Genomic DNA, 72,089 nt, shown 5'->3' on the forward strand with positions numbered 1-72,089 from the left:
TCGTGGCATTTCCCTGGATACAGGCAGCACCAGGCACAGACAAGGCCAGCACACTCCAAAGCAAGGCAAGGCTGGAAGGGATCAGGAGGGAGGGACAGCAGGGGGGACAGGGGGATAAAAGACATGTAAATATTACTTTATATTTACAGATTGTAAAGGCTGTGGAGTAGACAAGATGATTAAAAGATAACACTAATGCAAGAATGAATTGGTATAAAGTTAGCCATGAATACATGAGGATAATTAAAAGGCTTTAACTGTCAGATGGCAGTGAGGTCCTGGCACGCACTTCTGAAGAGTGCAAACTGCTTTAAATGGAGCTGATTCAGCTTGAGAAAGTGATTGTCTAGCGTGACTGTGAGAGCAGGAGAGCTGCTGCCTTTCCTGGAGGCTGCAGGCCCAGGAATGGCCCCGTGTAAATGCCAGAATACATGTAATGATATACCTGGGTAAGACTACCTGAGGTCTCTCAGCCAAAGAAGCTGACAGTCAAATGATGCCTTTGCAGAGGCATCATTTACTCACAGGCCAGTTTCTGCTGGCTCAGATGAGCAAACATCATTCATTTAACTCACCTACTAGACTTAAGTTACCATATATTATTTCCTACATATATATGTGTGTGTGTATATATATATACATATATATAAATCTTTTGTTAAGTCAAATTAAATGAAAATCTGGTAAATTAATGTAGGCAAACACTTTTGTCAATTTATTTGCTCAGTTCTTAAGCTAAAGACAGCTGACTGCCGTGCTCTATTGGCACAGGGATGCTATTCCCACGTGTACAACCATGACCAGCTCAAGGCCAGCCAGCTTCATTAAGCCACTCCTTAGTAACTCTAATCCTGGTGTTATATATTCCCTCTGGGACCAGCAGGCAGAACCTGTCATTTTCCCAGAAGGCCAGTATTTTCTCTCAACTGTTTTCATTTCCATTTTTTAGAGCCCACGTGGGGAAAGGTGAGATTAATGTGGCCTAATTCTTTGGCGCTCAACCGTAAGCAGACTTTGCTAAAGCTAATGGGAATTGTTTGGGGCTGCAAATGCAGCACTGCTCAAGCAAACCTGGATTTTGGGCTGAAAAAAAGTATCTTAGGTCTTCTAAGATCACAGAAGTTCCCTTTCATCTTAAGGTCTTACCTAAGATCAGAATTGCTTACATCAAGTTTGTACAAAAAAAATTTAAAGATATCTAGAAGCCTTCATCAGTAGAATTCTGTCATTAATGTCATTGATATCATTTCCATGTTAGGCATCTGTTTAACCCCCTGTGTGTCATTCTGCTGGTCTGTGTGTGTGTTGTAGATGTAGGTCTGAATCCATGAGCTTCTAACAAATGGAGGCTCTTGGTCTCCTTCGACAACAGATGACCAAGAGACCTCGGTATAACTTGACATTCACATTCAGTATTCACCAGTATTCCAACCCGTGTGCTCAGGACACATTGCCCCTTTCAGGAATTACAGCTGGATTACCCACTGCCTGGATGCTAGGAAGCTACTCTGCCTTGGTGAAATTGCTGTTATTCTTCCAGAAGGTAATCACATCACACACACAGTAACATTTTTGTAATGAACCCTACAGAAAGACCTGGTGAGTTGATACAGCACTCCATAGCTCGAAGGAAGGCTGTGCTTTGCCACCTGCAATGAGCTGCCAAACGGTCAGGACAATTCAACTTCAGGAGTGCAATTTGTTCACCCCTTTTCAGATGATTGTCTTGAAACATTCCAATGAGACCTCACTTGACCTAGATTTAAATTAACAGAGATAATTGCTTCAAAAAATACAGTGTCACTAATCTTGTGAGCATGGCAGTATTTTTTGAGCAGGTTGACACCAACTGGAGAACCTTTACTAGAAAGTCAAGCCCGAGCGTGTGCTGTAAACAACAGTGCTGCAATAAAAACCCAGAGCATCTTCTTGTGGGTTTAGTGAGTAGTATAAATTTACATTATATCAAACCCTAAATTAGGCCTTGCAGTGTCTGCAAAAATGACTGTACAGGTGTTGCAGGGGAAACCTGGAGAGGAGGAAGCACTGCACAAACAGCTGGACCACAAATGCCTCACCAACACATTTCCAGGCTGGTCCAAAACTGATCTCCTGGGTGTACTGCTGCCTTCTGACATTGCCTCACCTGGCTGTGGGCAGGACATGAACAGATCCCAGAAAAATACAGCACAAGGACAACCTCCCAGATGACCAACAAAGTTTGGAAAGGGGAGGGAGGAATCGCAGTGTCCTGTATATTTTTCATTTGAAATGATGTAAAATTAATACAAGTCCACATGACATACATGTCTTGGCATGTGTTTGCTTTCTTAATGACATGCTCCAGATAGCTGTACCGCTCTGCCTACCCACAGGGTAGGGTTGTTTTGGTAAATGTTGGGGTCTGGGTGTCAAAATACAAGGTAAATCAGTGGCCAAAGCACCCTTCACTCTCTCCACAGCAACAGTATAATGTGCCCCCATCTCTGGCTTACGTTTCTTTGGCCCAGTATGCCTTAGTATACTAAGGCAAGAGTGAATATATTTGGCATTTTTAATCTTTTCTGACTGGAAGTTGTACTATGGTTTATGAAAACATAGTGATGTTTATCTTCCTAAATACCTTTACCTTCCAGCAGAGATTTCTGGAAAGGAGCTTCCTACCGGTGCCTTATTTGCTCCAAATGCTGCACAATGTTTCATTTCCTCTGAGTTTTCTGCAGTGGTTTTTGTCTCTGTAATAAAATTCTCCAAGGCAGACGGGTGAGGATCTTTCTCAATGCTTTTAAGCAGCAGTTTCATTCTGGTTGGAACTACTTTGTGCAGCCGGGCAGAAATCTGGGTTTCAGCAGGTTGGTATTTGGATGCAAAACTCAACCGTGTTGCATGACCCACTCTGCCTGGCAACTGCTGAGGATCTGCCCCATTTTTTGTGCAGGAAATGCTTGGGGAGACTAAACAATTTCACACAAGATGGAAGGATGGAAGATGGAGGATGGAGGTCAAAGCTTTGAAGACTTATCTCCTCTAAAACCACAAAGATGGACGTTGCCTAACTGTTAAAGACAGGCCTGTGGCTCCCTACACTCGCATCTCACCGTGGTTGCTCATAAATTCCCTGGTAAAATATCAGAATTTTTGCAGAGAAGTACACAATATTTTCCAGAGATTTAAACGACCCTCCTCATGTCAAGTGGAGTTCATTGAGACACACAGAGACAGGCTGTGGGTTTATCTCAGAAAAGTCCCATTTGTCAGAACTAACATATCACACGGGAAAAGCTGCATTCAGAGAGATTGTTTTTCAACATTTTTCAAGAGCACTTTATAAAGTTTTGAAATTATCAAAATAAAAAGTCTCAGGAGTTTTGATGGTCAAAATTCTGGTTCTCCAGCTCACTTTGTTTCAAAATGTAACCAAATTAAATCCGAAGCCTTTACTTGGGGTGCGAAAAATGCTGTCACATCTGATAACCTGCTCTACACAATTCTCCCAAGCAAAGAAAAGCCAGAGCCTGTAAACAAAATTCCTGACTTCTCTGTGTCCTGGGTAGTCAGGCAAAATGGTGTAAAGTAGGTCTCGAGCGTTATCATTTGTTTATGAGTACCATTGTTCAGCAGAACACCATTATTTAAGTAAAAATATGTTTTAAGGTACAGCCATAGCAAGCTGTTTTTCTGCCATCTGGAAAAAATAAAGGAGCCTGATCCTAAGACATGTTTGTGACATTTGTAATGTAGATATGATGCTGTACGCATGCAGAAAACACGCAGGTAATGATTTTTCCTTGTGAGGGTATGAGGCATTTTTTCATGATTTATTGAATTGCTTTTCTGCAAAGGTAAGGGGAAAAAATTATGAGGGTCTAAGTTGGGAAGTAAATCTCCCAAAGGGGCTCTCTGCCTCTCGGTGCAGCCCAGCCTCAGTGTCCCACCAAGGTGGCTTTTAGCCCTGGAGCACAGACAGATGCTGCTAATCCTCTACTCGTGGAGGTCCCACTGTGCTGGGCACCTCACTCAGCACCAAGCAGGATGGGGCTGAGGCTGCAGGAAGGGGGTGCAAAGAAACCAGATCCCTGTTTTCTGGCCATGCTGCCAGAGTAGACAATGGTTAAAACCCCAAAATAAGCACACTAAGGAGCATATAGGGTCACAGTGAGTGACAGGCTGGGGCAAGACCTGGGCAAGTCTGGGGAAGCACCTGTCTTTTTCCTGAATAACCCCAAAATCACCTTGCCCACCACCCTGCTGGTATCTTCATCTCCCCATCTGCCTGCCAGGCCGCTCTATCCTGGAGGCTGTGGACTGAAGTGTTGGTCTTGCTCCCCCTTCCTGCCCCATCCTCATTTCACCCAGGTTTCTGCAACGACACACCTGGCTGCAAGGAGCAGCACCCAGTGTGTGACCACATGTGCACCATGGGGGCATGCTTTCCAGCAGACACAGCTCTTCCAGGTGCTTTCCCAGGACCTTCCCCCAGTGCAAGCAAAGCCATGGGACCGAGCAGCCTGGGGTGGAGGCTGTGTCTAAATCCAACCCAGTGTCGGTTTTCCTCTGGCTCCACTCAGGAATTTGTGTCCAAAGGAACAGCAAGCAGCTACAAGGGTAGCCTCACTGGAAGGGTCAAAAGCCCAAGGAGGGACTTTCCCTCTCACAAACAAAGCCTGAACAGGAGCAGAAGAGAGGGAAACCTAGTGCTGTCCTCACCAGAGACAGCGTGCACCCAAAGATGAGGCAGGAATAGTGGGAACAGAGCTTGCTGTGGCTTTTGCCATTGCTGCTGCCCACACACCTCAACGCCTGCAGCACCTGCCTGACCTCTGCCAAGTTGCAGGAGCTCACAGCCTCCCTAAAAGACCATGCTGGGCATCTTGGTACCTGGCCACTAAGATAGGTGCCTGTAGTTGTAGGCGACCTTGGACAAATGCGCTACTTGACATGTTCAGTGCACTTAGTGTAAAAACTCACTTCTGTCCCTAATTAGCAGCAAATTTTGCCAACAACATGCTCAAGTCAAGGGTCTGTCCCCTGCTGTAAGCACTGAGCATGGCCTTCATCATGCCTGTACATCTGTGAGCATATTTTCAAGTGCTTACACACTTACGTGCAATACAGCATCATAAAATGAAAGAAAAACAGTCACGCGTCCTGTGAGGATAGGCAGACGTGGGCATTATCAAATAATCTGGCTGCAGTTATAAATATATAATAGTATTTAAGTTTACAAATCTGACTGCTTATATCTAAAAGTCATTATTTACCTTGTACATAAAAGCGCTTTACGTCATATACACATAATAAAGAAATGGAAAGTCTGAATTGCTCTGCAAACATGGGACCTCAGCACCTTCGAAGATTTAAGAAAGAAAACGTTCACATGGAACATTTAAACTTGGTCTACCAGGGTGGATTACTGAGAAGATCTAGTGAAACATCAGAAAGCTGAACTCTTTCTTTTGGAGAGTGCATTTTGTATAGTCTGTTTTAACTCAACAGAATTAAATTACCCTTATCACTGTGTTCTCTTATGTGTGATTCAGAAGCATCGTGCAATAGTTGTTCTCAGTGTGGAAAAAAAAAATCCTCTCATTTACTGCAAGATTCATGTTTCAGCGATACAATATACACATGATACAAGTCCAAATGTGATGTAGCTGATCTGTTTCTACACGTGCTGATTAATCACAGAATCACAGAACGGTCAGGGTTGGAAAGGACCTCTGGAGATCATCTAGTCCAACCGCCTGCCAGAGCAGGATCACCTCGAGCAGGTTGCACAGGATCACAAGTTTGAAAATCTTCAGAGAAAGAGACTCCACAGCTACCCTGGGCAGCCTGTCCCAGTGCTGTCACACTCACAGCGAAGAAGTTTGAGCTTCAGGTATTACCAGTTCTTCTTTAAGTCAATTATTTATTTAAGTTTTTAGTATTTACCTTAATCCACTCTCTCCAAGGTAGATTTTATTAAGATAAATCAGATGGATAATCCATCCTCCTTGCAAGAAACTGGGAACAGGAGTTTATCTTCAGAGCCATTAATTAATTGCCCCCACCGTGACCACAGAGAAACTACAGACCCTTACACAGGGAGCTGGCTTCAGAAGTCCAGTGAGGACAACATGCCCATCCTCCCATGTCCCTGGGCAGTGCAACATGTTTTCATATGTAATTGGGGAGAGCTTTATGCCTTGAGATTAATCATAGACACTCATTTTGGCATTTTTCCGATAAATATGCTAATGCAAAGTACCTGTAACATGCTAGCAATCAGTTGTAATCACTCTCATAATGACTATTTTCCCTTGCTGGCAAATCAGTTTTACATATTTATGGACCTTTGTGCAAAGACATGAATAACTGAAGTGCATATTGAAACGGTTATGCGAGAAAAGGTTTTGATTTCTATACTACACATTTTTGTGTACGCTGATGTCCATTAGTTTGCAAATTGGGTGCAATTTTGTACTTGAGTGTGTACATTGCAGTGCCCAGTCCCTTTACAGAACTTCTCTCAGAAAATCCAGTGAAGCCCGGCGGGGGGGGGTTTGGTGCTACAAGTTGACCTTAAATTTCTCCCTTGCTGAGAAAGTCCTGTATGTCTCAGCAGCACCCGGTCTGTTTGTACCTCAAATGTGAAGTGAGAGATCCACTGTATAGCACACTGTTAACTGAGGGAAGAGGAATGAGATGTTAGTCCTTTGACCATGAGGAATACTGATCTAGATATCTCCCTTTTGCAACCTGACATGCTTCTTGGCTGCTGGTGGATTGAGCTGGTCCTCAACAAAGTGCACATGCAGTTTTGAAACAGGTGAAACGGATAAGATAGGAAAAATTTTGGGTACAACTATCTCAATTGTACCCATAGTATGAATTTCAACTTGTAATTGCTTTGTTTAACCTTTCACAGTCCTGCAGCTTGCCTCCCATCTTAAAAAACGTGATGTATTTCCTCCTATTTATTATTTGCACTGGGCTACCGAAGAAAAAAACCCAGTGAAGTATGCCTCTGAGTGAAAACGGTCTCTGCCAGGAATAACAGCAAAGCTCAGTGCCTCATTAGTTTATGGAAAACAGGTCCCTAAGGAAATGGTGGGGTGTAAATAAATTTAAAACAGTTTAGCTTTGCAAGTAAAGGGGATGCCAGATTTTTAAAACAGTGGTGGCTCAATGATGCCTTAATACTGTGTTGCACATATCATAAATTTCAGCTAGGTTCTCCAGGATATTTATAAGCACTGCAGAGTGATACTATTACAGACACATATTTTTAACCTGTTAAGTGCATGTGTGCTCTTTGTCATCTCTAAGTGATATTTTACTAGTGGCAACAGTCCCAGTTAGGTATATTTGATAGAGTCACACAAGGATCTCCATGCCCCTTGCCACATCACCCCCGCTCAGTCCTGCCAACCAATCTGACTTGCTTTGTGTTCATGCAACATCCACAACCAGCACAGGGTCAGTGCAGAACGTGCTGAATAAGCATCTCTCTGCATGAGCAATGAAGTTCAAGCTTCTGAACAAAATCCTACTGCTGATAGAAATGCACATGCAGATAGTTCATCCAGGTTTCTGACAATCCTATACCTGGAATCAGCCTTGGAACAATATCCAGCTCCCCAGCTCCATGGATCTCACCTGCTGATCTAGCTCCTAATGGCTTTTTCTATTTGAGAAGCTCCCAGACCATGGGGTCCTTACACAATTTCAGCAAGTCATCTTTCAGGCAACAGATGCCTGAACATGAATATAAGGCAAGGCTTTAACCTGGTCCTACATAAAACATTGTCTAAAATTGGGTCAAGACTGTATGAAATGCTTGTATTTGTTTAGGAAAGCAATTTAAGAAACTATAAGCAAAGTTAGTGGCCAGAGGTTTAGATGATAATGTGTCCAACAGCATAAAAGAACTAAATACAATACCAACACCAGATCTTTTTGATGCTTTTATGTCCAGTAGCAAATACACACCCTCTGTGGCAAACCCCAGCCAGGTCAGAGGCAATAAGGGAGGATACACCTTTGTTATGTTTCAGATCACTGGAAAAAGGCATAATGAAGCATCACTCAAGTGTGCTACCTAAGGCCAGAAGAAGTCTGTGACATGCAGGCCTCACAGGCCACCGCTGCAGTCACTGCTCTCACGTGTTCTGGTGAAGCAATAACCTTGCTTGGGTTACACGATACAGGCAGGAGGCAGGACCTTATTCAGAGGTGATATTCAGGCACATTTTAAATTCTCGGTCTCAGAACACACGGCAAGTGCGTTTCCGTGCCCATTAATAAGATGTCCCTTATTGCTCGAGGCTTCGCTGTGGCGGTCTGACAGCTATAGGCCCTGTTTCTACTTAACACGTAGCAGCAAGATTACATCCATCCCGAGCTGCCAAAAATTTATGAAGCAAAAATTCTCCAGGGAAAGCCATAGCTTTATATATAAAATTACTGCATATTTACATTTACAGTGGGACGTGGGACTTCTCCATTAGCAGATATGTGTGAGAAAATATGTGAATGCAGCCATCCTCCTCATGCCTGTACATCTGGGAAAGCTACTGCACATCAGTTATTTCATCTGAAGGCTGCAAGAGCTGTTTTTACTGGCTCTGGTCTTCATCTAAGCCAATATCAGCATTGAAATTTTTATTTTACAATATATTTTCCTGTTTTGGAGATGGAAATGGGGTCAATGCCCACCACCTCCACCAGAAATAAACTCAATAATAGAGATGTGAACATCAGGAATAAACTACCATTCAGAAAATCAGAGAGACCTCCCATGTTTCATTTTTGACATCCCAAAATGCTCAACACCAAGAATTCCCCAAAAGAGTGTATGGAACTGTAACAATTTGGCACCTTTGGAAAAGTCACATTTCTTTCAGGAGCCAGTTTGCACAGGACAGTTTTGTGCTGAAATTTTTGATTGTGACCATGGGCAAGTTTCTCCCTGCTTTTGCTTGATGAGATGAAGAGCAGAGAAAGAGCATGCTCCAGGACAGGGTATGTCCTGGTTTTGGTCAGGATAGAGTTAAATTCATTTGTAACAGCATCCTCCAGTAGGAACTACCTGCTTCTCAGGTTTGTATCCTCTCTGCCCAGGCCCATATACAGACCTGAGAAGCATCATCAATTCCTGAGCTAAATATTTCACTAGTGCAAATGCAGTTCACCAGGACTCAAAGTTGTGCCCATTCTGTCTTATTGACTGGTCGTGGTGGAGAACTGGTTACCACTGGCATAGCAAGCACTGCCCTGGCATGCCCCAGAGCCATGCTTCAGGCAGGAGAACGTTCCTGCAGCACCAGTCCGAAGCTGTGAACAGCCCCAAGCACCCCATGCAATGCTTCTAGGCACGTTAGCTGCTGCAGATGTATCTCCAGCACCCCAGCTAATACCTCTGAGGTCTTCACAGCTCCTCATGGAGAGCAGGTTTAATTGTAAAGTCCTCTTCACTAGGCCAGGGCTGTTTGAGGGGACAATGAGGGCAGGGTCTGCTTGCCCTGCTTCTGGCAAGGCAGTGGCAGCAGAGTTGGGCTATCTGCAGCAGAAATAAATCTCATCTTCAGCAGCAGCAGAGCAGGGTATCAGACTGCAGTGGGTTAGGGCTGGAGGTCAGGTGCTCACCAAAGCCATTCTGTCACTATCCATCCATCCTCAGCTGGACAGGGGAGAGAAGATAGGACAAAAGGCTTGTGGGTTGAGATAAGGACAGAGAGAGATCCCTCAGCAATTACTGACATGGACAAAACAGATTCAACTTAGGAAAATCAATTTAATTTATTACCAGTCCAATCAGAATGAAGTAATGAGAACTAAACCCAAATCTTAAAACACCTCCCCCACCCGTCCCTTCTTCCTAGGCTCAACTTTACTCCCAATTTCTCTCCCTCCTCCCCTGGAGCAGCACAGGGGGACAGGGAATGGGGGTTGTGGTCAGTTCATCACAAATTACCTCTGCTGCTCCTTCCTCCTCAGGAGGAGGACTCCTCAGACATTTCCCCTGCTCCAGCATGGGGCCTCTCCCACAAGAGACAGTCCTCCATGAACTTCTCTAACATGAGTCCTTCCCACAAGCTGCAGTTCTTCACCAACTGCTCCAGTGTCTTCCTGTGGTCAAGTCTAGTGAAAAAAGGGGCATGGTCTTGTGGGAGATGAATCTACTGCACACATAGAGGAATAAAATAACTGGTACGTTACCAGCAGGATCCCAAGAGCCTCCTTCACTCTCACTGGCAGCTCGTGTACTAACTGACCCCATTGATGGCACGAGGGGTTTCCTGTAATAGCTGAACATGGGCACAAAAGGACACACCACAACAGCAAGCCATCCACCCTTTCCAATGTTCTCAGGTCTTCAAACAGGCTTAACTTGGATTATTCAAGTTTGAAATGTAAGAAAAAATGTTTTTGTCAACTGAGGTAGCTACAAACACAATACGGTACCTGGTGCAGAATTATCCAGACATTAAGACTAGGAACTTGCTAGAAAACACATCAAAGCAAGCCAGGATCCTTTTAATGAACTTCAGGGCGATTTCCAGTTTCTTTTGTGGACAACACTCCCTTCCACCACCGACACCAAGGAATACAATTGTGACAGTCTCTGAAGAGGCAGAATTACTACCGTATTAGCACATAAGTAAGACTAGGTAAAGGCTGGCCGTTGGTTTTTCTTGAAACCTTTTTTTCCCCTAGTTCAAGCCTCTGTGATGATAAGTAGGAAGATTACTGTGCCTTCCTTCTGAAAAATCAATGAACAGCCACCCACTGCCGAAGAGTAAAACCTTCCAGAGTGTGCTGGAAAGGAGTGGGCTGCTAGAAAAGGAACAGAAAGCAGCTAAAGGGCTAGGAAAAACATTACTGATGAAGATGAGATTCCTTAAACAGGGAAATTATACATTGCACATATCTCAAACAGCATTTGTTTCCCCCAGAGTAAAATGAGATTTACTTCTGATTCTGCTGAAAGACATCAGCCATGTCTGATTCCAAACCCCATACCCAAGAGTCTGAGATTGCAAGTGATCCTTAAAATTGCAAGTAAGACTTAATTCAACTCCACTTCACGTCTAAACAATAGCTTGAACCTTCATTTAATAGGACCAGAATAGCCTAACATATTCCAAGCCTCAGTGGGTTTCCACTGCACAATAAAATTGAATGAAAAGTGTTAAAGAGGTAGAACTTATGCAGTATTTTTTCCTCTACATTTGCTTTTGTGTGTAACTAGGATTTAGGTGTAACAACACTACATAAAACACTGGTGCATATTCAGCAATGCCTTTGGAACAACAACAAGAAAAAAAAAGGATGATGATAGGAGATCTTGCTACAGCTTCTGCTATTAAGTCTTTGGGAGAGCAGAGAAGAGTTTGCTCATTAAATAAGTGTTGTAAAGCATTCAGCACTGAGAGGCTAGTTCAGAAGTAGAAAGTGAAAGGTCAACTGTTCCCACTAGAGAAGTATCCATCTCAGCCAAGCAGTTATTATTGCCTATTGTCACAGTGCCCTTCCCAGAAACATGGGAGAGGTCTTGGAGAAGTCACAGGAACTAAAATAACAGTGATTAACCAGGACAGCACAACATGGAGTCAAGATGACAAGGCAATCCAGAAACCAGTCCTGTGCCACAGAGAGTGAAGTATCTGGAAACAACTTCCATTGTATCTCTGTGCCATTCACTACTGACCATTTGTATGTGGACTGAGGAAGAAAACGGGTTCTGGGTCTGTGTCAGCTGATGAAACAGCCCATTAAAAATTAGAATAATATTTAATTGCTTCTTGAAGGTAACAAAAAATCCCCTCACCACATTTCCTACATTTTCAACTATGCTTAAAGTATATAATGTGCTCTACATCAGAGCACACTGTAAATATTACTGAAAAGCAGAATCTAACTCATAAATTATTGGCATTCTGTGCCAGACAAGCTTGTACTAATGTTTAAAGAAGCAGATCACCTGGGAGAAATGTGCTCTACAAGTTCCAGGAGAAACTAAAGAGACAATTAATGGGCATTGGCTGTGCTGCACATATTGTTCCCATGTTGTTCAGGCCAAAGTTGACTGCCTGCCAATAGATATAGAAGTAATTGTCAACAAGATTTACAGATACTTTTTCATTTGCACAGTTAAAGTAGAAAGGTTGAAAGAGTTATGTGATTTGTTGAAGGCCTGTGCTAACAACTGATAGACCATAGCATCCTGCACCAGTGATCAGTAAAGAACACAGACTTCACATTTTTCTTAATTCTGGGAGCTATTCTTCATGGCAGAAAGCTGAAGTGCCTTCCTATCTTCAGCAACTGGGTTTTATTTTAAACATCTATCCGAAAAGGCATCCTTCCTGCTGCCAAGCTAGGTACCAGGCAAGTTCTAATCCTACCAGTGGAGGACAAAAAGAGTGTTTTTTAGCAAGTTGCATGTTAATGCAATGAAATTATGGATGTGGTGTTTGGGCAGAACTACCAGCAGCTCCTGAACTGGCCCCTCTCTTACACGGATGTGGATGGAGTTATTCAGTTGGCTGTGTCAGACCGCACCCTGATGATATGCATCCCCACTCTACAACAGCTTTTAAATGGGAGAACAAACACCCTGTGAAATTCCAGGAAACTGGCAAATATTATCAGGTAATGACAGAAAGCTAGAAGGATCTCTGCAGTTTTTAGGAAGCCCTGTTGCTGATAATGTTACATAAATATGACCATATTTAGTATTCAAACATGTAAAATAGAAGACAGAAATTACTTTGAGGGAACAGCCTGGTCCAGAAGCCTGTGACTTTCTTCCAGGCTCCATAAAGGACGAGCAACAGTTCAGGATCAATCCAGAGATCCAGGCAGGCTGTCCGCAGATGTATCCAGGAGGTGCTGGATTGAAGAAGGATTCATAAATTCTTCCTTTTGATTGCTTTCTGAAATATCACTAGAACCTTAAGTAAAATTGCTCCTGCGCTAGTATATGGAAAGAAATCAAATGCAACCATCCCATCAAGGTCAAAGGATGTACGAGACTAATTTTTGCAAAAATGACTGTACATCTCTGCTGGCTCCTTTGCCGTTCACGCCTGGGCAGCCCCACAGGCTTCTCCTCTTGGCAAACCCTCCCACTGGGGCTCACAGGCTGGGGAGAGGCAGTGCCAGTGCTTTTCTGATTCACGGCATCCAACAGGCTTTGGCTGGTTTGTAACTGCACCCCGCTGGCCAGCGTTTGCCGTGTGCTCTGACAGTGTAAACTATGACACAAGCGGCTCTTTCAGCCTTTTCTGAACTGGGTCTCTGGTCCCTGAAGGAGAAGGCAGTTTGTAAATGTGGCTCTGACACAGTTTGGTGCTATCCACACAGGTTTGTGAAAACATTTCATAAGCCATCTCAGCTGGAAGTAGGCTTAACTCCGTCCTCTAGCAGAGGTGAAGTCCTTTGTCATGGCCAGTGTAAACAGGGCTTAGCTCAGCAGAAATTACTTGGGCTAATTAAGAGGTAACCCTAGATTTGTAGGATGAATCTATAAGGATTTGTATTCCCATCCAGCATTTAAGACTGTGGCAAATGTTACTCATTAGAGCAATTGCTATGTGATTGTCACAGAAATACTGCAGGCCAGAGTCAATAGGCTGCAGCCACTCGGCAATGCCAGACTCAGAAAGGATGGAAAATGTGATGTATCAAATTAGGGGCAATAACTGGTGATGCTGCCAAATAAACATGATAATGGATTTGGAGATGTTTGAAGACACTTCTCGGTCTTCCACACCCATGGATAGGATATGTGAAAATGCTAATATAACCTCCCACATTATTTTAACTGGCCAAGGGGGTAAAGGTTTGCAGGGCTGAGATCCCTTGGTTTGTAACAAAATAAATCCTGAACTTTAAGAGGCTTTTCATCAGCCTTGCCTTTTCAGATGCACTTCATTAAAATAAGTAACAGAGGGGTTCAAGCTTCAGGTATAACAACCAAGTAGAACAATTCCTGCACGTTCAGGCTAGACGAGAGTCAAGCTAACTCTGGGCTCTTTGGTCAAGCCTGACCAGTCCTTCTTCCAGAAATACCACTGGCCTGAGATCAGACAGCAAAAAAGTCAGAGCAAGAAAATACGTTTCTACTCCACCCCAGGGAAAGCTTTCCCTCTAGAAATGCAAACATCAACTCTTAGTTCAGATCATCAGTCCCGATGTTCAGTGACTCCATCTCATTCACCCTCTAGGGTTCCCCACGAAGGGTACAACCCAACTTCCCTTAACTCAAAGGGAACACTGTATCTAGGAAGGAAGAATCTCTCTGGCAGCAGGGACCCACTGTGGCCAAATGCTGAGGAAGTAAGTTTCCCAGAAAAACTGTCTTCTTTTTACACAGAAAAAAAATAACAAAAAATAACGCAAAAAACTTAAGAATGTTAAGAGGTTTAGAAAACATGACCTATGAGGGAAAAGCTGAAGGAACTGGGTTTGTTTAGTCTAGAAAAGAGAAGACTGAAGGGGCATATGATAACAGTCTTCCAATATGAAAAAGGCTATTGGAGACATATATGATGAACTGTTCTCTGTGGCCACAGAGGAACAGATGAAAAATGAGTTTGCAGTATAGAAGATTTCAGAGCGACGCAGGGAAAGAGGGAGATAGTTATCAGTCTGCGAGGTGATCAGAGTGAGTGAGGTACCTCAGCCTCAACCAGTTGGAGATGACAGTGCCTATCTTAAGAAAAACTAGACATTTGTGTCTATCGTGGAATCCTGCTGTGGTACAGGGGGTGAGACACTCTGAGATCCCTTCCAGCCTTATAGCTCGGTGACTGAGCTCTGATACAGATAAGCCTCACGTTGAAGCCAATGGTTGGTTTGTCAAATGACTGAATGAAACCCTCAGCCATTAGCCTTATAACTTCAAAATCATAATAGAAGGTTGAAAAGCACAACTGGATGCCAGTTATAACCAATTATTTATTCCTAATCCTGACTAAATAAGGAATATTAATTGAAGGAAGTAGGAATTGGACATGCCTTAACTTCATAATTAATCTTCAGAAGATTGACCGCCTGCTGGGTGACAACACAGAGAAATGTCTCCTGGCAAGTGTGCCATGGTGAGAAAATACAATTCATTAGTACCAGTAGACCCAAAAAGTCTGCGAGGCTGGTTACAATGCTGTAAACCCAAGATAATGCTGAAACAATCAGTAGATTTATAAGAGCATAATTATGATTACCATAGAAGCCGTTGCATTTTCACTTGGGAAATAGAAGCTAAGCATTCAGCAAAGACTCGTTTTCTGTCCTTGAGCCTTGTGTGTTATTCTGTGATGCATTGCTGGCTTTTTCCATTTCAGACATCACTTTCTTCAGTCAAGCTTTAGGATGTCATGGAAAAGACCACAAGGGTAAACAATGCACCTGGCTCTTCAAGTGTTTTCAGATTTTTATTATGATGGCTTTTTTCTCCAGCCCACTAGCAAAAATGTTGGCTTGCAAAAAAAAACCCAAGCCTGACAGTGCCAACATACCTAGAGGAAGGCTTTTTTTTCCCTCCCTGTTCTCTCTTGCTGATAATGCACTGTTCCTCTTTAACCTTTCTACCCCTTTCCCAGCCATTTTCCTGTTGCACCTCTGCACAGGAAAGTCACAAATTCCCCACCTAATCCCTAGAGGAATTCAGACACCAGAAAAAAACAAGGAAAACACAGCATTTTTCAACATGTCAATAAGAATGTTGAAACCATGTTTGGGAGGAGACTTGGTAATATATTAACTCTACTGGCAGACTATGCATCAGGTTTTTAATCATACTTTAATCTTACATTTAATATTTTAATCATACATAAAGATTTAATCTTCTTTTAGTTTCGAATAATGCCTTCAACAATCAAAAAGTATTGCTAGTTTTTCCTATACATAATTAGACAAGTATGGCCTACCAACACTTAGCTTCTTAATCATCAAGAAATGTACTTCATGAGTTGCCACGGATCCATCAATTGGTGGTGAAAAAATAACCAGAGGAAGGAAAGAGATTATTAAGTTTGGATGTTCTGCATGTACACTGGTGGATGGTACACTTGAGAGTTGGCTAATTTCTTTTCACATTCATTACACACTCAGATCCAAACAGTGTGCAAGGTGCATGGCTTTTGCAAAGAAACAGAGTTCTGTAGAGCTGTTACCAAAAAAGTTAATTTCAAAGGGTTGAGGTAATGTGTGGACCAGCACATGAAGTTTCACGCTCATAGAAAGACAGAGTAAAAACATGGGATTTCCAATCACAGATACTATGATCATTCCCAGATGGAGTCAATCTGGAGTCCAGTCACAGGCACTATGATCATTCCCAGTGATACCAAGCAAGTAACTAATCACTCTTCCATATATTGAAGAAAGAAATAATGTGTGCTCAGAATATCAAATGAATCCTTAATTTCTCCATGTGTTTGTGTAGCAAGATACATACACATTGAAGTGTATGTTGGGAAAAGCTAGGCAGGAGTGACTCTCTTCCATTTATGAAGCTTTTCATTAAAGAAATTATACCCAACTCTATGAATATGTTAACAAACAAATGGGCATGCACCAAGGAAATGGAAGTTTGAATGTACATTCAATGTGGTCTATTCTGGAAGGACCAGGAAAAGAAAATTACTTTTAAATTGCACTTCAGGTGTTTTTGTCAGGAAAACACCCCTGTGCCTGTCAGCCTTGCTGTGCTGAAGGCATCATATAGTAAACCTGGTACAAGTCAATTTTTAGACAAAAAATAAATGTATCAAACGACTAAACTTTGGAAAGAGCAAAAACTTATAAATGGGCTTTAGTCACATTTGGAAAAATAATTTTGGCTGGGATTAAAAAACAGAGGGATTTTTTATTTTGAAACTTTTCATTTAGTAAATTAAATACTTGGTTTGGGAAATGTTGAATCATCAGCTCTTGGTTTTGAACTGGTGTTTCTTGTTTTTAAAAATTAACTTGTAAGCCTGTGTGGGTGACAAAAGGGAGCAGAGGTAAAGACCACTTGACTCACATCCACCAGGAAAAAAACTTGTGGTGTGAAGCTACAGCTGGGGAGCCGTAAGTTGAGATCTGCTCTATAAAGGAGAAAATGTGCTCATTTTGGCCAGAGACCTCTACAAAGCCCTTCTTTCGGTATGCACACACATCCTCTGCTCCAGCCTGGATTCCAAAGGCTTCTTAGATTTTGAATAGTCTCAAAAGTGTGTTAAAAGCTTAACAAAGATGACAAGTGTTGCCTTTAAGGTTTTACAGGCTTTAATCACACAGTCATTACAGAGAAATGGGCCTTTCTATGCTGGTCAGAAATACTGCACATTTACACAGTATTAAGTGGGAAAGTGCTCTCAATAATTTCATACCTGTTGGGTGAATGTGGATTAAATTCTTTATCTCTAGGAATGAAGGAGTTCATTTCATAGTCTACCATAATTGGCTTTTTGATGCCTGTGAATTTCTGATATTTTCCTGGCTGTTCCGTTTTGGAGTTATCGTTTTTCCATGAAATTGTTCTTCCCATGCCTTTTGTTATGCACCGACGCAGGTAAGAGTGGTCCTGGAGAATGCCACAAAGGGCTCAGAAGGATCTCATCAGTAGGTTAGGTCCCAATCCTGTAGTTTCCTCCTATCCCCAGGAGAGCTCTGAGCATTTCAGTGGCATTTCGCACATTTGCCAATGTCCTCTTGTGTTACTCCTTGGTCAAAGGAGAGGGTCACGGGTTTTTAGGGGATCTGCTCTAAAATTTTTGTCATACTTTTTATGCCTCCAATGCAAGTGCAGTTAAATAACCCATGGACTACAGCCACTGCACATTTCACTTAGCTATCCAGGGGTGAATATTACCATTTATTTGGGGACTTGTCAAAGTATTATTTTCATAACACTAATAAATACTGTAAAAGTCAAAATAAAAAATGTTATAAGTTCTGGAACATGTCTTATCTAAATCTATATGATCTGGAAATATTTAGCAAGGGAGTTCAGTAATACAAAACAGAAACAGAAAGGGTCCTGGGTAAAGCCTTAGGGAAATGCCAAACTATTAATTACACATTAAGTGGATGGTTTTTATTTTTCTGTTGAAACAGCAACTATTCAAAGTCTATGCTACAAAAAATATTCTCTGGTACAACTTAGCATAGAAGTCCAAGCTATTTTGATCCCCAGAGTCAAAGTGCTTTAGAAGATGAAATAAAATTGTGTTGGGATTTTTTTTAATTAGGAAATAGGAGAGACAAATTCTGACCCATTAGCACAGATCTTGGCAAACATTAATGATAAATCAAAGCTATGTTCTGCAAATGTTCTTGCAAGTTTAACTGTATACTTGCAAATTCTTTTTCTCACCTAAATGATTTCCCTTGCCTGATTTTAACATTGGCAAATATCACCAGTACCGCTGGGCAGTTCTGATGAGGACAAAGGGGCTGCCCTCGTGTGTAAAATGGCCCATACATGAGAGCATCTGCCCAATCAAGCCCAACAGCTGTTACACGCTGCTGTTCACACTGCTGGCCATCCCTTCATCTAAAAAAGAATAACAAAACACTTCACCAGACACAGACAGAAACCAGTTCACACTCTGTGAGAACAAGGGAATCTTGGTTTTGTGTGCAAAGCCTCCTGCAATACCCAAGTCCTTCTGTGTACACCTGTGTGTGTGTGTTTACACAAAGGCACAAGCTCTATCATCAAAATGGATGGAGAAGAGCCTCTAGTCAGAGTATGGTATGCTCCTTTGCTCTGGGGAAAAGGTCACTTTTGGGGAGAAATCCTCCCCTAGCGTAAAGCAGCACAGGATCTTTAATGTCTATACTGGCAGACATGACCTCAGTTTTCTAAGGTTTCTTTAATTCCTCGACTCCCACCTGTGAAAGGTCACAGAGCAGTTCCAGTGTTATTGAATTTGTGCTTTGCTTTGGATTTTTGGGAGGACTGTTTTGCATTTTAGGGTTGCTTATTTCATTTGGCCAACCTGTTTCCTCCCCACGTTTGTCTGGTCCTCAGAATCATGAAGTCAGTTGCTGTGAGTGCCTTGGATGCAGGGTCAGGGAGAAGAGGCAATCTTGGAATCTGAAACCAGACAGGACACATCACCCAGGAATCTGTGCTCATCTATGCCTTTTTCAGCTTTCAATGAAAACAGCCTGGAAGTTGCAAAATAATACAATGTATCAGCACAATATATTAATTGTGGTATTTGCTACAGGAATATCAGCACAGATTCATTTGGACAGTATGGAGGGGAACTGGAGAAGTCAACGGTGAAGTTACCCACAAGATTAAATGAAAATGAAGATACAAATCTCTCTTGGAGCAAAAAGACTTCTTCCACTAACTATAGTCCTTCAGGTATCCTGCTGTGAATGAAACCCTGTCTGTTGAACTCACCATCCAGCACTGAAAGGAATTCAGGAGCCCCTAAATGACTAAGAAAGTGGGTGAGAACCAGGGAGAAATTTGTAAAAGAAATCCTCAAAAAATCTTGTTTAGTGGAGACCCTTTTTCTTCTGAGGGTTCCCACCCAAGAAAGATGTACCTGTCTCTGTCCATAGTGATTTCTGCCAGCTGTTGCAAGTGAGCAACTGCCTTCCTCTGTGTATAGCAAGTAACCTACCTAAGCATCTGGGACTCTCAGCACTGCCCAAAGACTCCTCCACAGATGTGTCTAAGATTTTCAAAGGTGTGTGAAGTTTATATGACTACAAATTAATAAAGCTTCAAAGGATTACAATTTTCAGGACAAACCTATGAACCCTTCACAGTTATATCTTGAAATCCATAAAACTCCTGTGTGCAAAAGAACTGAAAAGCATAAAGTCCTGCTCAGCAGAGAATGCACTGTAATTCATTGACTTGGACTTGGATGCAAGCTACAGTGACTCTAATGCCCTATAAGTCTTCCATCAGAAAGTAACATGCCAGAGATGTACCCTCCTTCCAAATGCACATTCTTACTTTTGTGTCTGTGTGAGCACTCTGTTTTGTGGTTTCCCAAGGAACCTGAGAGAGGATTTTCATTATCCACCCTCCCAAAGTCCTCCCTCCCCATTGGGATATCATCCACTTGATTCACTAATTAAGGTCAACATAACCTTGAGGAAGCTATCCCAGTAAAGCTACATGCATTTGTCTATACCAGGAGAAATAGCTCACCACTCCACAGAGACAGGCGTTTGCTTTGAGGAATCTGACAGACCTGAATCAGGTGAGGTCTCATAAAGTGTCAGGGCCAATTTAAACCTGACAGCTGATCTGTGTCCACTGACATGGAGGACTACCAGGGAAAATGGGGTGTGCATCATTTCATAATGGTTGAAGGGAGGGACTGTCCATAGTAGTTCACCCTTAAAAAGTCAAAATAAGCTTGCCAAAAGATATTTTATCTTTTTGCACTCTGTCTTATGTTGACTTTCCTCTGTCTGTCTCCTCCTCCTCCGGGTTCCACTGGTTACATCCTTTTCTTATTACACTAAAGTCATAAAATTGCAAAAATACCTTCATTTCACCTATTGACCACTCTTAGATCTCATAGCCCATAGCTCCTTTAATGAAGTCCTCAGGCAGCATTTCCCTGTATCCTTATCTGAGTTTGGCAATAAAGTATATCTTAAGCCAACCCCCTTTTACAATATATGAACTAGAGCTGGGCAAGCTTTTCATAGCAAATGTTTTATTTAGTGGATTAAGCCTTTTGTTCTCTTTGTGAATTATTATGGACAAACTTTGACTCTAATTCATCTGGTTGTTATTCACAATTGTTCAAATAACTGTGTCAGTGAACACATTTCAGCTGTTTAGATTGTTCTCAAGTGATTCACTTCAGTTCTTTCTTTTGCTATTTGTTATGTGCTATTTACTGTTCAAGGACTGTATTTGGTTTTACACACCCCATCTGGTGACACTATTACCCGATCCTTACATCATTTACATCAAGAGCAAAATCAAAGAGGTTTCATAATGCCCTTTTCCTACTGTTCTCTATTCACAACACACATTTCTTACAAAATTCTGTATGAATATATAATAAGTAAATGTGATGAGATATTTTCAACAAATAACATTTCTGTAAAAGTAATTGAGTATCCCCACAGAAATCAAAACCATCAAAAGGTCTGAGAATAGTGTCTAATTGGACTGAGAGCTTCAGTCCAACATCTGAGATTCCACCTAGAAGTAATGAGGCAATGGGACACTACTAGACTTCATTAGTTCTATACCTCACTGTTGTTCTTTTGTTGAAATGAGCATTTATAAATATTTTTGTACAATATTCACCAGGCTTTAATGCAAACTAAGTAGCACACATGTCTTCACGTTATCCTGTGTAACTGCAGAAATATACACAGTATGTTTCTGCAACTATAAATCCAGAGGCATAATACAGCTCACTAAATCTATTTCAAATTATTTTAATTTTTAACCTTCATATAATTATATATCATGCATATAATAAGAGATTGTGCATTGCTTGTTTGTATTTTAAAAGACACCTAGAGACTGTAAAACTTTTATCTAAACCTAGATTTGAGATGCAGCAAAATTAGTGTGTATCAGTTCAGAACTTAGTTCTGGTCCATATACACTGTATTATGTGCTTTATGGCTCGGAATATACAGTTTCTGCAATGGTTTTCTCAAAAAAAAAAGCACAAACAAGCAAATGAATACAAATTTGCCAACAAGAAAATAGGCTAAAAGAACTACAGTGGGACAAATTCTATCCTGAAGTCAATACTGTAGCTGCAGGTTCTCCTTTATAGGGAGACTTTAGACTCTCAGTTCTCAAATTTCAACAGGATATTTGGTAAACTTTCTCTAGGATACAAAGCTTTTGTTTTGAATACTAATGAACTGTGATTCAGTGAACCCAGTAAAAATACTTCACCAAAATCTCTTCAGGTGCTGAAAATATTTGAACCTGTCTTCCCTATCAGAAGCTATCACTTACTGTGTTATTTATTCATGTGCTTTCATTTCAATCTGTTAAAGTTATCAGCCATAAGTCCTTCAGATTTCTGTTGAAAAAATTTCCGCTTTAACACTTCTGCATTTTTGCAATTTATCACTCTTTCTACGCTAGTATAGCATGAGCTTCTCAATTTGCTTAAGTAAATATTGGCAACAAATCAAAGAAAGTACTGTAAGTCCATGGAACACAATTTTAAACTAACTAGGGAAAGCATGCCAGGGACAGCCGTGATGTTAAATGTGTTGGGCTCACTAATTTTCCTATGTGCTATATTCTTCCCTGGCTGTATGCACACAAAGGGGAAAACACAACCTATGAAAAGTTATATTGTCTAGTTCCTACCATGTCCTCAGAAATACTCTGTTCATTTTCTTCCAGGAGCCATTACAGCCCTATTTAGGCAGAGCTGGCAACCTGACTAATGACATTTGTTAATCTTAGCATCACATTTCTGTAATATTTTCATTAGCTACACTTTTCTCCGGGGTCTGTATTTCCTAGAGTTGTACTAATAGCTTTGTATTACACTTCTTTGGTTACCAGGAACTCCAGCAGGGCTCTGGAGAATTGTCCTATAAAAGACAATTGGGATCCTGCCTGTGAACCTGCCTGGACTTGCACACATCCACTACAGGACAATTCCACCCAAGGGCAGCTTGCAACGTGCTAGTCACGAGCTGTGTTTAACTCAGCAGCAGTGTGGTCAGGACCCTATTAAGCTCCCTGTGGAGTAACTATGGATTTATACCACTGTGATTATGATTAAGATTTAACTCAGGTTGTGAGATCTAGCTGTAAAAATTTATCTCCCTCCGATTTCCAGTGGCTGGAGAGTTTGGTCTTCTCAAATACTTATCTTCTTTTCCATAAATTGCATGTAAACTACATATAGGTACCCCACAGCATATTTAATACTCAAGACTTCAGTGTTGTCCTAAAGGAATTGTAACAAATAATGTAAAATCCATGACTTACAAAAAAAAAAACCAAACCCCCAAAAAACCCACCAAAATCTGCAATAATCCATGATTCACATTTTCCATCAGAACTATACAGAAAATACAGCCCTGCTGCAGGTGCAGTTTTGTAGATACTGTAATTTCTTCCCTGAAAAACAATCACAATTCATCATAATGATTATAAAGTGCATGATTATATAAAAGTCACTTTTACACTCACAGGACAATTTTGGTTTTGCAGGCTAGCTTTGATTGGCTAGTATAGCATGGACATTGGTAAAAACAAGCAATAGGAGCAAATTTTAAACTGAACTACATCTAATAACCTGCCTTCAGAATCAGACAGGAGCTTGCTGCTTGGGTGGCAGGCATACACAAGTGCTCACACTCTGGTCTCCAACGAAGACCAAGCCATCCTAGCTTTCCAATTGGAGGAACTTTTTTTTTCCCCTTATTTTTTTGGATACATGTAGCCTCCAATAAAGTCAGCAAGCAGCATCCAAAGCCTTCTCCTTGGCTTCTTTGTGAAAATGTTCTCATTGAGATGTCTGTCCATCTCAGCCACCCTTGCTCCTCTCCCTTTCCTTTCTGCAAGCATAGCAGCTTCTCCATCTTCTCTGCCCCCCATCCTCCACTATTTCTTATCTCTAGAAATAAATCTTTCTCTCATAAGAACCTCAAAATATTGCCAGGTCTCAAGGCTAGGATGTGACACACCAAAGATATGAGGTAGACATCAGTGGGTGCCCTGAGTGGATGCCACGGTAGGTGAAGAAGATGACAGATGAATAGCCAGCGTGCATGGGAAGGGTACAGGAGCTCAGCAGTGCCAGGGACCTGTGGGTAAGGTGCTACAGAGCCTTCAGCAATGGGGTCCTGTGCCCAAACGGTAAGCTAGGGGCAGGGGCCTGAATTCAGGCCATTTTTTGGCTGTTTTCGGGGTTACAAGGGGCAGAAAAAGAAGGAAGGTACTTGGGAAAAGGAAGAAATTAAATTGGTAGTGAAGAAAAAAGAGGCAAGTCAGTAAAAAATGAGGCCACAAATACACAGGAGTGTTCTAGCTGCCTGGAAATCACTTGCAAACAAAGGACATAGCACCTGAACGTGGTCAATGCCCAACCCAGAATGTTTTACCTTTATGAAATTAGTATCTTTTCAGGCAAGTTATTTTATTTCCTAGGCAACTATTCAGCTTTTGCTTCAGTGGCTCTGCCCAGCATTTGCCAAAGCACTGAGTCAAAGTCCATTACTCAACATGTGATCCACACACAGGGGCTGTAGATAAAAACACTTCATTAAGCTAATGATCCAATGCCATTCCTTTCCTCAGAATTGGATTATTTTGCAGTTATTTATCTCTTTGCCAACTCCAGTCTGGATTCCTACCATACACTGCACCAGGGCCAACTGGAGAGGCCTCGGAAGTCTGGCTGAAGAAGATGGATGTCTGCTTCAGGGTGGACTTCAGCAGTACCCACAGAATGAGTAGATGGCTATGCCTTGCAGGCAACCAGTAGTTACAACCTGGATTGTCTACAAATAAAAATACTACAGAGCTGGACTTACTCTCAGATATATTCCCCAGATAAATGATAAAAAGTCAAGAGATTCATTAATCCCAAACCATTAGCATAGACATGGACAGCTGCACATCTGAATCCAGTCTCGGGTGCAAGATTCACTAAGCCAGGAAACTTTGTGGTTCTGACAATACAAGAAGCAAGGACTGAAAGCTTAGGGCTGCAGTGCCTGAACTGTAGGAGCTGAAATAGAAACCAACCCCAACAAAGCGAGGCTTTCTATGTGTGCAGTTTGAATCAGAAATCCCAGGAAAGGATCCCAACATCCCCAGCACCAAGAGGACATACACCTAGAGCTAGTTAACATGAAACATGGGTGGCAATGGGGTCTCAGCAGCTTCCTTTCACCCCATAGCTGAAGTTTCTTTTCTTGTCCTGCAGAGTACCTTTGTCCTTGAGATCATGAGCTTCGGAGTTGGTCCTGAAGCCCTGCTTTCAGAAACTAGGCACAGATCATGATGGTCTTTAAAAAGACAGTGCACAGACATCCTACCACTGGTGCTTTATACAGTAGCCTACTGGATCGAGCACTTCAGGGTGGGAGAAGTAGTTCTGGATTTCTTTTGAGCAGAGGATGGAACTGAACCTGGATTTTCCACATCCTTGTTATCAGCATTGATCTCTAGGCTTTGGGGGTGGTGGTCATAAAAGATGATACAGCCACAACCTGAGAAAGAAAGGAGGCTCTGCTGCATACTTTTCAGGATTTATTGATGTTGTCCCTGAGAGCTGTGCTCTGAGAGCATTTAGAAGATCTTTCCTGTTTGGAGACCTAGTTCTAGATCCCCACATGTTTTTGATGCAAGGACTCAGATGGCTATGAGCCTGTCTAGCAGCAGAAACAGAGGCCACTGAGGGAATATGAGAATAAAGTAAGAGTTAGGCACCATTTGCAAAATCCCAGAACTCCAGCTCTGACGCTGCTGCCTCCTCGAGATGCTTAAAACCCATCTAAGTTTTAGGTACCTAAATCTAACTGAAGTGGGGCCTTCAGCTGCAGATGTCCCGATTGTTTATGTTATTAAGAGTTGCTGACATTTAATTGAGTGCAGGTGATGAGCTCTGTCATGCTCACAGTAAGATAATTCATGTCAGTGCTCACACGTGGCCATTATGTAAAGACTGGGTGGGTGACTTTACCCAACAACAGGAAAATACAGACTACCTCATCCTAGCTACCAGCAAGTGTTTGGGAGACCTGTCTAGTTTCCATGTTTCATAGAATTATCATTGGGATTGCTACTACAGAGACATTTATTATGTTTGCAATTCCCTTTAATCAGAAGAATTAGATTAGTTCCATAAAGGTTATTACTGTTTATTCTTCTTTATGCTGCTTTTTGGGATCATGATTTAGATGAAATTTCAGTAAATTCATCTTTTTGTCTTATAGACTTTTTCAGATTACTGGTAAACCCACAGAAGTTGAGAAGAAAAAAGAAAGCCCATAAAAATATATGCTCTAGAGAAAACAGAACTATCATTAATAGACAAGCAAACAAGAGAAAAATACAAATTAATTTGGAACATTCATTTTAAAAGTTTCAAAACAGCAGCTTGCTCTCTCCCAGACACAAGTAATTTCCAAAATGTAAAACAGGTTTGGAAGGTGTCATTCACTTTTGGTGGCATTAGACACGGAGAGCAAGGCTCAGTGGGGTAAAATCAAAATTGACATAGATCAGGAGCACTTAGAACTTGCTATCTACAGAAATGTGTGCTTTCTTTTCACCACAGATTAATGAAACACCTCGCAAATGTTGTGCATTTGTGGACAGCACGCGGGTCTGTAGGCAGTATGCATATTACACAGTGTGCACTAGTCCTGTGCATTGCTGTCGAGCATCATCACCAGAGGGTTTTTAAGACTCTGCAGCCATGGAATTAGCTGTGGGATTGCCAGCCAGCTGTGTATCCTCCATGGACTTTGGAACAAGCTATAAAAGCAAAAAGAAAAACATACTTTGCCAGCTCCTCACGAAACAGAGCCAGCACTTTAAAACCAAGTGGGTCCTTTTCCGCCCGGCAAACCTTGAGGTCAGCCTCACAGGTCACCGTCCGGGATTACGTCAGGGACCAACCGGTTGGGTTCAGGCAGGCTCGGGTCGGTCTGGCAGCCTGCGTGAAAGGAACAAAAGCCAGACCAAGACAAAAAGTTGAGGGAATGGGACAGGAGGAAATGAAGACGACTGTTCCAAAGGCTTTTAAATTATGATGGCCATGTTGTTGCAATAGTATTGGAAAATTAAATGAATTGTTGCTTTCCTTACCCCTCTCCTGCTGTGGCTATATTTCTTTTAGCTAAGGGCCTGAGTCAGTAAAGATGCATCCAATTTCCATGCTCTCCAAATGCTTGTAATCACTGCAGAAGCCAGACAGAGATTTCAGAGATTTCATGATAAACAAAGCCGTTCATTCGGTGGCTCTTGGCCTTCAAAGTTTTCAGGACAACAGAACTACTGGAAGAGAGAAGGTCACAAATTTATCCTAGGAAAACTTATTTCCACAAAATTCTGCTCACCCATTTTCTTAAAAGCAGGGGACTTGAAAGAGTTTCTGTTGAGGAACCCAAAACCTGAGGCACCTTAACTCTCTAGTCACGACTGAAAAAACACTTTATTGTGGTTTAGTTCACAGTTGCATTGCTGCAAAGCCAAAGGTTTTCTAGGCACTGTAAAACTGCATAATAAAAGCAGTGGAGTTTCTGTAGAAGCCAGAAGCTCTATAGCTTCACAACCCACAACACAATTTGCAAGGATGCAGCTAGGCAGAAATCAATTTTAGTACAACACAGTGAAAATCATCTCAACTTTGCACGTTTGAGCTTCACCTGTCGAAGGTTGCCAGAATCACACTAGTAGTGTCCCAAGGAAACACTACTCATTACTTACCAGATCCATCCCCCTTTCTTGAGTTGTTCTGTGGTACCCCATGAGTGCAATGACAGCCATGTTCCCTGTACAGCGCAAAGAACTATTTTAAAAGAAACTGAAATCGCAGAGCATGAGAAGTTGTGAATTTCATGGTGGATTCCCCTTCCCTTTGTTTGCCCCTCTTCTCCCCTTAAACACCCAGTGTGTCTGGTTAAAGAGTGAGGGTTGTTTTCTGTTTTGTGTTTCGTTCTCTTACTTTACTCATGTAATTCACTGCAGACTTCAGGACAGTAACCCCTGTAGAATTTGCCAGTGGCCCACAGAGCTAGCATAAAATAAAAAGTTACAAGTCCACATAACCTTAATTTTATGGTTATAAGCTATATTTACTGCTATATCATAAGTTTGAAAAGACTGCTAAGTGTTCGGCGTGGGAACGCAGGGAATTTCTCTGAAGTTAGTTTTATGGAGAAATGTGTTGTTAAACTGTAGGAAAGGTTACAGCTCTTTCAAGTCCTCCAGAGCAGAATGCCTGGGAGATGTTTTTAGGGTATTTATAAAATACCCTAACCCCTCCCTCAGTATCATTCATTGAAATTCAAATTCAGGACCTTTGCTCTTTTCAAGTCCCCTTGGTTTTCACATTGTAAACTATCCTGAGTGAGAATGCTATCACAAATCAAGGTGGGAGAATTTGGTTTTTAACTCTTGCCCACCTGCACTTTTTAAACTTTGCAAGTGTCTCTCACCCCAGCACACAAATATGATGCAGCCCAGGGAGCGTTCAACATACTAAGCTGAGATTTCAAGAAACAGGAGACATGGGACTGCTCTTGGTACTTCTGTCCTGATGCTACCTGTTGAGCCCAGGCAGGATACAGCTTCCCATGTGCTTCAGTTTCCCCAGCTGTGAAATGACAATTATAGTACCAAATTTCAAATGTGCTGAAATCTCTTGTGACCTGCCAAAGAACAAATGAGAAAGTAGTGTTGCTCCACATACCTCTCAGTCTCTCCTCAGCCCCTCACTCCCCTGTTCCAAGGCATATGCCCAGTTTTCTGGGTGGACTAAATGGTGCCAGCAGACAGAGACCTAACAGGATGTGTGTGTTTTGGAGACAACCAGATCACATATAGTAAGTAATCCACTGTCTCTGGAACATGGATTGGCACTGCTGTAAAGTGACAGGATTGGACAGGATGTGGGGACAGAGCCAGAGGACACTTCATCTGTGCCACAGCTGCATCCCTCTGCCCTCTGGATGTGCTCCTGATGCATAATGTGGGGGGCTGCGGGGCTTGGGGCAGAGATGGCAGGAAAGACAGAAACCTGACACTGAAGGCTACACATTGCCCATGGGTACCTGGGTACCCTGTAACTTCTTGGCTTGATACACAGCTCACCCCTGCGCTGCTTTTGCCTGGGATAGAATTAATTTTCTTCACAGTAGCTCGTACAGGGCTGTGTTGAGTTTGTGCTGCAAACAGTGTTGAGAAGGAGTTGGGAGGGGACACACAGCCAGGACAGCTGACCAAAGGGATATTCCATACTCAGCACATAAAGCCAGGTGAAGAAGAAGGAAGTGGGGATGTTGGTAATGATGTCCTCCCAAGTGTTAGGCATGACAGAGCCCTGCTTTCCCTCGGGATGGCTGAACTCCTGCCTGCCCATAGGCAGCAGGGAATGAATCCCGTGGTTTGCTTTGGTTGTGTGCGTGGCTTTTACTTTCCTACAACTGTCTTTATCTCACCCCATGAGTATTCTCACTTTTACCCTTCCAGTTCTCTCCCCCATCCTGCTGGCGTGGGAGTGAGTGAGCAGCTGCGTGGGGCTGAGCTGCTGGCTGGCTCAAAACCTTGACCCCCTGTCTTTTTAAAATTCTTCTTCTTATATCCACTTTTGGAAATTATATTTGTTATTCACACCTACCACAAAGTATGAAGGTTCTGTCTTCTCCTTCTTGTTCATATGTTTTTTTTAATTCTGCATTTCATTTTCATAGGGAACAGTTTATTATTTTTTACAGAATGTCAAAAGGATTTCTGCCTGAAACAAGCCTTCACAATTCGGCCTACGATGCTGCTTAAAACAGGAAAATTAATTGTGAGATAAAGTCACTGAAGAACAAATGCTTTCTGGCATTAGTTTTCTCTTTCATGCATTAGGGTTTTTTAGAGAGCAAGGAAAATTCCTTTTATCTTATGGCTACAGAGCAGCATCTTTTGGTTTTAAATGACTGATAATCTACTCTCCCAGTGGAGGTCATTAAAATAAATTTTAGACCGGCCAAACAACCCCTTGAAGTTCAGTTTACATTTTGCCCGCTTGTCCTGAAAAACAGTAATGTCACCCTACAATGCCCTCTGCTGGGAGACATGACTCGGAGCTGGAGCTAACAGTTCGTGTCCTCAAGCAGGACCAGGTATTTGCGATGAGAGGGACTGGATTTTCACCTTCTATACGAAATTCAACCCCGCTGAAATCAGTGGGGTTCTAGCTTTTAATTTTCACTTTGCCCTAAATGGTTCCTCCTTTCAGAAACTGCAGTTACTACAACGGGGGAAAAAAAAAAGAAAACAAAACTTTATTTCACGAAATCCAGATGAAAACCTCATTGCTAATTTACAGGCATGAAGGTCTCCTTGTAGCATTTACTGAGCTAAAGAGAGGTTTTAGAAGGAATATTTTAGCTGCAAAGGACATTGTTCTTCCTGTAATTTTAACAGTAGCCTACACAAAATCACACATGCAAATAGCATTCGTGTTACTCAGGTGAGATTCTGCCTAACATACATTCTCACTGACCTATACTGAGAAAAGGAAGGCAGGCAGGTGCTATGCAATACACCCAAGAACTGTATCTGGAACCCGATGTGCCGAACACCCACCCTGCCAACTGCCACCTCCCATTCCCTCCAAGGTACAGCATCCTGGGGCCTGGGGAAGAGAAGCCTGGATCAGCCCTGCTGAGTAATGGGATAGTAGCAAAGAGCAATCTTCCCCCTCACGTGCATACTCGCACCACAACCCCATGGCTAGTTACAGGCTAGTTATTCCCAGCTCACAACTCATCTGGAGAATCACCCCTGAAAAACATTTTCCAGCCTTGGCCCGGGTGATGTAACACTATCACTGCTTTGGTTTCAGCTCCTGTCCCTCAGCTAGGATGATCTTGCATGTTTTTCTCTCTCTGCAGCTGTGCAATGGCAGCAAGGAGGAAGGATTTTTCCACAATAGCCCCTGGTCCTCTCTGCTGGTTGCTTGCTCCTCACTACTCATGTTCCACAGCTTAGGTCCTTCCTGACAAGCCAATTATTTTATATTTACTACTAAATATTATTTCTATCTTTTAAATGGAAACATTTTTTACTTGTGAGGAGATATTTCCTCTGCATTAACCTGCTTTATCACCCCATGCCTCCCCCTGCCCCACTTTACAGGGACAGACACCCTTGGTGCCAGAGAACACAGGTGCAGTAAAGCCACTCAGTGCCTGGCAACACCGTTTTTATTTGAAGTGACACATAATTATCACTGATTTGGAAGCGTGACCTGTGTGACACACAGCCTTGCAAGCTAGCAGTTTTCTTCCAGAAATGACTTTATAATGTTTGTCATGCCCTCATGGAGATCGAGATGTCAGGCTTATAAACAGCTTTCAGGACTATGCCAGGTTCATTAAAAGGCCCCTGGCAGGTATTTTTTACTCCTCCTGCCCTTGGTAAGTGCCACACTGTCGCACTCACTTGAAAATCGGTGCGTGTGGCTACAAAAATCCAAATCTATGTTCACCCCTGACAGCACAGGCTCTGATTGTTGCTCTAGACACTTACCTGCTCTTCCTTTGCAAGAGCTCTGGGTAGCCCAAGGACCAGGTGGTGGGTACTCACATAACCCAACCCTGAAATGATTAATTTGAGGGGAGGTTGAAAGCAACCGAAAGTTATTCCAGTCCGGATGCCAGTCTGGCCCCTCGTGGGTGAGGAAGCTGTGCCAGAAGAATGAACTGAAAAGCCATTCTCTGAGCTGGCACCTTTGATGGAAGGAACAGCAGTGAAGTCCAAGACCGGATTGGCCTCCAGCTTAAACTGTCCCCTGATCAAAGGCTGTCTCTCAACATCACAAAAGAATAATGTTATATGGGGAATCTTGCACACACAGCTATTTTTGCTGCCAAATGGTCTTTCAGGAAGTTGTCTCCCAATCTGATATCTTTACACAGAATAATTTAATCCCCAGAAACGCTGGCTAGTGGTTAAAATACGGCCAAGAATCTACATTTGGCCTGCTTATGTTGATGCACTATACCACTACTGAAAAATAAATGTGTTGTCATTCCAAATGGTATTATACTGGAGTGTGACCAGGAACAGGATTAGAGCAACATTCTGCGACTGGGAGCAATATGTTGAACTGGTTCTACATTTGCTGGAGGCCGCAGAAGACCTTGGTGGGAGGCAATCACTGTGCTACCCCCATCCCGCTTCTGTGGCAAGAGATGGAAGACAGAAAGAGCTGAAACAGGGCATCAGCAGGTCAAAAATAAGAGTGCCTCCCTGCATTAATTTCCTTCCTGGCTGGCAGCAGGTAGCACCAGGAAATGACAGCTGGTATTCCCTGGTTCTGCTGACCTCTATCATCACCCAAGCTCTGGAGAGTTCATCATTCAGAGAAGAGGGCTGACGAAAGCTCTGCTCGACCTCAATTAAGGTTTTCTTTTGTTCTCAGAGAAAACAGAGGAGGCAAATTAACATCCTGCCCTAGGAAGTGGGTATTTTTGGTCCTCATCATTGTGGCAACAAAATCTGTTTTTACCAACACTGCTGAGAAGTTTTGCAGTGGCTTGAGGATTAGAGAACATGATGGCTCCCACACAAGGCAGCCTTCCAGCTTTCTGTGTTCTCTTCCTAAGGATACACTGAAAGAGTATTAAAAAAAAAAAAGCAGCAAAGTGGTCATTCTGTACTTTTCCAGCCCTCAGCAGTAACCTTTCTGTTTGCACCAATGTAAGACCCAAGCAGTCAGTAGGTGACGATTTGCACAAGCAAATTCACTCATTTCCTAAGAGAGGGCAAAACCCAGGGTGTGACCTCAACTCCTTTCTCCTGGCCACATCTTAGCTGAAGGCCCAGTATGTCAGAATCACCTCGGTGTGATTCAGGGACTGGTCTGGAATCAATCTGACCCAGTAAGTCTCTTTGATTGCATCAGGCCTTTCAGAAGTTTTGAACAACAAGGATCTAAACAGCAGGCAGCAATCTGCACAAAAACAATCTTTGCAGTTTAAGGAATTTTTAAAGGTCTGTGCCTCTTTTTTTTTTTTTGGGGGGGGGGGGGGGAATGATGTTCAAATGCTTTCCAACTGAGCAAATGCTGCAGTGGGTTCATGGGAGAAGGCCTTGAGGCACCCCTGACTTTGGCACCATTATCCCATAGACAGTCCATACATTTTTGGCACCTTGCAGCAGACACATTGACAGCCACAGGATTGATGGAAAGGGAAAGAAGCTGTTTTGCAGTCAAAAGAGAATGTACTCGGATTTCTAAGGCCATTTGAAATAATGCCAGAATGATACTGGATTTTGGCATTCTTAAGCTCCTTTAAGATGATGCAGCAAGTGGTCTTTTCCACATGTGATGATGTATTTCAGGACAAGAGTTTCTTCAAGATTTTCCAAGCCTGTGGGCTCCTGATCCTTTTTCAAATTACAGAGATGATAGCATACCAGGGAGAATTGTGATTAGTTTAAACTCTCCACAGCTGCAAGAGATGAATATAAAAATTCCACCAAAAAATCCACTTCTTCTGGATTGAATTTACCTACACGACACCAAGTCCTGACCAAGGGACTACTTAAAAGAGCTGGAGCAGCATCAACACTATTTAGTTTCTTCCATCATATCAACCCAGGGAAGGCTCACAAACTGTTCTACCCAACACATCTCCCCCAGCAGCACCACCATGATATGAGTCGGGGCATTAACGAAGCCCTGAGATGCATGGGGAGGAAAATGGAATGATGAAATAAAAGCTTAAGTACGAGGGAATTCAAACAGGGCTTGCAACTCATTACGTGGAATGCCAGGAGGATTGTAAAACACCTTGTAACCAAGAGGCTTTGCTTGGAGCTGTTAAGGACTGCAGCCCCCACTTCATCATGAGCTGGCAAAGCCTGAATGGTCTTGGCAACAGTGTGAGGGGGCGAAGCACTGTGCTTTCTGTCACAGCTGACCTGAGGAGATGGCAATGTTTTGTTTTGCTTAACATGACCACTCTCTCTCCCTCTAAACTGTTTCCTTGGGTTTCTAATCAAACATATAATACACAGCACTCAGCTCCGTGATTTGTATTAAAGGGCTGGCATTGACAACACTGGTGGCATGCCCACCTTGAGACAACTGACCTTCCACTTGTCTTTGACGACAGAGGCCAGAGCGCATGTTGGAGGATCAGTGACTAACCCCTGGATTTATTAACATGACAACAGACGAGGCCCTGTTTGATGGGACTTCCCTCAAAAACATTACACGAAGCACACGTGCACACAAAATCCTGCTTGCTTAAGTTATCTCTCTGTCAGGGAGGCCCACAGCACTAGAGCATGAAGCCCCAGAAGCCCCTCAGCCAGGTGGGAGGTGGCAGGACCCTGCAGCAGTGGCCCTCAGCTGGAACCAGCCAGAACCGGCTGGGACCAGTGGCCACCAGCTCAGCAATGCCAGTACCCAGCTGTTCCCCTGACGCTCTCTCGGGATCCTCTGCCTGTAAGTACTCCTGGTTTTAAGGGAACTAGGGCGGTTCTCTCCACACGTGTTTCTAATCTCTGAAAAAAACAGGCTCTTTCTGCGGCGATTTTGGAAAGTTGGGCCGTTTGCTGAGTCGCATTAACTCCATTCCATGCCTTTCACTGTGTGCCGTGAGGAGACGTGCCCTAAATTAACAAAAACGGATCCTCACAATTGTTCCCAGGTAACGTTTCCCTCAAAGGTACCGGACAGCGGCCCGACCGCGGCCCTGCGATCCGTTCGGAGCGGAGCGGCGGGGCCTGGCCCGGCCCTGTTTGGTTCGGGGCAGCCTGGGCCGTTAGGCCTAGTGTGGCAAGCAGTGCCTTTGTAACATGCGTAGTCGTGGCCGAGTGGTTAAGGCGATGGACTAGAAATCCATTGGGGTCTCCCCGCGCAGGTTCGAATCCTGCCGACTACGGCCGCGGTCTAAGGGCTCGGTGTGTCTTTTTTTAATTCGGGTTTTTTTCCGGGGTGGGCGGAGTGGAGAGAGTTCCCTTTCGCTCCCGGGTGGCAGGCGGGGTGGACTCGGGACCCGATGGCGGTTGAGCTTCCACAGGCGCCTGAAAACCACCCCTGTCAGCCCGCCGGGCGCGGCGGCTCCGCCCCTGCCGGCGGCGGGCGGGGCCAAGCCGCCCTGGCAACCGCCGGCGGCGGCAAGATGGCGGACGATTTGGACCGGTTACTGGATGAAGTGGAGAAGCGGCTCTGCCGCCTGCCGGGGCGGGGGGCCGCGGGCGGCCACCGGCACGGCGACGGCGAGGAGGAGGGTTCGGCGGGCAGGTGAGCGGTCCCGCGGCGGTGCCGGCGCCCTCACGCACATCCCCGCCGAGCGGCCGGCCGCTGGGGCGGGAGGAGTCGGCGTCCGATGAGACCCCCCAGGAGCCGAAAGTAGTGAGCGCCGGGACCCGGAACACCGGCCGGCGGGCAACGAGTGTTCCCCGTCGTCATTATTTTTAAACAGCTGAGTCGTGTGCCAGCGAGCTGAGTTACTTCAGGTTGTCTTTGTCTCCTGAGAGTATCCTACCCTCGGATTAAATATGGCGTTAAAAGCGGCACTTACTTGCTTGTGGGTGAGGGTCAGGCGTTACGTAGCTCTCTAACTCACCTTGTTATATATATAAAATACATAAATCTTGTGATTTAGAGGAGAAAGAACTTCAGCAATAGTATTATCAAACATTTTATTTTGCTGACACTTAAGTCATTTATGCATTCTGTTCATACTTTTTTCCGTCACCTGTACCTTCTGCAGTCAGCGTGTAACTTGCACTCTACAGCTTCATGCATCCACCTCAAATTACACGGTTTTCAAAATGAGGGTTCTGAATACCAACAACTTGGTTCAGGACAGGATCTCTGGTGACAGTACTGCCAGGTTGTCTGCCCTCAGGTTTCCATCCTGCCCTCAGGTTTTCACCACGTCTCTGGCTGGACGGTCTGTGGCCCAGAGGGTCTTGCCCAGATGTCTCCACAGATGGGTGGCTGAGCGCTTACCCCACAGGCATTTCAGAGTCCCAGACAAGGATCCTGAAGAGCTAAATGACTAATGCAAGACCAACAAGACGACTACCTATGGCCATATTACTGGACTTCTCCATTGTTTGCATAATGGTTAGATGAGCACTTCAATTTAGTCAATCTAATTACAAAGGTTTTAAAAAATCACAGTTTTCTCTTTCTTAGGAGTAGTTCTTGCAGCAGTACTACAGACCTCCCTTTCTTTGACAAAGAGCTAACAAACAGCAGACTTGAGTGACAAGACGCCTCACTTGAGCGAAAGATAAGTGCAGGTGATCTCTAAATGCATACAGTTTGTCAGGAATTTCATCAGATCCCCTACAGTTGTATGGTATGGGAAGGGAATTCCCTCTGACCTTTTTATATTCCCGCTGCTGAATATAAATGTGAAAAACCAGGGCTGTCCAATTTGTTGCTCTGTAAGTGCAGCATGGGTTATATTATCATAGTTTTATTCAGGCTTGGAAGTGGTTGGAAATAAAAGAAGCAGGCAAAACCAAGAACTGTGATGAGACAGTTTAGTAGGGAGTGGAAGGCATCATCCTGCAGCTTTTATCTGTCCAGCAAGGATGGCCAAGCTTAGCTATTACAGAAACACTACAGGGAAAAGGCTGTAATTAATTTTATGTTTTAACTTAGAATTCATAAAACTGCTCTGGTTGTGCTACAAAATGAAGGCTGATTTGTTTGTTTTTCAGATCAGCTGAACTGTCAATGAGTGCTGGCAGCAGTGAAGAAGATATAGATGACATTATTGATGAAATCTGTAATGACAGCAGTTTTGCCAAAACATCTCTGGTGAGTAGGAGTCTCAAGAAATGCAGAATCAATGAGGTTCTGCAATGGAAAGTAAAACACCATAAACTAAAACTGTTTTAAAGTGAAAAATGAACTAAAACAAGATGTAGGGTGAACTTGGAAAATAAAGCAAAAGGGAAATGCCACAGTCCCGTAGTGAGAAACGAGATACAAAGAGATGGTCTTACCCAGGCAGTAACAGGCAATTAAAAGAAATGCTAATTCAAGGTAGAGCATAGTGTGAAATGTCACAGAATCAGGGAATAGTTGAGATTGGAAGAGGAACCTCTGGAAGTCATCTGGACCAACCACCTGCTCAAGCAGGGCAACCCAGAGGTGGTTTCCTAGGACTATGGCTTTTGAATATCCGTGAACATCCAAGGATGGAGACTCTGCAGCCTCTCTAAGTAACTTGTACTAGTGTTTGCCCACCCTCAAATGTAGTAAAGGGGTTTTTTCATATGTTTAACTGGGATTTCTTCTATTTCAATTTGTGCCCATTACTTCTCCTCCTGGCAGTGGGCCCCACTGAGAAGACTCCGGCTGCATCTTTATTCTTTCCCATCATGTATTTTTATACATTGATAAGATTCTCCTGACCTTTGTCTTCTCCAGACTAAACAATTCCAGCTCTCTGAGCCTCTACCTGTGCGTCAGAGGGTCTATGTCCTTAATCACCGTTATGTCCATGTCTCTTTTGTACTGGGCACAGCACTCCCGGCATGACTGTGAGGCCCTATCTGGCGTACTGTGTCCAGTTCTGGGCTCCCCAGTAAGAGATGGAACTACTGGAGAGACTCCAGCAAAGGGCCATGGAGATGGTTAAGAGACTGGAGTGTTTTTCACATGAGGGAAGGCTGAGAGAGCTGGGACTGTTCAACCTGGAGATGAGAAGGCTCAGGGGGCAACTTGTCAATGTCTGTAAATACCTGATGGGAGGAGTAAAGAGGGGGCCAGGCTCTTCTGTGGTGGTGATTAATGACACAAGGGGCAGTGGGCACAAACTGAAACATGAGAGACCATCTGTACGCAAGAGAATGTTTTTTAATGTGAGAGTATCCAAACACAGGGATAGGCTGTGCAGGGAGGTTGTGGAGTCTCCGTCTGTGGAGGTTTTCAAAACCCAACTGGACACAGTCCTGGGCAAGCTGCTGAAGCTGACCCTGTCTTGAGCAGGGGGATTGGCCTGGGTGATCACTGAGGGGAGAGGGTTCCTAAATTAAAACTGGTTTTAAAAGCATAATTATTAAAAAGAGGGCATGAAATATTAAGTCTTGATTGTGAAGTCAAAGGGATCATGTGGTGTTGAATTCCTTCAGGCAGAACTGGAAATTCAGTATGGGAAGAGAAGCCTTGTTCTTCATTTAACTGTTACTTCAGCAGCTTTTCTCAAGGAGCCTCACAAAAACCCGAGTGAGAAAATTCCCAAACTCTTAGTCCCCTCCTTGTGTGACTGAGATTTTCTGGCTCTCGCTTATTAAGTAAAACAGATTTAGTTATGTACTGAAATGCTGCCTTGTACTCACTGTTTGCTTTTTAAACAGAAATTGAAGTCCAGCTCTGCAAGTCTCCCACCTGAAAGCAGTAGTGCTGGTGTACAGGCTCATAGGAAGAGGTAAGTGACAAGTGTTCTGGGTAGTTGAACATTGCTGGACTAAAGCTTGTTGTCAGCCTGATGATACTGCGCCTGTTGGATCTTTGTCATTAATGACAACGCCTGTTGAATGCATTGTCATTAACTGAGTGTTTAGAGAAGCATTCCTGTTAAAGAAGAGCCAAGAGAAACAGAAAGAGAATTTTGAAGAATCACTAACGTGGTTTCATGTGGTCAAAATTCTTTATTAGATATCTGTTAATTAAGTTGTTGAACAACAGCTTTCTTTGCCTTATGGACATATACAATTATCAAATATATGCTGCAATATGTAGTCCCATATTTATTTCTTATAGAGAGTGGTTGTCACAGTGTTTTTCTTTGAACACCTTAGTAATGGAAAAGTTTTTGTTCTATAGTTTGTGAGCATTTAGATGTTTGGTCTGTATCTAAGAAATACTGGTTTAGAATGACTGTGCTTTTAAACTAGGAGAGGCATTGTACTACTTTCCCTAAAGCTTTTTGCTATAATTTAGTATTTTTGAATGAAATCCATATAGATGCTGTCCAGTGTACCTGGGGGGAAGCTCTTCACCATGTGGCATAGGAACAAATATTTCAAAAAGGTAGGAAACATGAAATCATTAGTAATGCTTTATCATGAGTTTTCTGTAATGCTGTAACACTGCTGTGTGTCTGTGGTCGTGCAGAATTCTGCGTTCAAACTGGACGGGCATCCTTGTATTCACCTAAACGTGTGGCTGCCTGTAACAGCAGTTGAAATCAGCTGGTCCCTTCCAGTCTTCTGTTGTTGACCACTAGATATTTTGTTCCTTTGAGGAGTTGAAAGACATGTGCCAATGAGACACAAGAGTCCAAAAGTCACTAACAAGTAGTTAAAGAAATTGCTGCTGTATTATTACTTTTCCCTGCCTCTCTTTGCTTTCTGTGTGACACTGAGCATGTCACTCATATCAGTGTCTTGGTTGAAATCATCCCAGAGCCTGAACTGAAAACAGCCAGAATGCTTTGCAATGGCAGCTGAATTTAGTAGGAGAGGTACTTTAAAAATTATCCCAAACATCCTTTAGAACATTATTACATATCCATGTGGCAAAGTTTTTTGTAATAAACAATTATGCCCTTGCTGCATGTTTGAATGCTGGTCAGGTGTGGCCGTACCAGTGAGGAGGACCAAGGAGAATATATCAAGAGAATATCAGTTTGTGTGTCCAGTGAGTTTAGGAACCTGTAAAAATGCATGAGCATATATTTAAAACACATGCCATGATGAAAGTACCAGAGATGTAAAAAATTAGGATTATAGTGTAACCTTGTTTCAGTATTTCTCAGTGAGTGCTGTACTTTAAAACAATTATGATCTGTGTGGCTTCTCTCATTGTAATAAGCTCTTGAAGCTTTCTGGGTTTTTTTGACCAGAACATGTGATCAACTACGTTGTACTGCCTGTGACTTCCGTGTGTCACTTTTCAATGACTACATCTGGGACCAGTCCTGTGATTATCTTTTTTTCAGGTATGTCTGAGGTGGGGTTGGTATTGGGTTACCTAAAAAGGAGCACTTGTGCAACCTGTTTGGTGATCAGGTGGGAAGGTCTGCAGGGAGAAGGATGCAACATCTCCCATAGTCTGTTTTCGTGCCTTTCCATTTCTTCTCCCTTTCACTCTCCCCCTCTGCTTTTCAAAAGAATTCAAGTTACATGGGTCAAAAAGCAACTTTACTGCTGAAATAAGCAGGTAATCCATGTGATGGGTTGGCCTCTGGTGTGCCATTGCAGGGTGCTGACAAAATGAATGAAGGCTGTTCAGCATCTCACTGTAGCTTCAGTCATACAGACTGCAGTTGTTTCAAGTCTGATTTTCTTCTTTCCAGTATCAAGTATTATGCTGTCATGTTCAGTGAAAAATCAAACAGTTTGATTTCTTAACAGACTTCTTTTTGAAGCAAGGTTTGATTGAATGCAGAGGTGGGAATTTTGTTTTCTTGTTATGTTGTGATGTCTTTGACTTTATTATATCAATTTTTTTGGAGGACTTAAAATGAAGGAGTTCTCATCTCCAGTTTCTCTTAACCTGTATCTAATGCCAAGACACAGTGAAGGGTAGTGTAGTAGGCATGCTGCTAATACAGGCATTGAATTTGGATTCCTGTCATTTTAGTGAAGTGTCTATATGTGCCTGTTAACTGATGGATGTAGTAGCTGTGTTGAGAGTGTGTGCTTGGCCACCAGGCAGTCTGGCAGCTGGATGCATGCATCATCTCCTTTTCCATGGTTTTTCTTGAATTATGTATTAGGTTTTTCCCATATATTCCTTCTGGTTTCAAAATTTGCATTTCTTTTTTAATGAAAATCTTTTCTCGTTATTTAACAATACAGTGCTGCTCTGAGATGAGTTTGGCAAGTGGAAAGATTAAATAAAAGTGTGGTTCTTTTATTTACACAAAGTTGAAATTATTCTGCTTCTGAGATCTTGAAATTTATTTTTTAGAAAAAAGACATGAAAGGCATTAGTATCAGATAGTTGTAACATTGATTAAAATCTGTAATCTTCAGCAAGATATTTAGCTATTTGTTTTGGGTAACCTGAAATCTAAAAAGCAAATTTAAGATTAAACCCTTTTTTCTTCCATGAATAGGTGGCTGACCTCTTTTTCTAAAATAAATCTTCCTTTGATGTTTGTTTTTTGTTTTCTCTCTGTCTAGCTGGGCTTGTTGATGTTGGGTTTGAGCAATTCGGTGGCTGGTAATTGAGGGGTGGGAGGAGGTCCTGAGAGCAGGGATAGTTTAAAAGCTACATTTTCAGTAGATTTTTGAAACAACTTGGTTTTGTAAAAGCTGTGCTGATTTTTCATTTGTTGTGGTTGATGCTTGCACAGGAATTATTTGTGGCTTGATGTACATTCTTCCCTTGTCTGGCCATTTCACTTTACCATCCTGAGTAACAGTTCCTGATGAAGAGTTTAACTCTGTTGTTGTTGTTGTACCCATTCTGCACAGGCATTTTTACATTAAGTTTGATAAGATAAATAGATTTTTTTGGATAATTTCTTAAGACAGGAATTATCTCTACTTGATTTTCTTCCCATCTCTTTCTCTGGAGGCTGACACAGGCTCTCTCAACCTGCCAGAGATCATTGCTTACAGAAAGTTACCTGGGAATACAGCGAAAGGATTCTGTCCAAAACATAACCCTAATTTCATTCATGACAGTGGTACTCAGAAACGTTCTTAAGAGCTTTTAAATTTAAATGGCCTCGTGAATATTTTTCTGTTAAAAAAAAAATTAAAATAAAATGCATGATCCTAAACTGTATTCACTTGGTTGGCAGGAATAACATGCCTGAGCTCAGTAAACTAAGAGCGAAGATGGTAAAGAAGAAGGGAGCACGAGCATACGCCTGTCAGTGCAGCTGGAGATCCATCCATGAATTAACTGACCTCCAAACAGACCAGCAGCTTCGGTGGGTTTGTGGCAAACACGCAGAATGAAGTCCTCTTGTGTGTGGCACCTCCTTGTGTGGAAACAGGTCAGAAGCTCAATTTGTTTCCCACACAGTTTTCTGAGAACAGATGGAAGCCTGAATACTTGTATCTGGAAATAGATTATAACACACAGACTTCAACCTGAAAACTTTTTTTTCATTTTAACCCTCTTGTAGACAATGTGGAGAGTTGAATTATTAGAAGAAACAACTGGCTTGGAGTGTTTCTGGAAGCGAAGTGTGGTTAAAGCTGATACTCATCAGTGTTAAAGAAAGGAAGAGGAAATCGACACATTTAGGCATGTGGCAAAGCACCTTGAGGCTGATACTCCTATCTAGCAGAGAGCCTTATTTCCTCTGTCTGCAAAATTTTGGTGTCAGAATGGTGTGTTGGGGTGTAGCCATGACACACAAGCACATGCATTTCTGCAAGGACATTAATACCCCTGTTCTGCTTTGCTCAGAGCTGTTAATGAGCAAGTGGTTGTAGAGCTCTTAAAAAAAATACTGTGAGATCAGCTCTCACCTCGAAGGTTTCAGCACACCCCAGAATGTTACTTTCTTTTACACACCAGTAGCCAAAAACTGCAGGTGCTGGAAATTTCCTTCCAGTTCCTACTGCTTTCTTCAAAGCACTTTCTGCTGACTTAAGAGTTTTGCCACAGTGAATTTCTTGGACTCCCCCTCAGCCTTCACTGCAAGAGGTGAACGAGTTATTGTGCAATTATTAAATATTGTGCAATTTTGAAGAGGTTCTGAAGAATTTATGAGTCTTCTATCAATATTTTCAAGGGGAAAAAGGCTCAGGCTTTTAAGAGAGAAAGTATATGTCCCTGCTGACATTCAAATTTGGATTTTTTTTCAGTCTCACTTAACTGTCACTTCAGCTTTACTTCAAAATACTACATATTCAGAGGGTGTAACTGTACTGTTTCAACACTCTCCCTTTCCCCAGTAACATCATAAAACTAGTTCCACTATCATGTTACTTGGTGAATTGTCTTTATTACAGTTAATGTCACTACAGTTTATGAGCTCTTTCTTTTCATTATGTATAAATAACACAGGAGATGGATTTGGGGTTTGGGCAGTCAGAGAGGAAGGAAAGGATTACCAGTCCTTGCAATTGCTACATTGAAAAGTGTCTCAAAATGGGAAATCTGACAGTATTTTTGCTATGCAGTATGTGACACTATACAGATAAATTCAAAATTACTTACTTTGTGCTATTCTATGCAGAGACACTTCTCTCTTTTGTGAGGTTTTGCTCGTGACCCTACTCAGTACATCATCAATCTGTTCTTTCTCTGAGCTTTTCCAGAACAGTGACACGTTCTGTCTTACAGAGGTCATCTCCTAGATCTCTCAGATCTCTTGCTTTGTCTGTACCTCTCTGAAAGAGCAGGTCGCAGTAGTGGCAAGAGGTGTGATGTTAGGATTTTGCCTGCATCCTGCTCACCTCCCCCCTCTGAGTGTGTTTTTAGAACCTGCAGAGGATGAGCAGCGTGCCTGGGAGGCCTGGCAGTGCTTCAGTGCTGTAGAGAGCGTGTGCCAGGGCCACATGTGGCTTTGCTAGAAGGTTCAGAGGTGAGTTGGCTTTTGAGAGGTACTACTTGGATAATGGTATAGGCACATTTAGGGTCATGCATGATTTTTAGTGCAGTGGGCATTTCAGGCTGAAGTTTCAACCACTTGAGTCTAAAACCACAGGTTCAGGAGACCAGGGGACCCGGAGAGCAGTCGGTTAATGCTGGGTCAGCGGCTGGAAGGGGTCTGCTTGCTGTTCTGCCTGCTGTGGAGAGAGAACCTCTGGGTCAGTGGCTGGAAGGGGTCTGCTTGCTGTTCTGCCTGCTGTGGAGAGAGAACCTCAGGGTCAGTGGCTGGAAGGGGTCTGCTTGCTGTTCTGCCTGCTGTGGAGAGAGAACCTCCCCGTGGAGCCTAAGCAGTGACCTTCCTGGGTTTTCTTCAGGTGGGCTTCGGCAATTCCATTCCCAGAGAACATTAGTGCTAATAATAAGAGAAGATCTAAGCAGTGGTATGTAATTTATTAACAAGCTCTAGAGAGGACCAACCCTACTTTCCACTCTTCTTCTTGAAGAAGGATGCATTTCAAAAAGTGCCGAGTTGCCTTGGCTTGCCTATTCCCAAGCCCATTTGAAACTGATGACCAAGTAGCCCCACAGGATGCTTTTTTGGCTTGTATTTGCACTGGAATTTGTTCCACAACGTAAGGAACAAGTTGGGCTTACAACTTGTGAGCAGGAAGCAGGGAAAATCCTAACACCCATCTCAGTTCATGAAAACAAGTCTTATGTGACTTGGAAAAGGAGCATGTATCCTGTACCCTGTTTTAAACAGACCAGCAGAAATAGTCACCCTCTCTGGAACAGTTTGCACTACCAAGCGTGGGGAGCAATCGTGCAGAAACAAAAGTTCTAGTTATTTTTATGACAAGAAGACTGCCTGCAGCACTTGGAAAGTGAAGGCTGGGAAGGAATTGAGACAAAAGGGCTAAAGAGTGCAGAAGTAAAAAGGATTAACACCATCTGGGAGGAATACAGAGAAATTGTCCAAGAGCCAGATTAGGTTAACAAAGCTAAAACCCTGATAGAATTAGATCTGGCCAGGGACATCAATGGCAACAAGAAAAGATTCCAGACTAGGGAAAATGGGAGCCTTCTCTGGAAGGAAAGAGGAGACCTGGTTACCTGGGATATGGAGAGTGCTGAAACACTCAACAACTTGATTGCTTCAGTCTTCACTGGCAAGTGCTTTAGCCACACCACCCAAGTCATGGAAGCCAAAGGCGGGAACTGGGAGAATGAAGAACCACCCACTGTAGGAGAAGATCAGATTCAAGACCATCGAAGGAACATGGAGATGCACAAGTCCATGGGACCTGATGAGATGCATCCGTGGGTCCTGAGGGAACTGGTAGGAAGACCTGGGGAACTACAGACCAGTCAGTCTCATCTGTGCTTGGCAGGATCATGGTACAGATCCCCCTGGCACATGGAAAATAAGGAGGAGACTGGTGACAGCCAACATGGCTTCACTAAGGAAAAACTGCCTAGAAAATTCTATAGCATTCTATGATAGGGTTACAGTACTGGTGGATAAGGGAAGAGCAACTGATGTCATCTACCTGGACCTGTGCAGAGCAATTGCCACTGTCCTGCATGACATCCTTGTCTCTAAATTGGAGAGGCGTTAATTTGATGGTTGAACCATTCAGTGGATAAGGACGTGACTGGGTGGTCACATTCAGAGAGTTGTGGTCAATGGCTCGATCTCCAAACAGAGACCGGTGACGAGTGATGTTCCTCAAGCATCAGTAGTGGGACCAGCACTGTTCAGCATCTTTGTCAGTGACTGGGACAGTGGGATCGAGTGCACCCTCAGCAAGTTTGCTGATGACACACTGGAGGGAAGGGATGTCATCCAGCAGGACTCTGACAGGCTTGAGACGTGGGCCCATGCGAACTGCATGAAGTTCAAACAAGCCCATATGCAATGGTCTGCATGTGGGTCAGGGCAGTCCCAAACACAACTGCAGCCTGGGTGGAGAATGGCTTAAGAGCAGCCCTGAGGAGGACTTGAGAGTGTTGGTTGCTAGGATTCTGTGATTCTGTGAGCCAGCAATGTCTGATTGCAGCCCAGAAAGCCAACCCTATCCTGAGCAGCATCAAAACCAGTTTTGACCAGCAGGTGCCAAGGCAGGTGATTGAGGGTTCTCTTTCTGGGTAGAGATTATTGTCAGGTGATTGTATCCCTTATGCCATCAAGACTGCACTCTCAGGACTGAAAATGCTAGAACACCATGCTTACTGATAAATGCACGTGGACACCTGAGTATTCCCCTGAATTCATCATGGTTATTAAAGTTACTTGCTTCTGGTCTTGGTCAGAATGGTAGGATATGAGAGCTCTTTGTCCCAGTGACTTTTTAAACAGGTGCAGAAATAGTTCTTAGTGTATTGGTTTTCATTGCAGACCTTGGTGTATTGCTAGATCTGAGAACAGTTACTGTCTCATGAAATGCAACTTATTTTGTTGGAAAGAGAAGAGGTACAGAGTCTTTGATTCCCCTTTGCTTTCTTCAGCTATGTCTTACAAGCAACCGAAGCCCTCAGGTGAAAAGAATGTAAAGAAAGGTAAAATTAGAGCAGGAATGTTCATTTGATTAAGGTATTGCACAAGATTTTCAGGATGTAGCCAGGCCCTAAGTGATACTTCCTGGTCAGTTATCTGAGATAGCAGGGACTATGAAAAGAATTTTAAGAAAGCCACTTAGCTGCTGTCAAACACAGGTACTGGAAAAGCCGCTTTGCTAAGTAGAAATGTGATCATTGTTTTCCCCCAGTGTTTTGCTTTCGAAGTAATAAATAGCATTTCTGTTTGTGAAATGGACAAGGTGAAAACTTGAGACACTCATTTTGCTTAGGTGGAACACTTGGAGATTTTCTAGCCCACAACAGTAGTCTGTAGCAAATACCTCACCAAGCCACGAGCAATGAAGGATGGCAAAATGAGAATCCACAGCAAAGCGTTTGCTCAGAACTGTGAGTGAATTAAACAGTGGCTTAATGTCATACCAGTGCTTCTCAATCTTTGTTCCTGCTGTACTTCTGGAAAGGAATCCAATTCAGATGTTCATATTACATTTTTACAGCTTTTATTTATCAATTTTTAATGTGGTGCTCTAACTCTTATCACTCTTTTTTAACCTGCACACCGTAGAGGGCGTCCAACCCGGGTGGTGAATATCAGTCAGAAGAGGATCTTGCCCTGCCATAAAATTTAACTGACAGAAGCATAATAGCATTATGTATTGCAAGCTCCACGCTGTATAAAACTGAAAATAATTTCTTTTTTCCTGAGTACCCATTTCAGCTCTATACTGGAGGTATTCTACAAATACTAGGCAGTGGAAGCTGCCACTTGTTGAAAGACTGCTCACTTCTTTTGTTTCCTGACATCTGAGTCTTTGTGTCATATAACCAGCACATGTGGCAGTCGCACAAAGAGGACAGGGACTGTTTGGGAGCTGCAAATTTTTCTTCCTGCCAGCCTCCTTTTGCACAGGACCTGACCACTGTTGTCTGTTGTGTGACACCTGGTAACTGCAGACAAGCCAGCCCGTGGGGGATGGAGTAAAGCAGTGTCAGGTTTGAGGGCCCTGTGTGCTGCCTGGCGTGTGTGCTTCCAGGAAAGTGGTTTTCAAATGTGGACACCTCAATAAAATGAAAAGTTGGAACAAATCTGAATTGTGTTTTATGTAAATTCTACTTTGTTGTCCCTATCCAGGAGAAACCTTATAAAAATGATGTAGGACTGTGTTTTCTCTGGACAAAAACATTGTGGGTTCGTAAGAAACAAATAACTGTTGTGTGTGTTTCCTCACTTCAGTGGGGATGCAGCAAATACCTGGGAATTAAATGAGCTTTAACATTTTACCAGTTAACAGGAGGAGAGCACATTAAATTTTTCACCTGGAGTATTGTGTCCAGTTCTGGGCTCCTTGGTTTAAAAAGGACAGGGATCTCCTGGAAAGAGTCCAAAGAAGGGCCATGAAGATGATTAGGGGCCTGGAACATCTCCCCTATGAGGATAGGCTGAGTATGTTGGGACTCTTCAGCCTTGAAAAGAGAAGACTAAGGGGGGACCTAATTAAAGTTTATAATTATCTGAAGCAGGGGATGCAGGGGGAATCAGCCAGCCCCTTTTCAGTGGTCTGTGGGGATAGGACAAGGGGCAATGGCTGCAAGTTGGAGCACAGGAAGTTCCGCACCAACATGCGGAAGAACTTTTTCACAGTGAGGGTGACAGAGCCCTGGGACAGGCTGCCCAGGGGGGTGGTGGAGTCTCCTTCACTGGAGATATTCAAGACCCGTCTGGACGCCTATCTGAGTGATATGTCCTAGGGAGCTGCTTTGGCAGGGGGGTTGGACCCGATGATCTCTTGAGGTCCCTTCCAACCCCTACAATTCCATGATTCTATGATTCTATGAAATTATAGAGAGCTCATAAAGGTGGATGCATTTACCATGTTTCTTGAATGTTTACCTGGGAGAAAAGGTGGAGCCTTTGCTGTGGAAGGTGACATATAGCTGCATTTCTTGCCAAGTGGGATGCTGGTGCCTTTGTGCATCAGGCAAGGCAGGTTATCACTAGCATGGTACAGGTCACTGAAAAGGGGGGATAATCAAGGGATTGCACCATTTGCTGTGCCCTGGGTCTTGCTGTAGAAAACTGTTCTTAATACCAGGAAGAAGTTGCTCTTCATATGGGAGTTGGAACAAATCTTGTTTATCATGGAGAAACGCTGCATGACATACATTAGAGTAACAGGCATAAGTATTTTCCCTACTCCATTCTGAGTTTGGGCTCCAGACTGGTGCTGCTCAGGCAATAGTTACTTCTCATCCTTAATGGGCAGCGCGGACTCGGTGAGAACACACAGAAAACACCCGCTGCCTCCGGAGTACTCCTGACTTACTATAACGTGCAGCGTTACGGCGCACCGTTAGAGGGTGATAGCCAGTGTGTTTAATCCACACTGACGACTTTTCTTCTGCTGCGTTAGACGCGAGTTAAAAGTATGTCATTGGGGGTAACGAGTGGTGATGGTACAGTCTAGTCTGCAGAGGGCAGAGCAACACCGCTGAGTGGTGCAGTTCAGGCTCCTGCTTCACTAACACAGGCTCATACTTCCTTTTTTTCTGGAATAACGAAGATTCACATTCAACCGACCGAGGCTTCCTGCGTTTGTCTCCTACTAGTGGGATTATAAGTGGGAGAGCCAGAGCTGTGGCAACCCCGCTTGATTTTCCTGCGACTTCATCCAAATGGTCCTCAGGTGGTTCTTGGCCAACACTGAAGTAGCTTAAAGTTTTTAGCTGTCAGCTAAAGCAGCATAAAAACCTGAGTCTCTTTGTGTGTATGTCTGTTTGTTTATGTTTAAATAACATCAGTGGGAAAACTAAATGGCCTCAGGATTTACCTGTTACTCTGCCCAAATTAATTCTCCCTGAAAACGTTAAGTTTGGCAAGTAGAGGTTGTGTACAGTAGTAGCTTTTCTATTTATATATAGCATATCACCCCAGGTGTGACAAGACAGCAGATCTTAAGGAGGAAATAGTGAAAGGCCAGTATTTAGAAATAAAAAAAAGTAAATTGTTTCTGTCTATGTAAGAAAGCAACGTAGACAGAGAGGCTGCAGAGCAGGCTGAGAAATGGAGTGAGCATCGCCTGAAGACCTGCATCCTGCAGTTCATCAGCCATGAGCCACGGCTCAAAGTTTTGGTGACATCTCACTCCCTGAACGTTCTTCTAGTTATCTGGAAAGCCAGGAAGTGTGATTGTACGAAGCAGAGTTACAGCAGATGGATGGAAGTAAATGTCAGCTCCGATAACTGGTGAAGTGGGTCTGTTTCTGCAGAAGTGATGAGGTGCTTTTAACTGGAAACACAAACAACATCTAAACCATAAAACTAGAGTTTGCCTAATTTACTGGTGAAATAGGGAGCATCACGTAAATTTAGCCGAGTTGCACCATAGGTGAGTGATCTCTGTAACGGTTGTTGACTTCCTTCCTTCTCACAGGAGAAACAGTTGAACAAAAAAAAAGTTAGAAAATAGGAACAAGGAAGGCTGAGTACCACCCTGTGGGACGTTACATGCTGAAAAGTTTTGCTTCTAAGGACGACAGACCTAAGTGAAAGAATCAAGAGTAGCCTGCTGCAGGGACCAGGTCAAACACCCACACCTTGTCAAAAGCAACGACAAAACTTCGTATGGGAGTTGGCCTTCCTAGGAGTCTTTCAGGACTGCAATTCCAGGGGCTGACCCAAAAGATGGGGGTGTATCCACACACCCCACACACACCCCACCCCCATCCACTGCCCTTCAGTCACTTCCAGCCTAGGAACTAGAGTTGCACAGGGAAGCAAAGTGCAGGAGGGTCTTCATCCTCAGAGGGTACCTGCTTGCTTGTACACGAGGATGCTGTGGAACATGGGCTGAGTATAGTTTGGGTTTTCTTTCCTCTAAAATCTGTGTGAAGGGTTTCCTGCAGTATTTTGAAACCTGTTTCCTGGTGATAGGTTTTAGATACATCAGACATTTTATTCAGATATAAGAGATAAGAGGCTCAGGGCTGTTAAAATCCTCTTAGCCGGTGGTTGTTAACTGTTATTCAAATATAAGCAAATGATCTTGAAGTTTTTCATGTGAGTTTTGTGAAACTGAAACCCTTGCAGCCTCAGAGCTTACACTGCAGGACGGGGAGGCCTGGAGGAGAAAGACATTTTCATACTGGTCAAACAAACGCGTAATATTCTAACTCCAAGTACCTTAAAAACAGCTATTTAAAAATGTGCTTGTCTACAGAAGGGGATAACTAAGTAAGTTAACTAACTCTTGATATTTCTGAACTATCCATAGAACTTTTCAATCTCTATTTAAAGGCAAGCAATACGGCCTTTCTCCAAGACAGTGCCAAATATGTGATCGTAATTAAGTACAGTGAGCGGACGTCTTGCAGTTAACGCGAAGAAGCTTTGGGATACTCAGCCATCTGACTGCACTCGGAAGCCCGTGTCCTGCCTGCCCTGGTGTAAACAGCATTCACAGGAAGGGGGGAAGCAGCTACCAGAGACAGGAAGGTTGGATTTAGCATCGAACTCCTTATCTAGGCAGAGCTCAGGATGCTGGTGAGAAAAAGTGTACAAATTGCAGAGCAGACTGCGATATCTGCCTGGCCCTTCCGGGAAGACCACGCACATCGATGTGATCAGGGTACAATCTTATGCATGCAGATGAGTTTAGGAAGAGATTATATCCTGGGGCCAGTCATCCAAAATAATGTTTACAATCTCATTGAGTCTTGGTTACCGTCACTTACAGGAAGAGATTGATCTGTGTGCTGAAATAGGAGGGTGTGTATCTTTTAAAAGCTTTATCACGGTGAGAGTTGTTGGTATGAGTCTTACTAGCCCTAAAGAAATAGAAGGCTTTCCTGAATCCTAATAGGGACTCCTATGTCTGGTTACATTTTTAGATTACAGGTTTTATATCAGAGCCGGCACAGCTCTGGTTCCAGCACTTCAGAGATACAAATTGTTGCAGCATTGTTTTATGTGCTTTGAATCAGTGAGGCATCTTGTTTACAAGTGGAAGATAAGCGGCTTCAAAACGTTCTCTGCAGTGTAATCGGTTGCTCGCTAACGTACGATGCCCAGGTTCCTTTTGATGCCTATGTATATCTTGGGAAGTCCATCTGCTCTGATCAGGCAGCACAGCAAGGCACCATTCAATCAATACGTGCTCCTCAGTGGCTGAAATGAAGAGTTAGCACAAAATTGTAATGTCCTCTGCATGGATTTTCCTATGAATGATGGCTCCTATTTCCCCTGCCTTCCCCAAAGTATACTGCAAAGTTATTTCAAGTTTTCTCAAAACTCTATTCAAGCTAAGACCTGGAAAAGCTTTAAAGTAGGCTTTTAGCTGCATCTTCCCACATACATCTGAAACACCTCTTTTCATACTTTTTTTCCATACTAGATATATATTTAGTTCAATGCCAGTAAGGAAGGCTGGAAACAATTAACCTATGAAAAAGGAGAGTGGTGTAAAAACTCTATCCGTGTCCTGAACAGCAATAAAATTATTCTGTCCTGGGTAACTGCACAGAGAACAATCTGGATCTGAATGGCTAAAACGAGCTAAGCCAAGAAGATATTGGGGGGGTCCATCTGTTCCGCTAGCTGACTGTGGGTACCGCACATCTCCAGCCTCCGGAGCGCAGGAGGATACGGTGACACAGCCGCCGGCAGCCTTAGCACCCGCAGTGCCCAGCCAGGTGCTTCTCACCAGGGCTGCTAGCCTAAGCTAAAATCCACAAGCACTCTGGTTTTGCAGAAGACTTTTTTCCCCTGTGGTATATTGGAAACCCCTCCTAAAACCTGGAGAGCATTACTGCTTTATAAAGAGTACGTTTGTAAAGTGGATCATTTCCAGATGTCAAATAGTTTCTCGGACCTTGCAATAACACTTTGCTACTTGGGGTTCTCAGCCAGCACTGGGCATGTGGTTACCCCGGGTATTTTCAGGATCCATCCTAAGGCAAATGACACCTTTAAAGAAGGGGAAAAACAAACAGCCTAATAGGCACCTCACGGCAGAGAGCACCTCATCAGGTTTGTCCCAACACATTCTCACATCATTGTTTGATAGGGTAACAGGCCATAAAAGAAGGAAGCAGCTACTTTCCTTTTCTGTCAGATGTTGCAAGTTACTCATATTTCCTGTTCTGCTATTTAAAGGACTGAGGGCTGAAAATGGGTCTTCATTAGCTTGTCTGAAATTAAATATTTTCCTGTGTTTCTACAGCCATGTTTGAATGAATGACATACACACGGGTCTGGAAGGCATCTCTGAGGAGTGGGTAGTTGCCTTCTGCCCTGACATGGGGCTACCCACACTGGAAGCTCAGGCTGAACCCTGGTGCAGATTGCTACCAGAGATCTCCCTCCAGCCTACACGGGAGCTGGGTGTAGAAATGTCAAAGAAAGACCAGGAGTTTCCATGACAGCTGTCCAAAGGGTCCTGGGGAGGGGAGGGGGAAGTGGGGGCAGGAGGAACACCCCTTTCTCCCTGCTGCCTGGTTTTAGCGAAGAACAGAAGTATGTGGGAGAACGCGGGAGAATTTCAGCGAGCTAACAGCAGCGGTATTTAGGCACTGAGTCCTGCTCTGTATTTCTGACAGTCTCCCCTTAACTGAGCACATTCACACTTCAACCATTTAAAAATAAAGCATTCCTTCCCACGCTTTTTTTTCTTTCTTATTGGCTGTTGTTTTCTTTACAGGCTCGAAACTCTGCTTATTCATCCTTCAGAAAGTATCTTATCTTGGTCTGAACAGCCTGGGAAAAGCTCAGGGCACGCTTGCAATGCAAACTTGGAGGAAGTAAATTTAGTTTCTCAATGAATCTAGCCAATTCAACTGTCACATTTGACAGCCATCCTTCTGAACTTCTAGGGAGAAAGCTTGCTGCTGTGGGACTTGCTGGGGGCCCTAACATAGCTCTGTGCCCCAGGAGGTCACAGGCCACATCTGAGAGGCCCACGAAGGGTAACTAAGAAAAGTGAGTCTGTTGTCAGCAGACTTAAATTTGCTGTGCTGGAGTCTCTACTGCTGAGGAAAAAAAACATGCAAGGGCTTCCTGATTGAAGGAAAGGTCTGAGAGCGAGCACACAAGTTGGGCAGCAGCAGCTGTTGTGTTCTTCAAGACACAAAGTCTTCCTGAAGTGTAAAGGTGTTTGCAGGAAAATCTTTTCACTCCATTCAGCACCAGCATGTAAACTATAGACCGTGACCACACTTGTGTACAAACATCTTCCCATGGGTTCCCACCATCCAAGTAGGAGTGGGTGAGCAGCGTGGAGCCTGCTTACTGGAAAAGCAAACCAGAGGAGCTCCCCTCGCTCTGCTGATTATACTCTATGAAGCTTTGACGTACAGCACCAACCCATCCTGCCAACTCCTGGGCTCCTTTTCTTCATAAACCTTAAATGCAAAGAAAGGGACTCCCAGCCTGAGCTCCTCAGTGGTTGCTGCCAAAAAGAGTTAGAAAGGGGAAGGAGATAGAGGATGCAGCCTGGGAGATGAGAGCCAGCAAAGATCCTCCCACACCTCCTCCTCCAGGACAAGGGGGAGTGGATTAAAGCTAAAGGAGGGAAGGTTGAGATTAGATATTAGGGGGAAGTCCTTTACAGAGAGAGTGGTGAGGCGCTGGAACAGATTGGCCAGAGAGCCAGTGGATGCCCCATCCCTGGAGGTGTTCAGGGCCAGGTTGGATGGGGCCCTGGGCAACCTTGTGTAGATCCAGGCCTGGAGGTTGGTGGCCCTGCGGGGGGGGGGGTTCTTTGATCCTTTGGGTCCCTTCCAACCCAAACCATTCTATGGGGCTCTACCTTGTAAGAAAAAGCAGCTTCTCAAGCCAGGAGACCGATGAGCCTGGGGAAGGCAGACACCAGCAGCTGGAGAGTAGGGGAAAAGGAGAGGGAGAAAGGAAGAAGCACTTATTTAAAAGTTTGGGGAGATGAGGTAGTCATCTGAATCACTTGCCTCTTAAAATCTCTCCATAAACTGCTAGCCATTAAAAATCAGTATCAAAACCCAAGACATCAAAGATCACACCTCTTAGTGAGGAAAATAACATAAGAGTCAGAATAAGCCACAGGTGTGGTCTTACATCAGCGTAAATAAAATGTCGTCCTGACACAGAGGGTTTTACATCCTAAAGCACTGAGAAATTGTCTTAATTTGATTCATAAAATACATCAACATGATGCAAACAGCGTCAGCAACTTAATACTTCTGAGAGGAGCTGATGCTAAACAAGGTATGCGGGCGCTGAAACGCAGCCCAGCAGGACAGCCTGCCGCGTGGTTGTGTAATGGGGATAAGTACAGTAGTTCTTTGGAGCATTAGCCTGAATTAAAGGATGGAGTGGGCTGGGTGGCTGGCCGGGGATCAAGCGACACTCCTGGTTGCTGCTGAGGCCTTGATGAGTATTAGAGAAATTGCCAGACCATCATTTAAATACAGAAACTTTCACTGAGGAGCACAGAAGCTTTCTTGCAAGGGATTTCTTCTCCCTCCAGGACCAGATCAGCTTCCAGGGCCACCACAGCTGGGGAGGAGGGGGGTTCAAGGAGGGGTTCAGTATCCACACCCCATCCTGTCTGCACCCAGCACTTGGAGGGCATGGCTCTGGTCTGGCCCCGCTTACCCCATGGGCTGTGGTGGATCTCTGCAGAGCTGAGCTGTGCTTTCCAGCAGGACACAGGAAGGGTTTGATGCAAAAACAGTTTATTGTGTCTCTTACACAGCTGTGTCATGAGTTACATATCTAAATCTCTGTGCATCACGGCGGGGGAATGCTCCCCATGCAATGCTGCTTGTCAGTAATCCTCTCAACTCGCTGCTCAAAATACCACATGCCACAGCTGCCGCCGCGCCGCGCCACGGCAAAAACGTGCTGTGCACCAAAGTCACGTCATCAGGGCTCAGGCCATGTAAACCAGGGCAATGCCTGCCACTGCCAGTCCATCCCACTGGAGGTGTTCCTTCCCGTGGGAGCAGAGGTAAGGCCACACACTGACAGGGGGCACCGCTTTAGATCCCGAGCCCTTCAACGGGACTATACCAGATTTTCTATGGGGAGATGACATCCGAATTAGGCCAACAGCATGTACACAAATGGCATTTCTTTGAATTAAATCCACCAGCTTTGCTTTAGTTTGACAAATACCTCCAAGGAACAAACCTCTTCATGTGCTTTGCCACTTGAAGATGGATTTTAACATCCTACAGCCTGCATAGGGCCTGCAACAAACTGTGCCCTTGCAGAACTGCCTTGTGTCTGGCAAAGCAACTGCTGTGCTCAGCACAAAGTTAACCCCATCATCTCCATGCTAGATAAGCTTACCTCAAAGGCTGCCCACCAGGGTAGAGTTAGCCTTCTGTAAGGTGAGGACTGGTCCCTGGGTGAGCGTATTTTTAAAGCACATTTTCAAATTACAGGGAAAGGACAGTGAAAGGTCTTGCCCACTAGATGAGGTTTTTGAGGGTCCCCAGTGTCAGCAGCTTCCTTACTGCACCAGCAGCCCCATCTGCCAGGCTTCCTCTGCTGCTGCCGTTCACGCAGCTCCATGGTTTTGTTGCAGTGACGTTTGTGCTTATAACTTCTTGATGGGCTAAGCAGGGCTGGCACACACATATCCCCCTACCCATCACTGCTGCTGGCTTCTGGGGGGCTTCCGCTCTCAAAACCAGCTCCCAGAACTGCAACAGAGTAAGGGCCGAGTCAAATGGTGTTAATACGTAATCCCTCGCTGAAAAGATCCTCCTTTGCCACTGACTGAAGACAACATGAAGACATTTGGCTGATGTGTTCCCCTAAACTAAAACATCCTATAACTAGGCAAGGCAAGCTGGCAGTAGGACAGCTTCCCACTAGGACCGGTTTAACCTGTGCTGGGGATCAAGTGACGGTCCCTTGGCTTGGTTTAGAGCATGCTGGCTACATCGGGTCAGCTGGGATGATTTTGCATCATCACTGTCTAGGGCTAGGAAGGCAGAATAAGACGAGTCATGCAGACTTTGATACTCTCCTAAGAAAACTAGTGTAAGAGTCATGCTTCAGGAGCACATCTAAATGTAGAATTAAATTAATTCAATGGAAACAATTAAAATAATTGAAGCTCTCACAAAATGCTGTGCACATACTCACGCCTGCTTTTTAACCAGGTGACTTTCATACCTACCATCACTTGTTCCAGTGCTTTCCAGCGTTTGCTTCCTCCACCTTCAGGCAGGTCACAAAAAATAACAGAGAAAAGCAGTTTGGCAACAGGTTTGAATTCCTCTGGGGTAAGCACTGGAGAGTATCTGGGCAAACAACGAATTTTGAAAGATCAGAAAAATGCTGGGTGCTTTGGAAATTAAAAAAAATCACAGGCACAGACTGCCTCACCTCTGCCAAGCCCAGTGCTGCTCGTGTCCACGTATCCACAGTGTCTCTGGCCAGCTGCAAACGTAGCCCTTGCTCTTGGGCGACCAGCACCCAGCACACACAAGGCACCATGAGGCAGAGATGTCCCTGCACTGCTGCTGTCTGGTGTCACTGGAAGCCCTCAGCCTGGCTGTCAGGTGGCAAGCTGAACAGAGCTGGCTCTTTGGGGTGACTTTCTGCACATGATTTCTTGTTCAGTATTTCCCACAGGTAAATTACAGAACATTTAGGCTGAAGGGCACGGTCTGTGTCCATGCCAAAATGCACTGTTGATTTTAAGGAATTATCACTGTATGCAAGTGCACGCTTCAGATCCCCTCGAAGGCAAATTCTGGGGTAGCGACACCTGGCAGGAAGGAGAAGGGATTACTGGGGTTTCATTCCTTTTCATTCTTTGAACCACATTTTCAAATTATAGAAATCACATTACACATCTGATTGGATCCCAGACTGGCAGAACCATTACTGACAAAGCTGCTCTCCTTACAGTGCTTAACACTGTCCTTGTTTCAGCTTGGGTAGAGTTAATTTTCTTCCAAGCACCTGGCATGGTGCTGTGTTTTGGATTTAGCATGAGAACAATGTTGATAACACACTGAAGTTTTAGTTGCTGCTACATAGTGCTGACACTAAGTCAGGGACTTCTCAGATTCTTGTGCCCTGCCAGCGAGGAGGCTGGAGGTGTACAAGAAGCTGGGAGAGGGCACGGCTGGCACAGATGACCTGAACTGACCAAAGAGAAATTCCGTAACATATGACATCAGGCTCAGCACATAACTGGGGGAGTTGGCCAGGCATGGGATCACTGCTCGGGGCATCGGTGTTTTTCATTTGCATCACTTGTTTTTCTTGGGTTTTATTTCTTTCTCTTTTTGTTACTTTCCTTATTATTATTTTCAATTATTAGTACTGTTATTATTAATATTTTTAATTACATTATTAGACTGTCCTTATCTCACCCCACAAGTTTTCTCACTTTTACCCTTCCAATTGTCTCCCCCCATCCCATCACAGAATCACAGACTCACAGAACATCAGGAGTTGGAAGGGACCTTGAAAGATCATCTAGTCCAACCCCCCTGCCACAGCAGGATCACCCAGACTAAATCACACAGGAACGTGTCCAGGCAGGTTTTGAATGTCTCTAGAGAAGGAGGCTCCACAACCTCTCTGGGCAGCCTGTCCCAGTGCTCCCTAACCCTCACAGTGAAAAAGTTCCCCCTTACATTCACATGGAGCTTCCTCTGCTCCAGCTTGCACCCACTGCCCCTTGTCCTGTCACTGACCATCACTGAGAAGAGCCTGGCTCCATCCTCCTGACTCTCACGCTTTACATATTTACAGAGATTAATGAGGTCACCCCTCAGTCTCCTCCAAGTTAAAGAGGCCCAGCTCCCTCAGCCTCTCCTCATAAGGAAGGTGTTCCACTCTCTTCATTATCTTGGTGGCCCTGACTGGACTCTTTCAAGGAGTTCCCTGTCCTTCTTGAACTGAGGGGCCCAGAACTGGACACAATATTCCAGGTGTGGTCTCACCAGGGCAGAGTAGAGGGGGAGAAGGACCTCTCTTGACCTACAACCTCCTACCATGGAAGGAGTGATACCATGGAAGGAATGAGCAAGCAGCTGCAGGGGGCTGCCAGCTGGGGTTAAACTGCAGGAGCCCTTCAGAAATAACCAGATTCATTACAGCTGTCCTCTGCCCATGGAAGTGTCTGTTCACTTACCACAGGCTCGCTGCTCTTTTCGGTTTCACAGGGTGTCCCTGGGAACCGCTTTTTCAGAGGCAAGAAAGTCGCGTGAATACTGGTACTGGAGTAGACTTCCATTGTCTTTGCCTGTTCGTAAATTACTGGTGTTTAACGACACACAACCATTGCTCCCAGATACATCAATCACAGCTGAACCAATCGGGGTGCTAATGTGTAGCTAAGGAATATGGGCAATACAGAGGGGAGAAGCTATCAAGGGAGAGAAACTTTGCGTACGTACGTGTCCTTTTACAAAACCTGTATTTAGGTACCTCATAGAAGAGGAGTCTGGAGCAAGGAGCTCACCTATTCCCGCAGGTTAAAGCACTGCACATTCACAAGGCAAGAGGGTCACCTCCAGAATGGCCAACCTGCAGGGTTTTCTCTGGCCAGTCAAAGTGCCTGGAGATCACACAGTTTTCTCTTGCCATCGGAGCAGACAGGCACTAAGACAGGTGAGAGACTGCTGATTTGACACAGAAACAAATCTATCAGTGGCTGTGCTGTCACTGCTGCCCCCTTTTCACCCCCAGGCACTTGGCAGTGACAAACAAGAGATGCTGCAGTGAGGAAAGGTGACTTTGAGCAGCACAGAGCATGAGTAGCAGCAATGTAACTGGTGAAAAAGCTTGAGGAGTAGCACAGAGCAGACAAGAAGAGCTGAAGGACATAGAGGTGCTGGAGCGTGTCCAGAGAAGGGTGATGAAACTGGTAACGAGTTCGGAGCAAAAGTCTTACGAGGAGCGGCTGAAGGAACTGGGGATGTTTAGCCTGGAGAAGAGGAGGCCCTTATTGCTCCCTACAACTACTGGAAAGGAGGTTGTAGCCAGGTGGTTGCTGATCTCTTCTCCCAAGTAACTAGCAATAGGATAAGAGAAAATAGTGTCAAGTTCTGACATGGGAGGTCTCGATTGGACATTAGGAAAAATTTCTTCTGAAAGAGTGGTCAGTCATTGGAACAGGCTGCCCAGGGAGGTGGTGGAGTCACCATCCCTGGAGGTGTTCAAAAAACATGTGGACATGTCACTCTGGGACATAGTTTATGTGACACAGTGGTACTGGACAGATGGTTGGACCTGGTGATCTTTGAAGTCTTTTCCAACCCAAAAGATTCTATGATTCTGTGGTCCTCTTGTTCTGGGCCGTGCTTGCCGAGATGGGTTTTGACCATCTTACTACCCTTCCTCTCATTTTTGAACTACCACAATAGAGGGCATCAGCAGTAAAACATAGAGGACTATCCCACCCTCATCCCAGAGGGTGGTGAGGAGCCACAGGGACTCGTTTGTGCATTGCTTGCTGTTTCCTTTGTGTTAGATGGATATTGCTATTTCAGGGGCTATCAAAAATCTGGGAAGGGGTTGTTAGCAACTGATAGTGTAGCTGCTTTTCTCCAACAGCCTGAAAAAACTTAGGTACAGGAAGAGAAATTAAGGCAAATAAGGCACCTATTTCCAAAGCCCCCCATGGAACTCCCTTCCTACACCCCAGCAGCTGGTGACACTGCAAGCAAAGAACTGTACCCCAACACATGCAGAGCAATGCTTTACCGATGCACAAATCCAGATGTGCTTCCCTCCCCTATCTCAGCCATCGGGAGGTCTGAGCTACCTCCAGCTGTTCCTTGTGGAGCTGCAGAAGGGCAATGCAGAAGCTCTTTCCATCCTGCCAAACAGGAAGATATTTCTTCTCCTTGAAAAAACAGCAGGGAGGATGCAATTGCGCTTCCCATAATCTGTTTCAGTTAAGTGCCCCCCCGCCCTTGTCCTCTTCTCCTCTCTGGGGCTACCAAAGTGATGCTCCTCCTCTTGAGTGAACCTCTCCTGTTCTCAGTCGTTGGCTCAGTGGCTGTCTCTGAACGGTGGCTTTTCCACCAGTCTTGCAGCCACGTGTCCTGCACGGAGGGGTCATCCCAAAACCTGACCACACGCAGAGAGGTGCTCAGGGCAGAAAGTCTCTCTAGGACACAGCAGGACACATGGCTCATACGATGCACTGCCCACCGCTGCTTACTTAGACATTGGCACTGTGGCAACTTTGGAAACGGCAACTTCAGGAACATGCTGGATGAATAATATACAGGTTTAATCGGTTTCTCATTCCTACTGGGATTACTCACCATGCAGAAGGAAAGCCCGTGTGCTGCAGGGATGAGAGAAGCCAAATCCCATAAGAAGCTATGGACTTCTGTTCATGACAGATGCTCTACGCATGGAGATCCCATCCCTGCTACAAGCAAAAATGGGATGATCAGAAATGTGAGGGGAGTATCCCACTAAAAGAGAAAAGAAGACCCAGAGCCTGGACCTTTAAATCCCACATGTGCCTCTGCCAGGAGTGCCATGGTACTGCCAAACACTGGGAGCAGCAGGTAGCACTCTTGCCTGTACAACACCATTTCCATTGCTTTTTTTTTAATCTAATCAAAGCCTAAGCCCTGTTCTAAAAACATCAGGCAGCAATGAACACCCTCTAGTCCCACAGGGTGATTGTAGCCAGGCAGGTGGGTGTGAAACGGCACCTGGCAAAGTGGGGCCTGAAATGCCCTCCTCCAGTAGACACTGTTCTCCTGCCAAAACCACCGATGAGGTGCCATGGAGCTGGGTAAACCTCCTGCTGGGCTGCATCAGGTCTGGCTTCTGGCCAGGGATGCTCATCAATGCCCCTTTCAGAGCAGGGAGTTTAGCACGAGACACCTGAGCAAACATCCTGCATTTCCAGGCTACGTGCACGTCCCAGGATTTCCAGATGTCGTTCCCTTGCTTCCGTGGGTGCACCCCAGTCTGGCAGCAGCCCCCTTCACACACCACAGGAATGAGAGCCACATCTTTACCCAAACCCACGCAGTTTTGAGGCAAGTTTAGCCTCATGGGTACAGACTGTGCCGCTCATGGGGCTTTGGCTGCTCCATTCTGCTTGGCAACATGAGCTCTGCGCTTTTTCCATCAGGGAAACGGCTGTAGCAAAAGAAAAATGATCATTGCTTTGGTTTTCTTCCCCTCTCCAGAGGACTTTCAAATAAAGCAGAGTTTCTGTGGCTTCAGCATCAAACCTTGCTGAGGCACCTTTCAACCACAGCTTCTGCAATGACTTGCATACACCACAGGCACCTGGCAGGGTGGCAGGTGCTGGCAGGTGTAAGGGGAATTGGAGGTGCTGCATTTAGATTCCCCTTTTCTGGGTAAGTAAAGAGATGAGCTTTGTCCCCACCAGTGAGGCCCTCACCCTGTGCTGCCCTGAAGCTTTTGTAAAACTCGTGCCTTTGCTAGTGAGGGTCATTGTTCTTGTAAATATGCTCTGCAAAGCATCCATGTGGCACAGCTGCCGTGGGTGGGCTGCTCTTAAAGAGCTATGGAATCAGTGCTTATTATGTTGTTATGACTTGCAGGGGGTAACGCTGGGGAGGGAAGTCTGTGTTTGGAGACAGATGTAAAATTAGATGTGCCTTTGACACATGTCCAGAGTGAGCTTGGTCTGGAGAGGCCCAAGCATCCATACAGATCAAAATGTGGGACCTCATTTCCTCCACTGGAGAAGCAAGTTTGGGAGGGAGCAGGAGATGCCAGTGAGAGAGGCAGGAGGCCACAGCCAGCCACTGCTCCCCACACCATGAGTTTTATAACCCAGTTTTCTGTAAGCACCGTGAAAGACCAAAGATGGAAGATCCATGCTTGCCTCACAGCTGCACAGGTAGTGCAAGTTCTGAGGGGCCAGACTGCACCCTGGCCCACCTCTCGTGCCCATGGCTCACTGCACTGGCACCAGTCTGGGGCTCAGCACCACCCCTCTGTCCCACAAGGATGGGATGGGGACTGGGAGCTGGCACCAACACCGTGCAGCTCCTCACCCCAAAGTGCCTGGAGGAGGGTGGCGTGGGCTGGTATCATGCAGCCACCTGGGCACTTCATACCCTCCACGTCTCTCATGCCCACTTTGACAGTTGAGGTATTTCAGATTACCACCACCTTCATACTGACACCATGGGATCTTCCCTGACAACCAGCAGCATCCCCTGTGTTTGCAGGCTGAACGTGAGGAAGCACGTGCCATGCAAATTAGTGTTAATCACTGTTTACTCCCTGCATCCCTTCCTGTCTGCCCACTTGCAGCGAGTTAAAATAAATGAATAACATTTAAATGAACAGTGCATTTGTGATTCCTAGTAATTTCCCTTGCAGTAGTTATGACGAGCACATTAACTGGTACTAATTCATCGTGCTGCTTGTAATTTGGCCAGGATTCAGCCAGGAGAACCTGTTTTCATAGCAGCTAATAAACGGGGGTTTATTGCTGCCCTACCAGGTGTTCCGTAGCTGCAGACTCCTTCCCAGTGCAGAAGCCATGAGCGTCTACTTCTCTTGGCACGTGCTTTTGGTTAGAGAGAAGATACTTTACAAATAGGCCACATTGGTTATGATTCAGCCCTAACCACCACAAACAGTCTTTCTGTTTCATCAAGGAAAAAAACAGGTGGAGCAAACATCCACCTCAGACCATGCAGCTCAGGCACATTAAAGCACCTGGAGCACAGGGATGTGTTCATAAGCCCTGCCCCAAAACTCAGCGCAGGCTTAGGAAACAAAATTGTTCCGTGACCTTGCTTATGCATCACACTTACAGCCATTTCAGGTTACACAGGCACCCCTGCTCCTGGGGCTCCCACTGAGACTGGACCTGTGGTGGGCACTGGTCCAGCAGCACTGGAGGCTCTGACCCAGCCCCAGGAGTCAACGGCAAAATGAGGAGCAGAGGGGGAAGGCCTGCCAGAGGTTGGCAGGACCCCTAGGCCCACACAGGCAGTCCGGCTCTGCCTTTATCCCCTTCAGTAAGGCAGGAATCAGATGAAAACCGGGGCCTATGAAGGTTGCGTGGGCTCTGCTGTCTCTCTCCGGGATGTCAGATGAGGGCACTCGCCTCGTTAGCCAGAGAAATGGCAGAGGGAGAAGAAGCCAGGCCTGAGATTTCTGTACCACTCTTGCCAGCACACCCAAATGCTGGAAGGGAACATGCTGGAACGGGACTGCTTACAGGGACAGTGAGGGAATTTGCTCATCAGTGAGCCCCTGTATAATTTGAAAGGGTTTGTCCTGATGCAGGTGAGGACAGTGTACCTTGAGAGGATGTGTGAGACCTTGCCAAGTCCCCCCCTTATGGCTAAAGATGCTAAGCTTCTGCTAAAACCATCGGTTAATAACAGCTCATAGAAAGAGAATTGGGTTTGGTGGTCCCAGTTGGGGCCATATCAAGACCAGATCAGTGGGTGGCCCCTGAGCTGACAGTTTATTTGGTATTCAGCCAGACACTGTGTTCAGTGCTCAGTCACCTAACAATGGAGCTAAGTCAGGCCTGGATGTTAGAAATTGCATTTTGATTCCTTACGTGCCAGCAAAACCAGTGTCTCTTCTTTCTTCTGAAAAGCACAAAAGCAAACCACAAACATGACCGGTATGTTTTAAAGTGGGTGGGGGTGGTTTATCACACACTAATGCAGACTCAGATTCTTTCTCCAAGATGCAGCTAATTTCACATTAATTATATACTTGGGCATTTCCCCCCTTTCCCAGGCACAGGTCTCACCTAAAGTCCATTTTTCCCTGTCAGCTGCACAGAGCAGAGTGGGGAGAGGGGGCATTTTGTAGTCTGAAAGGTTACAGATGCCAAAACTTTGTGCGTTTTCTATCACATAATCCTGATTTTCTGCTGTAAACTCTGAAGAGACCTCACCTCTCCAACCTCTTCCGTAAGCCATGTTTCTGCAGCAGATAGCTTGCTTGGCCAAATGTCTAATTAACACTTTATGTAATGGCACCAAGGAAATTTGGTTCCATTCCAAGGGGTGCCCAGCATCTGCTCACCCCTCCAGCGCCTTCCATGCCCTGGGACTGGGCTGCGTCCATCAATAACTCCATGCCCACAGCAGCAGCAGCATCGCCCAGCTATTGCCCTCTCCCCATCACCCCAACTAGCTCCTGGCCAAAGGATGGATAGACACTTGCACGCACCCCAAAATCATACACGGCGAAGGGTTAAAACATACATGTCTCATCTTAGTGAGGGGGTTCCCTTTGGGGTAACATAGGGTGCAGGGAGCCATGTCCGAGTGGCCAGCTGCCCATGTGGTTAGAAGAAGGGCTGAAAAGTGCATGTCCTTACTGCTTTGGAAATAGAAAAAACACCAAAAATGTCTGTTTCAATCAGGATGTTAAAATGGGAAAGGAGGCACGCTCATGCTTAGGCAGACCCTTGCACTGGCCACAGCCAGTGCCCAAACACCTAACAGGGAGGAGGGGGGGAGGTCAGAAATCCAACCCTCTGTCCTAATGGTGCCAGGGACCCCATGCTGCTCCCAGGCAGCTGTAGGGAGCAGAGACCAGCAGTGCTGGCAGGCAGAGGCAGGGCAAGGCAGGGCCAAAGCTGCCAAATACAAGAGAAGATAAAAAGCAGGAGCAGGGTAGCACCTTGCTCAGGGTTGCCATCTCTCGAGAATTCAAAGATCACAAGTCAATGCTTAAGAAGCAAGAACTTACGTATATATGCTTGGACTCTTTATTTCTCTTTCAGATTGGGGGCCTTTAGGGTTCTGTTTCAGTTTTCCTCCCAAACCACTTACTTCATAATGAAACCTGACATTTTGATGTACTTCATGTTACTCCAGGGAGGTGGAGCCTTAGAAAAACACCGAATCTATCAAGAGCCAGCAGCACTGCTTTTATTGCCCTCTGCAGCCGGCTGCGATGCTAATGGCCAGCATGAGGGTTCCTCTGCTGCAGGCTGCTGTAGCAAATTAACTGTCCTGACTTCTCTGCTGAAGGGAAAAGCCATGCACTGCTACCAACCCAAGAGAAGTGGCAGGAAAACGTAAGAAGGACAAAATCTGGTTGGGAAGGAAACCACTGACTAGCCGTGCCCTTTGCTCCCCAGCACTGTGTGGGAAGCGTGGCTGGCACAGTGCGTCACCCTCGCACCAGGTAACATCACCACACCATCCTGCCCACCTGCAGACAGGCAGCCAGCCTTGCTTCACGTTGGGAACACACAGAGCTGTATCACTACCCAGAAATGAACTACGTGTAGCACCCCTGGCAGCTTCCATACCCACGGCCTCTGGCACATCTCTGAGGGCTCTTGTCATTCTTGGTTTCCCATTCAATTTGTGCTCTGAGACTCAGGGATACGGTTTTAGCCGCCTCCTGAGGAAAGCAGGCCTTCCCTCTTACACCGCACACACGTGTGTCTAAACACCCTTGGAACCCACTCACCATATTTGAACAACATTTGGTGAGGGTCAAAAAAAAGGTAGAGGTTTGGAAGCCTACAGAAGTTTTCTGAAGACAGAGACAGTACATAAGGATCTTGTGATCACCCTCATAGCGAGACAGGCTGATAAATGAAGCCGCCTTGCAGCAGGCATGAGGGAATCCCGCAGCAGCATGCCCCCAGAACGCCATCTCTCAGCTCAGGCAGCTGCCTGGTTGCAGCACTTCTGTAAAACTCCTGCTATGGACACTCAGAGCATGTCAGAAACACATGCAGCATCCCTCATCCTACGTGGCAACAGCTTCACTCTACAGACTGCAGCTCTGGCACTGCACGTCAGCTATGCGGGTATGGGGAGGGTGAAGGGCTCTATGGAGAAAGGCCCCAGAGGATACAGTGAGTCTGCAAGCAGATGCCCTTTGGTTATGGCAATGAGCAGGTTTCTCTGCGTGCAGCACGGTCTCCCTGTGATGTTCCCCACATCTAGGTGCCTACTCAGTTTGAATCATGAGCCTCCTGTCTGATTCCCTTCCATGATAAGGCTTTTAATAACCAACTGCGCATACAACAAAGTGAATATTCAACCAGCTCAGAGCTAGCTTGCAGATCAAGTATCTTCAAATCTTTCTTCTTTCCCTTTTAAAAGCGAAAACCCACACAGGCAGCCTGCAGGGGAAAAGATCGCTCGCGCAGCGCTTCCCTCAGCTCATCAGATAAGTACCTTACTACCAGTTTTGTACTTCACAGAAAACAGGCGAGGCAGCTGCTCCGCTGGTGATGTGATGGTGAGGAGCTGGGTGCCTGCCAAAGTCTGGCTCCTGTCCTGCACTCGCTCTTCAGGTCTGTCCTCCAACTTGTTGTGCTGGTGTGCCGCCACCAGCTGCCCAAGCTGTCTCCCACCAGGAGAGGAGAGGGGTGCCACCTCTTCATGTGCCCTTCCTGACTGGTAGGGCTGCATTTACACAGACTCTAGAAAGACCATGCCTACAAAGCTGAGGCTCCAGAAAGAGAGAGGAAAGAGGGAATATGAGAATGGTGGTAGGTCCTGAAACAGCCAGTGCCAGCCCAGCGTGGGATGGTCCCCAGGAAGACCAGACAAAAGCCAATGTCCATGCATTTCAGCTCACCAGGGGTACCTTCTACCACACAAGGCCGTGGCTCCTGGTAACAGGGGTAAATTCTCCTTCCCCACATTGCTGGGGTCATTTCACCTAAGGACTGTGTCCCTCATATCCACATGGGAAACAGTGAAGAGGAATTGTGTCCAGCCTCAGCCTGATATTCAGCAAGTCATAACTTCATCAGTGTCTCCATCCCAAGCAAAACAACACCCAGCACACTGAAAAGTACTTTGGGACTGCTGAAAAGTTACTTTATAGGCCCTTTCACCCCAGTGAGGAAACTTATACCCATGAGTGAGAAAACTGGACCTATGAATGGCACAAGTTTGGGGTGGCCCTTTGTTGCAAGCTGCAAATCCAAGACTTCAGAATTTCAGAATTTCAGAATTACAGAAGATGGGGAAAAAAGTCTTAAGACATCTGAGGAGTCGAAGCTTGAGAGACAAAGGAAAAACTTAAAATAAGCCCTTGCTGCTTAAGCTGCCCACCGAGTGTTAGGGCCCACTGCGACTGTCCCTCCGCCTCTCACGCTGGCAGAGTAACTGAGCTGGGTCTCCCTAACAGCTCAACATCTGCTCCGGCAGCACCATGTAAGGCATGATTTCCCCATGGGACAGGTAACAGCTGACAGTCACCCACCCCCAAGCATTTGATCAGGAAGGGAGCTCATATTCAGGGGCTTCCAGTTCATCATGGATCTGCATTCACAGCAGTTGCACTGCTACGTCTGCTGTTGGGCCTGCAAGGATGAAGATTCCCCTAAAGGGTTTTGACTGTTATTTCTGATAAGAATTGTGTTGCAAAAGCAACTGGTGGCACCTATAAATTTAAGGTTTACTCCTTGCCCTCAGCTTACAGGCAAACAGCAGAGCCTGGCTGCCTTTTCCTCCATACCTTTCTTGCTTTCTGCTGCTGCATGCTGTGGAGAAAGCAGTTCATGCTCCTCCCTGAGCCCTCTGGCCTCCATTTCCACAGCAGGTGTGAACCTTCCCTTATCTGTGAATGCTCCCCGGGTTGAAAGAGATGCCCTCCCTTGCAGGTGCAAGGACTTTCATGCCTCAGCAGAGTGCATCAAAGCAGAGGCACTGTGCAGCCCCTCAGCACAAGGACAGGACACAAAATGGCTGCACCCCAGTCCCGAGGGAGCTCCCCGCTTCACACCCGCTGACCACAGCGGCTGCTGCAGCCCTCGCTACCCTGCCTTGTTCTTGAGACAGGCTGCAATGGAAATCTGAGGCACGGCTCAAGTTAGTGGTGGTGCTAAGGTAAGGCACAGGGGAGTGTGGTAAGTGCAAGGGGAAAGGGAAGATCACAGAATCAGAGAATGTGTAAGGTTGGAAGGGACCTTTGAAGGTCATCTAGTCCAAACCTAGGGCTAGGTTTGAGGGACATTTTCACTAGATCAGGTCACTCAGAGCCCCATCAAGCCTGACCTTGAATATCTCCAGGGATGGAGACTTTGCTACCTGTCTGGTCAACCTGTGCCAGTGATCCACCACCCACATAGTTAAGAATTTTTTCCTAATACCCAACCTAAATCTCCCCTTTTCTAGTTTAAAACCGTTACCCTTTGTCCTATTGCTACATTCCCTCATGAACAGTTCTTCCCCAGATCTCTGGCATCTTTGAGAGGATGAATGAATCTGGGACTTCAAGGTACAGGGGAGGCTTTCTGAAGGCCCTGAAGAGCTTGGCTGAAGGCTGCATTGCATGCTGCACTGCAAACTAGGCTCCACTTGACCCCAGGCACATCCCTGGGAATGGCTGATGCTCGGCCCAGGGACACAGCCGCTGCGGAGCGGGTGTCTGAACCGGGCAGATGTCGTCTGGGGACAGCAGCTCTGACGCAGGGGGATTTAGAGCTTTGCACAGCGTAAGCTGCACTTTACATGCACCTGCTAAAAGAGCAGCAAGGGCAGGCACAGGCTGGGAAACCCTCTCCCTCCCACCGCAACCTCTGCAACTCCCAGCACAGGCAGCCACGCAAATGTTTAGAGGAAATTCCCACCTACAGCCTTGCTTTCCTACTTAACCTTAGTCCAGCTTCCCCTATGCCATCACATGCGAAACATGCCTGTAACCTTCAACTCCTCTCTGCACAAAGACAGCCCCAGTTGCTTGGCCACTCACAGGAGTCCGTGTTAAACTGCACACACGCTGCTTTCTCCCCACATCCCAGTACCCCACTCATTATCTAGGCAGCACCACTGCACAGGTCTGTACAGCTGAGGACTAACACAAAGAGGAGCCTGGGGTGACTTTCATAGAGAGCCACAGCGATGTTGAGGGAGCTCTGGGTGCATAAGCATGGTATGGGGGCGGATGGATTTGAACTGAAATCCCCACCACTATCCTGCCTGGCCCTTGAGATAGCTGAGGGTGCTGCTTCTACAAGAAAGGGGAGGTTGGGCCTTGTCACCAGACTGTGATCAATGAGAGGAGGAAACTGCGCATGGTAGAGAAAGGGATCCAGGAGGAAAGGAGCACACCAAGGGCTCCAAACCCCTCCCTTATGTTTCTCTTGCATTGCCCTGAAACAGTTGTTTCTCTGATTCATATTTTTGCCTCCTTTATCTGCCCTTTTTTTCCTCCGAAATTTGTTAGAGCGGGCAGGTTTAGGCATTTATATGAAGTAAAGCAACAAAGAAGCCCTTATCTCAGCAGGGATGCAGGGCCATTTCCCCAACAGCTGGGGTGTTGCCTCCTTGCCAAGGCGCTGCAGCCCAGCGGGAGAAGCACCGCTCCCCGGCTGCACCCCAACCACCCTGCCCGCAAGCTGGGTGCCGCCTACACTGAGACACGCTGCTTCTGCCTGGCAGACACAGATCACTCAGCACCAAGGAAAATGCTCGTCCTACTTTGCTTGGTGGTTCCTTGATCCAAGCATCATATCCTCCCCACAGCTCCTAGATAGTCGGAAGCATGGCGGTGTTGCAAGTCATGCCAGGAGGGTTATGGTTACCACAGCAGGAAGAACAGTCCTCAGCCTGCATTAAACTGCTTCAGGCATTAAGGTCAAACCCATTCAGGTCAAACCCATTCAGGTGAGGAAAGTCCTCTCCCCACTACCAGAAGTCATCATGGTGCCAACACCCACAGAGAAGCTAATTTAGTCATAAGCAGACCCACAGGCGGGGCATGATGTGCCAGGGGCCACGTGTCATCTGGGATACAACCACTCCAAATGCAACACGCCACACCAAGATGTTTGGCACACGAACTCCAGGCTGGAGCAAATCAAGTCATTATACTATGCTGGCAAGACCAAGCCAAACTGATGGCAGCACTTCTGGCTAGTATTTAAGAGGTCAGATGATAGTTTTCCCACCTAGAAAGAAATGCAGTATGGGTGAGAACACATGGTAAAGCAAAGGGATTGCAACAGGGGGATGGAAACATCCTTGTGTGAAAAACCTGGGTACAAATAAATACTCATAACTTTCAGAATATCTTCTAAAGCCATAAAAATTCAGGCTCATGGGGGACCTCATCAATGTGTGTAGATACCTGAAGGGAGAATGCAAAGAGGACACAGCCAGGCTCCTCTCAGTGGTGCTGTGACAGGACCAAAGGTGGTGAACACTGAAAGACAGCAGGATCCCTCTGCGCATCGGAAAACATTTTCTCATAGTGATGGTGACTGAGCACTGGCACACGTTGCCCAGAGAGGCTGTGGAGTCTCGTTCCTTAGAGATACCCAAAAGCTACCTGGTCCTGGGCAACCAGATCTAGGTGGCCTTGCTTGAGCAGGGGGTTTGACGAGATGACTTGCAGACATCCTGCCAGCCTCAGCCATCCCGTAACTTTGCATAAGAAACAGACTGGCACCATCCCCCTTCCCCTCTCATTTTACACAAGTACAGCTCACAGGTTTTTCTACAGCCATGGAGACAGGTCAGCCCCGGCTTCGCTCCACTAGTCCAACAGCTCACTACGCAGAGAAGCAGAACAAACAAGTTCCCTTTTAACCCTGCTTTGGTTGTCACTGCATGCTGTAATGAGTAGCATCGGCCACAAAGCCGGCAGGGGCAGCTGCTGGCCTCTGGCACCAGTCACCTTTGTGCCAGGCGCTGACGCTTGTGCAAGCGAGAGGACAAGTACATGCACCTCTGACACTGTCCTGACACAACCGAAACAGCCTCGTAACACAGGTACTGCCAAAGAGCGCTGGATCCAAGACAGAAACTGCAGATAAAGCTTCTCAGGCAGCTGCTCTGGTGCCAGGTATTCACTGCCGAGCCCCACCTACCCGACCAAAGCCAGGTGACACACAAGACATGCTGACACTTGCTGCTACCAGTGGATCGCAGCCTCTGTACTCACTTTACTAACCAACTGCAAACTTCACCCAAACCCATCTGTACCCCAGGGGAGATCTTGCCCACAGCCCCCTCATGAGCTCCAAGCTGGTCAGGTTTACAGAGGCACAGCCAGGCAGCAGAACTGCTCCCAGCATTTTTGAAGAGCTGCTGTGGAGCAGCCAGCAGTGCAGGGCAGTGAGTTTCTGGGCACTCTCTTCCAGAGCAGACAGACACAGACACTGGTCATTTCAGACCAGCTATGGCTCCTTCCCTATGTGTGGCTTTGGGACAGCGTGGCAGGGAGGTACCAGTCTCCAAAACTACACCAAAGGAACCTCCAGCGTTTACAGCTGCTAAGGATCACACACTGTGCTCCTCAGCATTAACAGGTACATACTGACCAGTGACAGCAGTAACTGTTATTCCTTCCCAAACTGTTTCTGTCCCTTGGAAAAAGGGGTGGCAGAATCAGCATTGTACTCATCTGCTGTTCCAGACCTGCTGCCATCACCTGCAAAGCCTGAAGCCACCAACTTCTGCTACACAGCATATGGGGGCTGCTTTGCTGAAGGCAGGAGCAGAACTGCACTGTGCTCATTCAAGTTGTGTTACCTATTTCCTGCAGCAAATGGGTTTATTCACAAAAAGAAGAGTTTTTCTTGGACTTACCACATTCAGCTTCTATTAAGGGAGGTATCAACCCCTTTTCATCATGTGCACTACAAACACTAGGAAGCAAGCACCCCAGCAGGGACCTCACATGAGGGGCGGCCTCCATCACCAGAAGCTGAGAGAGAACTGTCGCCAAAACGGGCTGTTTCCTCCTCCTCTCACAGGCCACCGTTTCAGCAGGGTGAAAAACATTACACAACCGTCTCACTTAAAAGCCAGGTTGGTTTTTCCAACCTTTAAGAGTCCTCTACGCAAAATGCAAATTCACCTATCATAAAGGTCAGGTCAGATGCAGACAATGAGTAATGACTATTACAGACTGTTGTTAAAATTAGTTTTCTTTTGAATAGTAACTTAAGCTTACAAAGAAAAGCCTCAGAGAAGACTACAGGCCCATTCTTGTTGAAGCCAGTTGCCTTTCCTCCTACATCTGAGAGGAACTTCCACGACACTCTGCATGCTCACGACAGATTGGGAGGCCAGGTCTCTCCTTCCAGCCGATGTTCATTTACTGGCACATTCGTTTTCTCAGTGTAGCAATTAGCTCTGTTGTTTCCCTTATTCCCAGCACACGCACACACCCCACAGCCCATCTTAACACTACCACAGCGTTCACATCATCCCCTGTCAGACGGGAAAGGCAGGCTCAGCTCTGTTATTCATTTTGTCTTGCAGGGTAATACCCCGATAAGGCAAGTAAGAAACGAGCTAGGCAGGGAAGGAAGGAACTGGCTTTACCCCTGTATCTATATACACAGGTGTCCCAGCGCAGTTTGGGGCTGTCACACTGAAGAGACAGCACAGACCTGGACTGGG

At 45.1% G+C, this 72,089-nt stretch overlaps 1 protein-coding gene across 1 annotated transcript; it reads left to right on the forward strand.

Moving 5' to 3' along the window:
* Window positions 1-34,833: 34,833 nt before the first annotated feature.
* Window positions 34,834-51,992, forward strand: CFAP418 (cilia and flagella associated protein 418; the record flags this gene model as incomplete). Its single annotated transcript, XM_084280226.1, has 7 exons — window positions 34,834-34,955; window positions 36,392-36,491; window positions 38,036-38,106; window positions 38,646-38,711; window positions 39,526-39,621; window positions 41,437-41,568; window positions 51,983-51,992. 7 exons carry the CDS (start codon window positions 34,834-34,836, stop codon window positions 51,990-51,992), a joined length of 597 nt encoding a protein of 198 aa, XP_084136352.1.
* Window positions 51,993-72,089: the final 20,097 nt, after the last annotated feature.

The sequence above is a fragment of the Gallinula chloropus genome (assembly GCF_964237585.1).
Source record: "Gallinula chloropus genome assembly, chromosome: 2".
Taxonomy (NCBI): Eukaryota; Metazoa; Chordata; class Aves; order Gruiformes; family Rallidae; genus Gallinula; species Gallinula chloropus.